This window comes from Sylvia atricapilla, chromosome 21 (genome assembly GCF_009819655.1).
Source record: "Sylvia atricapilla isolate bSylAtr1 chromosome 21, bSylAtr1.pri, whole genome shotgun sequence".
NCBI classification, from domain to species: Eukaryota; Metazoa; Chordata; class Aves; order Passeriformes; family Sylviidae; genus Sylvia; species Sylvia atricapilla.
This window is the reverse complement of record NC_089160.1, coordinates 3,236,047-3,306,972: the sequence shown is the minus strand read 5'-3', so window position 1 is coordinate 3,306,972 and position 70,926 is coordinate 3,236,047. Positions and strand designations below refer to the sequence as shown.

The window sequence follows — 70,926 nt, the reverse complement described above, 5'->3', positions numbered from 1 at the left end:
CCTGAAAAGCTGTGCTGATCACTAATAAAGTGAACTCTGCTCTCAAGAAATATTTATCTACATCTTTAGAACCCCCTGCACGGGAGTTGGGCATGACTGGCAGGCAGCAATCAGGAGCAGGGCAATGGAAATCCTTCAGCTCGAGCTGGAGAGCCCCAGCTGAGAGAGCAAGGGCAAAGAGAGGGGGAAAAGCCTCACCAGAGCAGTGACAGCCCCAGCAGAGCAGAGGAGCTGGGTCAGCAGAGGGACAGCACCTCCAGGCACTGTCACTGCCCCCAGGCAGCTCTCATCTCCCCCCAGTTACAGAAACCTGCTTCTGTCCTGTGGAAATTCCCTTTCAGCAGGTTTCCACACGGCACAGAACTGCCCAAGCCCAGCTCTGATCTCCTGCGGCTCTTCCCAGGAGCTGAGGAAGTCCTGGAGGTTGTGGCTGCAGCCTGTCAGGGTCAGGGTGAGCTCTGCCCAGAGCTGGGGGCACACTCAGCTCCTGCTCTGGGGCTTTGGGCTGGGATGCCACTGAGCACAGCCCTGGGCTCCCCCTGCCCCCAAGACTGAGGGGTTTAAATTGGGATAACACCTGGTCTAGTGGAACGTGTCCCTGCCCACAGGGATTAAAATGAGATGATCTTTCAGGTCCCTTCCAACCCAAACCATCCTGTGATTCTTTAAATAGTGCATAAAATCCGTGTCTATTATAGTGTGAGGCAGGCACTGGATGGGCAGAGACCAAGGGTTTCACTGCTCTTCTAATGAAAGCACGCATGGAGACATCAAATGGAAGGGAAAACCAGAGCCCCCAAACCTAAATAAAGTGGTTTTATTACAATTAAATTTACCACAATAAAACCATGAAACTTTCTGTGGTCACAGGTGAGTTCAAGACCAAATCATAGAACAACCCATCAGGAGTTTTTACAATCACAGATTTCCAGTCCAAAGGGACCATCAATGATCCTTTAGTCCAACTCCATGACCACTTCAAGGCCTACCAAAGGTAAAAATAATTATTAAGGGCGTTTTCCAAAGAACTCAGAAACACTGACAGATTGTGACATCCACCAGCTCTCCAGGAAGGCTGTTCCAGTGTTTCACCACTCTCTCTGGAAAGAAACGCTCCCTTAATGTCCACCCTGAACCTCCCCATGAACAGCTGTGAGCCTCTCCCCCATACCCCATCGCAGGGAGAAGAGCTCAGCTCCTCCCTCCCCAGGAAATTGCAGAGAGCAGTGAGAGGCTCCCTCACAAAAGGGGAACATCCTTAAACACAAGGCTGAGGCTCCTACAGGCAAGTCCCTGCACCACAGATAGCTGGGGGAGTGCTCTGGTGAGATCTGTGAGGTGCAGGAGAGTGGAGGAGAGCTCAGGATCACAGGGACCATCTGCTCTTTGAGTGCTAGCACAGAGCAGACACTTTTTAGATAAGGCTTTGGGCTCTCTCAGTTTAGTGCCCGCAGAGTGGGAGCCCAGCAAACACCACACTGACACTGGCTTCATTTTAGGAATACCTGCCTTTTCTCCTTTGCATAGCAGGACGATGTGTTCCCAGCAAATGACTTATTTCCTTTAAGTAAATGCAATTTCCAGGCACCTAAAGTGGTGCAAAAATTCACTTCAAGTTCCTCGAATAGCTTCTGGCACCGAAAGAAGCAACAACTGCTCTGAAGGTTTGAGAAAAATCACATGGAGAGAAGGGTTGGAGCCATTCAAACCCCCTCCTTTCCCACTATTTCCAAAATGTTTCTATTTCAGGCACAGGCTCCTTGGGAGCCCAAGAAGCACGGCCCAGTTTGGGGCTCTGCTCAGAACTCCCTCCTCACCACCACACTCCATCCTGCTGGGGGAAATCTCCTTTGTAATTCCCAGCAAGGGCTTTGAACATCCACAGGGCTGGAGGAGAATCCTGAACCAGCCCAGAACAGTTCCAGCTCTGCCCATCCCTGCACCAGCAGCAATTCTCTGCTTGAGCCACATCCTGAACATCCTCCAGCTGGTGCCTCTGCTCCCTGCAGCAGCTGTGGGGCTCAACAGGCTGCATCTGGGCTGAGGAGTTCTGCAGACACGCCTGGGCTTCATAAAAATCACAGACTCACAGACTGATTTGGGTTGGAGAGGACTTTAGAGACCATCTAGTTCCATCAGGACCACCTGCCACCACACCAGGTTGCTCCAAGCCCTGCCCAAACTGACTTTGAACATTTAATTTTTCTCTCATTATCTCCTTCCCTCCTTCCCCAAACTACCAGTTACAGCCGAGCTTAAAGAGGTTCTCTTACCACCTGCCTTGAAGAAAATGACATTTTCTATGCCATAGTTGAAATGCCAGGGGATTGTTTTAGCTTTGGAGGGAAGTTCCCCCAATGGCCACCCTGTTCCAAGCAGAGGGAGAGACACAGCACTGCAGGGGAATATATAAATGATGCTGGAGAGGGTTTGGATAAAGGCTACAACAATTCACCAGGTTCTCCTTTCACACCGTGACTGGCCAAACTGCACTCACAGACCTTGGATGTCCCCTTGGAGAACATTTCGGGGGCTGCAGAATGAAAGGCTCCAACCCCAGAGCATTGGCTGGATCCAGATGCCAAATGCTGAGCGCTGCCTTTCCCGGGATGCCTTTGGGATCCTTTCACTCAGGAAAGGAAATCAGCTCTGTACAGCTTTTGCTGATTTTACACAGCCTCTCCAAACTGGAAACCTTTCTTCAGAAGCCCAGGGCTTCCTAGCTGGAAATATGCCCCTACAGCCCCAGTTCAGACTAACTTATATCCAGAGGGAATCATCATCCCTGTTTGATTTCCAGAGAAGCCACAAGCACTCAGAATCACAGCTCCAAACAACCATGTTGATACCCAGCTCTGAATGAATATCTCGGCTTCCAGAGTGTTTTGACTAATATAGTACACATTGACCCAAATTTTGGGAGCAGAGAGGCTCATTGATTCAGACTGGGTAGAACACAGCACACTTCTGGGGGATGCATTTGAAACTAATTAGAAATTGCTCCCATCAGAGCTGCTTCTGTCCCTCTTCATTAACCTCCCCCAGCACAAAAGTTGCCTTACTGGAGCAGCCCTGAGAGCCACTGGACTTTGTGTCCTCACAGGGAAAGGATCACTTCTCTCCAGGGCTGGGTTTTGGGGAACAAAACAGCATTAGCACATTCTGCTTGTGTTTAACTCCCATTATTTTGTCGAGTGCTTCATAAAACCTTAATTTTTTTTTTTCCCGAAAGTATTTTTGTGCAACTGAATCCCCCTCCATTCTCTTTGGGCAATAAATGAATTTTGTTTACAAAGTCCTTCAACGAGGCTTGAAATTTCATTTATGGCAAATGGGCCTCAGACGTCGGAGGCATTTGAAACCATGCTGAAATATGGCAATTTCAGGCACTTACCTGTCTCCTTCCTGCCAGCCTCCAAATCAAAAGTTACCATGACTACAAAGCCCACTCTCGGTCCAGCAGGATGAATTGGTTTGACATGACGTCATTATTAGCCAGGACCCGAAAAAAAATTATCCAAATGAGGCCCCCAGACAGCAGGACTGCAAAATAAATAAAAAAAATACCCAAACAAGCAGCACAACAATTACTCTCTAAACTTAGCAGCAGAAGGAAAATGTCACCCGACTCCCCGGCAATAATTCTGTAAAAAAACACCAAATGTGTTGACCTCCTGTCTGTGTCCCTTGGAGGACACCTGCCCTGTGACAACTGGGCTTGATTCCCACCCCGAATTTCCCATCCAGCAGACAGGCACTGGTGTTCCCAGTGGGATGCTGACCCCCAGCAGGCTCCCAGGAAGTTGGTTTGCACTGCTCTGCCTGCACAGCAAGCCAAAAAGGGAGAGGAGTGCCTGCTGTGGGTGAAATGCAATTTCTGGCCACACTGAGCTCCCCATGCACAGCACATGATGTGCTCTGGAGCATCCTTACCTGAGCTCTGCACATCTCTGCTCCTTACCTGTGATGACAGACCCCCACCTCAGGGCTTTTTCACCTCTAAATCAACCTCTACATCTCTGGGACAGGGAAAATTGTTTAGAGATGCTTCCTTTGGTATCACTGCCATCCCTGGAAGTGTCCAAGGCTGGGTTGGATGGAGCTCTGAGCAACCTGCTCCAGTGGAAGGTGTTCCTGCCCGTTGGGGGTGGGGGGGTTGGAATGAGATGATCCTTAAGGTCCTTTCCAACCCAACCCTTCTAATCCATCCTGTAATAACCATGGTCAGGGGAACCTGCTGCCTTGGAAGGCTGACCTGGAACAGAGACTGGACAGAGCCAGAGAATAAAGTAGGTATTTATTAAAATGCCTTTAAGGGTCCACCTTGGGCAGGACAGAGCCTGGCCAGGGCTGCACCCAAGGTGGACCCAAAATGGTCACAAAATGGACAAACGGTCATGAAGTCTCATATTTTTAGAAGTTTTGGTCCTTTTGCATATTGGGGTTTAATTGTCCAATTCCAGCTGCAGGCTGTGAGGTCCCATCCTTCTTGTCCCTCCCTCCAGCCCACCCTTGTTTGTGCTTTGGGGCTGAAAGTTGTCCTTGGTGTGCAGCAGGACAAGGATTTGTTTTGTGTCCCTGCTGTGTGCAGAGCTGAGTGACACTGACTGTGAGCTCAGAGCTGCACCCCTGGGCACCACAGAACCTGCAAACAGGAAAGTTAAAGCTGAAGGCATCAAACCCAACCCTCTCTCCACAACGAGGATGTGAATGAGGTTCCCCAGCCCCAGCTGATTGACTGTTCACACTTGAACACCACTGTGCTCTGGCAGCAGCTGCTCTCCAGGGAAGGGAGGGGGAGTCACTCAGCAATGAGTGGTTATAGATGGTTATTCAAGCATAATAAATCCTCCTTATCAATCCTGTCTCACCACCCCTCCTGATTTATGCTGGGTGTAATAAGGCAGTAAGAAGGCAAAGGCTGGTTTTACAGGCAAACTGGGGATTACAGTCAGCCATAGATATTGAAAAATTCACTATACTAAAGAGAAATCATAAGAGGAGCCTAAGCAGCTTCCTATGGATGCTGGGAGATGGGCTGGTGAGTTATGGTCATTTCCAGCGCAGGTCTGGGCTAATTTCTGGCTGAGCTGGGGTCAGACCATAGACTTATTGCTCCCAGGCTTCTTGGGCGAGTGTACAGCCTGCATATGCTGAGAAACTGTGTGTTGACTTCAGAGGAGATTTCTATATTATCCTGATTTCTGTATCTTCTTTAAAATCCAGATCACTGCCTGCTTTGTTGTGTTTTGGGATTTTTTTTCTTTTTGTTTTGTTTTGTTTTTTTCTGGATAGGCTCAGCAATACTATTTCATCTCCTGTTCTTCACAAAATCCCAAGAAGCACCTTTCTCCTCTCAAGCAAGTTGCCACTTCGCTGGGAGCTGGAAGCCTTTGCCTTCTGGTTGCCACATGGACAGACTTTCCCTGGACCAGTTGTCAGCTCCAAGCCTGAGGTTTACAGCCCCACATCCCAAGAACATGATTTATCAGATAGAGTGGAAAGCTTGGCTTCTTTATTCCAGCTGTGCTGTGTAATAAATAAAATGCTGCTCTTTCCTACCAGTCTGTCCTCCCTTGTGTCCTTGAACTATCCCTGCTGCAGTCCTGCTTCTCTCAAACCACTGCTGCCACTGCTATTTATGGGGCAACCCCAAGTGCTTCCATAAAATACCTAATGCTCAGCCAAGTCCTGCACCTCTCCTCTTTGGAAGAAAATCCCCCAGGGGATGTTTTTCAGAGTTTCCTCTCCCTGCCAGATGTGGTGGTGATGGGGGTGGCACAGCCCAGTTGGCTCAGGGTGCCTGCTGTTCCCAGGCTGGCTGAGTCCCCTGTGCCACCTGAGTGTCCTGTCAGCCAAATCCCCACTGCAGGCCACCTTCTGCAGCCCAGGGGACAGGTGTAGGGGGGGTCTGAATCCCACCTGGGCTCTTCCCCTGCAGCAGGAACCACAGCAGCACACGGAGTAAGCACCAGCTTTGCTGGGAATGCTGCAGAGCTGCCCGAGGAGGAGAACTAAGGAACTTCCAGCTCCTTTTCCCTGTGCTCAGAGCAGGGCTGGAGCAGCTCCTGCTTCCCCTGAAGAGGGGACATAGGGACATTCCCTGTGGCTGTGGGATGAAGAGCTTTTGCTGTGGTTGACACCCAGCCCCAGCACCCTCATCACCTGGTCCCCTGCACAGCCCAGTGCACATGGGGCTCAGGGGAGGACAAGGGACATCTCCATCCCTGCGAGGGACACGGAGGATGCACAGAGGGGGCTGAGCACATCTGTGCACATCTGTGCCCCCTTGCTGCTCTGGCTGCTGCTCACAGAATCACAGAATTCACGGACTCACCGAGTTGGAAGAGACCTTCAAGGTCATCGAGTCCAGCCCAGCCCCAACACCTCAACTAAACCCTGGCCCCAGTGCCACATCCAGTCTTTGTTTAAACACATCCAGGGATGGTGACTCCAGCACCTCCCCAGGCAGGGGAGTACTTTATTATTCTTTCTGTAAAGAACTTTTTCCTAATATCCAACCTAAACTTCCCTTGGCACAGTTTAAGGCTGTGTCCTCTCCTTCTGTCCATACTGCCTGGAGAAAGAGCCCAACCCCACCTGAGCACAGCCACCTTCAGGGAGCTGTAGAGAGTGATGGGGTCACCCTGAGTCTCCTTTTCTCCAGGATAAACACCCCCAGCTCCCTCAGATTCCTCACAGGGTTTGTGTTCCAGCCCCTCACCAGCCTCATGGCCTCCTCTGGATGTGCTCAAGCATCTCAATGTCCATCCTAAACTGAGATCCCAGAGCTGGACACAGCACTCAGTGTCCTAAACTGAGATCCCAGAGCTGGACACAGCACTCGAGGTGTGGCCTCACCAGTGCTGAGTCCAGGGGCAGAATGACCTCCGTGCTCCTGCTGGTCACACCATTCCTGATCCAGGCCAGGAGCCATAGCCCCTCTTGGCCACCTGGGCACACTGCTGGCTCATGTCCAGCTGCTGTCACCACTCCCCCACGTCCCTTTCTGCCTGGGCACTGTCCAGCCGCTCTGCCCACAGCCTGTAACATTGCAGGAGGTTTTTATGGCTGAAGTGCAGGGCTCTGCACTTGGACTTCTTCCTGTTGGATTCCACCCATCCATCCAACCATCCCATGTCTCTCTGCAGAGCCCTCCTCCCTTCCAATGGATGGACACGCTCCCAGCTCAGTGTCATCTAAAATTTACTGACGAAAACTCAACACCCTCATCCGTGTCATCAGTAAAGGTACTGAGCAGACCTCACCCATGGCTGTGAACAGGGGACGTGGTGCAGGCACAGAGAGTCACAGGCACTGCCACCACCTCCAGTGCTGTCCCTGTGAGGGTCCCCTGTGCAGAGAATGGATCCTGGAAATACACAACCAGGGGGTTCTCTGTGCTGAGGGGCGACCAGAGTCTCCAGTTGTGTTTTCCTGCTGACAAGCTGCTGATGGATGTGTTCATCAGGAGGAACTGCAGGATGAAGAAGTGTTTGCTTACAGGGCAGCCAGCACAGCCACAGCCATGCCTTAGAGAACCTCAAAATAAAACAACACGCTTTCGAGATAATACTGGTATAGGAGGGAATGTAAATTCTGGTCTTTGTTGGACGCCTCCAGGGGCAGATATGGAAAATATCCGCAAAATGCCCACTCCTCACCACGGGGGGAACACAGTTTTGTAAGTTTAGCAAATTAGCATATTTGACAAAATTCACCAATTAGAGATATAGGAGGTGAGGTAATTTCCACCTCTCTAAATCCTCCCCCCTCAGATGCAAACTAAACCTCATTAATAAAAATATGTCTTGAAGAGCTGTTTTTCAACCTTGGAATGTGTTTTGTCTTTTTGCCCTTCAGGTTAGCATAAAGGCAGAGAAAACTAGCTATGAATAATAGCCTATAGAGCTACAAATATATGTGTAAAGAGTAGAGAGAATATGCAGAAGAAAAAAAAAAGGTAAAAATCATTCAGCATCAATAGCTCTGGGAAGAGCCCTGCAGATGTTGTGCAGGGTTGGACCCACCTGTCTTAGAGGGGGAAGAGAAGAGAGCTCCTTCTGCAGGAGGAACCCTGCCTTGGTGCTGGGATTTTTGATCATACCACCCTGAATGATGCCTCCATGGGGCTACCTAAAAACAGAGGCCAGGCAAAATTAAGGGAATAAAAAGCAGTTCTATTTATTGAAGGGCCTTTAGGTACATTTAGGGCAGATGAAGCCCCCCAGGGGATAAACCCAAAAATGAACAATGGTCACGGGTTTTTACACTTTTATAAGTTTGGTCCATTTGCATATTTGGGGCTAATCTTCCAATTAGAGCTTCAGGTAATGAAGTCATTTACCCCAAGTTTGCTCCCCCCAACTCGTTTTTGTTTCCCTCTCTCAGCCCTGAGGCAGTGAGGGATCCTTGATCCCCAGGTCTGGAGAGGAATTGTTGTGTCTGCCCAAAACGGGGAAGCAGCAGCTCACACTGGCTGTGGAGTTTAGAGTTCTACACTCAAGACCTGCAGGATTAGAAATAGATGAGAAATATAAAAGCTGAAATCCTAAGGCATCACGGATGTGTGAGGGCTGGATTTGGGGAACTCGCCCCACCTCAGGAGGAGCTGGTTTGCAGAAGAGGTTTCTGAAACAGAAATGCTTTGAAGGCAGGAGAAAACCACTGTGTCTCAGAGGAGATCCTCTCCTTCCTGGGGCTGTGGGGCTGAGCCATCCCCACTGGCCACATTAGAGCCTGGAATAGGGGAGGAATTCTCTGCTCCCCAAGTCCTGCCACCTCAGGAGCCACACATCAGCAGTTCTGCCCTGCCCTCACCCTGAGCACTTCTGTCTGATGAGCACCTAATAATAATCCCCAGCTATTGCATTCCTGAGACACCTGTCAGGCTGAGCACTAAGTGCTGGGGTAATAAATACTTGTTCAGCTCTGCCTCTTCTCTGCCAATTCTCCCGGCTCTGTCTGTTTTCATTACTATTTCTTTTCTGTGGACACTGCAATTACACTCTGTTCCTCTTCAGGGTCCTTGTTCTAGGTTCAAATAGAGAAGTGATAATGCAAGGAAGCATTTCACATCGTTGTTTATTTTTGTCTTCTGAGTCAGGAAGATCTTTTCAGCCTGAGACCAACCCTCTACAATCTTGATTAGGGAAGGGCTTGGGCAGGGGGGAGGCTGGTGGAGTGGCGGGGAAAGGGGTGAAAATTTCTGGTTGGAGTTTTTATGGTTTCAAACGGTGGTGGGCTGCTCTTGCCGAGGCCACAAGCCCTGCTCCTTCCTCAGGAAGACATAAGCATGCAGCCTGCACTGCTCAGACCCATGATAAGTCTCCATCTGCCACAGCAGCTGCGAGCCCCAGCTCTCCCAAGCCTCCTCTGTCATCCAAATCTCGGAGGAAGAAGGAGGATTCAGCTGAATGCAGCAAATTCAAATGCCTAACTTCTTTTTTTTTTTTTTTTCTTTAGTCCAAGGTTGCAATATGTTTGGAGATATTGTCCCTCCAGCAAGTCCCTGGTGCTGCATACAGATGGTGCTCAGGGAACCCGGGGAAGGAGGAGGGCGTTTCGTTCCCTCTCCAGGCGTGGAAAGCAACTGAGGCTGTCACTGGAGTTCTTTTCTTCTCCTGCTGCTTCCCAGTGGTAGCTGGGGGGAGAGGGAAGCCCTCCCTGAATATGTTGGATTTGGGTAAATCATCAACATTTTGGCTAAAGATGCAGGAAAAGGTTCAGGGAAACACTGAAAGTTTCAGGCTTGATGCAATAGGATGAACCTCAGCATTTCCTGCAGGTGATTTGCCCTCTGCTTTTGCATTCAGAGAGATTTACTTAAGTTCAGATCTTTCTAAACGGGGAGAAAAATCCTTCTTTCCATTGCTAAATATAACATCTGATATAATAGCTAAATATAATAGCTCAATATAACCTCTCATGGCTGGAGATGCAGTGGAGTGCCCAATGAAACCCCAGACCCTGAAGTTCCCTTTCAGCAGACCCCACACTGAGCACTGTCACACTGCCTGGGGGACAGGGCATGGCCAGCCATGTGCTGTTAGATACAGCATGTGAAAATCTAATATCCACAGGGGAGCCACAGCCAAAACTCCCTGCAGGAAATGTGTGAACTATGGTCAGTTTGGCTTGGAAAGGAGCTTAGAGCCCATCCAGTGCCACCCCCTGCCATGGCAGGGACATCTTCCACTGTCCCAGGGTGCTCCAAGCCCTGTCCAGCCTGGCCTTGGATATTTCCAGGGATCCAGGGACAGCCACAACTTCTCTGGGAAACCTCTGCCAGGGCCTGCCCACCCTCCCAGGGAAGAACTCCTTCCCAATATCCCATCTGATCCTGCCCCATGGCAGTTGGGTCCTGGCCAAGTCTCTCCCTCTCGTCCCTGGAGGAGCAGGAGGTTTGATTCATGTTGCACACAGAGAAATGGCCCAAAGCTGCCTGGAACAGCAGTGTCTGAGCGTGGGTCACCCACTGTGAGGGCAAAGCACACCTCAGGCTCCTCTCCCACCACTCACATCGTCACCACCCCGTCGTTGAGCTGGTCCCCAAACTCTCCAGCCAGCCTGACTGAGTGAACCTTGTGCCCTCCCCTGTCACTGGAAGGGAAAGTGTTCTAAACGTGACACAATGGCCACCAGAAAATATTCTCAAGCTCTTTTACTTTCCCCCAGAATATATATATTTTTTTAATGGGTGGTTTGTTTGCTTCTCAGTGGCACAAACTCCCCAAATGGGCAGGTGGCCCAAAGCCCAGAGCATTTGGCTCTGAGAAACACAACTTAGGGAAAATAACCTGTGACAAAAACACAGATTTCTTTTTTTAAAATATGAATTTTTATTTGTTTGGATTGGAGTTCGAGAGAGTGGGTAGAGTGGAAAAAGCAGAGTGATTTCATTCAGTGAAGAGGTCTAGTCCCACCTTGTGTGCTACATCAGGAGGTTAGTAGGTGTCACAAGAGTCCTCCTCCTCCTCCACTCAGTTTGCTGATCTTACTCCTGTACTTCTTGTTTCTGACGTTTTCTAATCTCTCCTCAGAACTTCACTGTAATTTTTTAGGCATTTTTCTGTTGCTTTAACTTACTGAAAAAGCTAAAAGCTGAAAAAATGGCAGGACTAAAAATCCTGCCAATTAGGATGGGCCTTTTTTTTTTTCTTTTTTCCAGCAAAGGTTGAAAAATACAATTCGAAAATACAAACAGGCATTGAACATTGCACCAAAAAGCATTTGAAACACAGAAAAAAAAATCTCAGAAAGAAAGAGAGAGAGAGAGAAATACAGAGAATAAAGGTCACAGTTTCCATGAGAAATCCCTTAAGAAAGTGTCTACCAGCTAGTCAATAGTGAAAATAAAGTCAACAAAAAAAAAAATTTAAAAATGCATTTTTTTCCTAGTTGTTACTTATTTACAGCTGTAATAACAAGATTGTCATGCATTAAACTGCTGCCAGCTAGATCCTTTCTCAGAGTGGTGTAAAGAGAGTGTCACAAGATGGAAAACAAAGCCGAGGATGTACTGGGGCACAGACAGGACCTGGGGCAGTGACAATGGAGCTGTTCTCTGATTTGCTGGGGCTGCTCTTTTTTCAGGGTGGGCTGCCCTGGCATGGGGCTGCTGCCACTCTCTGTACCTAAAGGAGCAGCTGGTGCCCTCACCTTCAGGCAGGACATTTGCCTGCAGCTGTCCCCGAGTCAGTTGACAGTGACAATCCCCTTGGTGAAGGGATGCTCGAGGTCACCTGGCTGGACTGGGGGCCTGAAAAACTCCTTAGTGACAGCAGGAAGGAGCCCTTCCCTCTAAATGCAGCCTGGCAAAGGCAATGTGGCAGTGACTCAGGTTTCCCAGCTCTGCCCCTACTTTCTGTGGCTGCAAAAACTCCAATCATTTGACGTGTGGCTGCTGTTACATTTGCTGGGTGCCTTGCAGAAAGGCAGGAGGCACCGACAGACTTTCCAGGGGAGACAGGGAGCAGCTCACAGTCTTCCCAGACTGACAGAGCCTTCAAGCAGCACTGAGGAGAAGAGCCAAGAGCCTTCAAAGACTGTGGGAACAAACCTAAAACCTGCCTCGAGCAGCAAACGTGAAACCAGGCTTCCCTCTCTCGGCAGATGGGACTGGTGGAGTTTTGTACAGGAGAGATCTGCACCGGTGGGGAATGGGACAGGGAGGAACAGGACTGAGGGACAAGGCAGGGAAGTGTGGGAATATACAACTCTGAGAGTAAGACAGATTTAATTAGTATAACTAGTCTGGTGACTAGGATGCTGTGGCAAGGACAAAAAGAACTTTGAGCTTATGAGAAGATGGGATTAAAACCTGCTTAAAGAAAAAGATTCAATCGACCCCCTACGATAAAGATGTTGTAAAATGCATGAGTTTGCTTGTATGATCTTTTAGCCTAATTATTGTAGTAATAATTATTAACCTCACTGAAATAATATATAAGACTTAAAAAAACCTGAGTAAAATCAAATTCTGATCATAAATCAGTCTTCCCGTCTCTCCATCAATCGCCAATAGGGAACGACATGACCAAATAGTCAGAAAATGTTTTGTCCTAGAGCTTCACGAGCAAAAGCATCACCCCAGTCGTGGTGAAGGATGACAGGGCCAGTGCTGGGACCAACCCAAACCCAAGATTCCTGTGCTGGGAGGCAGGCACAGCCCCAGGACAAGAACTGGTGACATGGTTCATTCTCCTGGCTGGGACACCACCAGGCCCTCGCTGCTGACTCTCTCCAGCAGAAGAGGAGGGAACAGAGGAGCTACAACAGCAACTGCAGGTTCACTGCCTGAAAGCTTCTCCAGAGTCAGGGGAGAGGCAGGGCTGGTGCTGGGTGCCTCTGCCAGGGGCTGCTCACCACGGCCCCACTGCTCACACAACACAACATCTGTGTGTGCTGAGGCTGGGGCAGCAGCACAGCTCCTGCTGACACCTCCCACAGGAATCCCACATTGCCACACTGTCAGGGATCCCTCCATCCCACCTGCACCAGCAGGGGCCAAGTGCCAGCACTCCCCTGAGCCAGGCAGGAGAGGCTGAGGTGTTCCCCTGGGGTGGATCCCAGCAGGTTTTGTCCCCTCCTGAAGCAGAGTGAGGGTGGAGACCCCACACTGCACATTCCCTGTCTGTGCAATGGGGGGAACACCAATTGCTGGTAGCACTCAGCTGTCAAAAGCTGTCTCAGGAACATCCCTGTGTCCAGGGCAGGACAAGGGCTCTGTTGGAGCAGCTGTGACACTGGGGATTGATTTTTCCTCAAGGACATTGGGCAGCAGTGCCAGCAGTGACTTGCTCCACACAACGAGGCTGCACTGAGCCCCCAGAGTGGAGAGCAGCTCTTCTCCCTTGCTCCTTTTATTCCCTGTGCCTCCCAAAGCCCAGTGGAGAGGGTTCACCTCACTCTAGAAGCTTCAGCAAAGAGAATGAGAGAGGAGTGAAATAATTAAGTGGCCATTCTATCTTTCAAAGACAAAGGGGTTTGATGTTGAGATGTAAAGAGTTTGTGAGCATAAATATACACACACACACATGTATCTCTATAAATATATGTAAAAAACCCTTGGCTGATGGAAGAATAACAAGGTCAAGCAGTAAATATTTATACCTGGAAGCCATCAATCTCAACTGTGCCGTGGCCTCTTGCCAAAACTACCTTCAGAAGTAGTTTAGCTTGATATGGAGAGAATTGGTGAGTTGCTTGGATGTTTTTTCTTCCTACTTTAATATTAATAGAGCGTTTATATTTCCATCAATGTGTCCTTTGCCGTGGTTGATCCCTCCCCAACCTGAAGAAGAGGCACCTCTGCCCCAGCCCTCTCCTGTCACCCCACAGGGCTGTTCTCTGTGCTGACACTCAAGTGGAGCTCTCAGTGACCACGTGCTGCTGTCCCTGCCTGCTGAGGGACCCCAGGAGCTGTCCCTGCCTCCCCAGGCTGAGCTCTCTGCTGCCCATGTGCAGTTTCAGAAGAGGGAAGGGGCGAGCTACCAGTGCCAAAATGACATTCCCAGCAGGAATGCAGCTGCAGGCTGGGACTGCACCGTGTGTTTCCCAGGTGGTGCGAGCTGCAAGACAAGACTGCAGACCAACAGATCATTCTGATCCCCCTCAAAGACTTCCAAATCCTGCCTGGGAGATTCTCATCAAGTCAGGGAAGTTTGGGCCTTGCCAGAAGAAAAGAAATGCTGCAGTCTTGAGGTTCACAGTGCCCACTCTCTGCACAACAGTGGATTAGATTATCAGTGGTCATATATAGATGCATTTCTATATAGATCAGCTATAAAAATGGAACCTTTATATGCTATCACAGCGAGCCTAAAACTCCAGTAATTGGTGCTAGATTAGCTCTGGCCTGGCAAGCATTTCGAAGAAGCCCCCATCAACAGCCTCGTGTTAACTGGGAAGGAAAAGTCCTAATTTGAGTCACTGACAGTTTTATAAAAAAAGAACATTATCTTCTCTGTGATGTCTGCTGGCAGGAGATGTTAAACCACTTATTTATAACTATCTTCCCGAAATGCTTTCCTGCTTGGAAGCCAAACTAGAAATCCTGTTTGGTTTGTTGTCTTTAACCAAAGGATGCCCGTATTGCTGCTTCCAGCTGGCAAAAAGACTCAGAGCCCCTGCCAGGCTTTGGTTTGGAATAGACTTGGCTTTCGAGGCGTGCTCACAGAGGCACAGGAAGGCAGCCTTTATCAGGCAACGTTTTTGGGAGAGCCAGCAGATGGGTGTCAGGGGCAAGGCAGAGCAGTGGGCAGGGTCCTGGGGAGGGGCAAGAGGGGAGGGACAGGCAGGAATTCGCCCTGCTCAGCCAGAGTGACCAGATCACTGCAGGAAGGGAGGGAGGAGGGTCAGGAGCTGCCCCAATGCTGTGCCCAGCACTTCAGGGGTCCCAGCCCCTCTCCTGAGCATCACCCCACAGCACTGAGCCCAGCTGGCCTGGGCAGACAGCAAAGGCAGCCACAGGGTGCTTGGGCTGCTGAGAAGCTGATGGTAAGACCTGAGGATTTATGGAGAGCACTATAAAGCAGGCACTGACAGACAGCAATGTCACTCCTGGGGTAAAAGGGATTTTGGGGAATTCCCAGCTATCAGAGGAAACTACCAGCACCAGCTAAGTCAGCTAAGTCACTGGGTGCAGCATTTAAACTTGCTGTAATTCCATCAGTAAACACAACATACTCTTTGTGACCATTTTATTGTGTTGGTTTTGCTTGTTGTGGGGGCTCTATTCCATTCACTTAGGCCTGAGTATTATAGTGACATGAATGTTTTATGAGACACTCTTCATCTCGCTCGTTTAAGGAAACGTTTCCAAACCAGACAGAGCTGCAGCCCTTCCCTCTGGAGAGCCCAGGGAGCAGAAGAGTGGCAGGAAGGGAACTCACTGCTAGAGGGAATGTGGGGGTGCCTCAGGGGTGAGGGGCTTGGGGACACATCAAGGCAGAGATGGGACAGCTGGGATGTCATAGTGGGGTGGCTGCAGCAGCAGCAGGAGGCCCAACAGGCAGAACCAGGTGCTAAAAAAGCCAGGATATCCTCCCTGCCCAGCAGAAGGGCTGGGGATGGTTCCCAGATGGAGATGGGCTCCCCTCTGCTCCTCCACCCCGATGCTGCAGCAGAGAGGGAGAGCTCCTGGGTCTTCCCACCCACCAGGGAGCCCTTGGGGATGAAAGGCACTGTAGAAATGGCATGGTTTGGGGTGCAGATGCTGTGAGAGAGGATGAGGACAGAGCTGGTTTCCTTAGCAGCAGCCTGGGGAGGGGTCTGGTTCCTCCTTCCCGATGTTGCCAGCCATATGGATGTTCTTTGTGGACTCAACACTCTGGGACTGGGCTAAACATCTCCAAACTCCTCTCCAAAAATCCCAGCTGCGGGCAGGGGGAGTGACTGCACCTCTGCTGAGCCAGTGAGATCGGTGAGGGACAGGTAGGACATGCACCAGTGCCACCCACGCTGCAGGACAAAGTGTCCTGAGCTCCTCACTCCGTCCTGACATCCCCATGGATATCCCAGGTGGGGAAGATCCTGTGCCTTGTGCTCAGCCCTGCTCCTGCACGGGGGAAGCTGAGCCTGGCACAGCTCAAAGCAGTGCTGAAGGCATCACCCTGGGGGTGCTGGGCCTTGGCTTGGCTGCAGGAGCCCAAAATGTGCTGGAGGCAGCTCTGGGGGGCAGCCAGGGGGGCAGAGGGAGGCCTAAGAAAGAGGGGTGCCCCCCTTTGTGGCAGCAAGACTGTGCTACCCCAAGGAATCATCATTCACAGGATGTCCCTCCTTGCAGCAGGACAGTGTGCCCACATATCCAGGGATGGAGGGTTTGGATGTCACCACTTTGTGCTGCTGCTGGGAAAGGGACAAACACTGGTTTGGGTCCACTGTGTTGGTCAGGGAGAAAAAGCCCATCTCCAAGACTGGAGGGCTTTCCTTGGAAGAGGGTGCAGTGTCAGACTGCCTCAGCTTGTCTTGCCTCAGCTGCTTTGTGGGATGGCACCTGGCTCACGTGGCCCTTCAGGACGGCAGTGTCACCCTGCTCTTCCCAAGAGCCCATTCTGCCGGTTTCCTCTGGTGCTGAGGATGCACCAGTTCACCAGGAGCAGGGAGAGGCTTGGAGACCTCCTCATCCTCATGGCACCCACAGGGATCATCCTGCACTGCCGCAGGGATGAGCCATGAGCTGCACTTCCCCAGGCTGTGCTCCTCCCCATCAGCGTGGCTCAGCCCAGAGGAAGGAGCTTCCCTAAACCCACCCGTGAGCACTGGGATGGCAATGAGGGCTGTGAGGAGGGTGAAGGGGCTGGGACAGAGAGGATCTGCTAAGGAGGATCAGTGCATGGGGCCATAAGAGAAAGTGCCAGACCATCCATCTGAACAGGAATTCTGTGGTGTCCAGCCCAGGCTGAGTGTGTGCAGCCTCACAGCTGCCATCTCCTCTAAGTCTCTGAAAAGCTTCTGTCTGGACTTTCTGACTGAGAAAAACGATTTCTGTGGTAGGAGCCACGCTTCCTGCTGACATGAGCTGCCCCAAGAGTGCAAGATCCAGCCAGCCAGGACCTTCCTTGTCCAGAGAGAGAAAACCAGCTGGGTTTGGTGAAGGCAGAGAGGAAGAAGACCTGCAATACCTGCAAGATGCTGTCACCCCTGCGATGGCTCTGGGGACCACAGCAGTGGTGGCTTTGCCCCAGCAGGCACTGGGTCACAAACTGTCCCACATCAGGCTGCTCCCTTGTCCCCTCAGGTGACCAGCTCAGGTGCAGGAGCCAGCACAAAGTGCCAGGCGCTGCAGAGGAGCCTGGCTGAGTGACTGACACAGCCTGCAGGTGTCCAGGAGCATCCCCATGCCAGGGCAGCCCATCACAGAGGAGAAGGAGCCCCAGGGCAGCAGCCCCTGGGGACAGCATGAAATGACAGAGGCATGAAGACCATGGGGACCACAGGAGGTGGCAGAAGGGAGATGGCAGCACAGGGTGAATTGGTCAGATGGGTGACAGCAGACTTAAGGTGTTAGAGGCACAACTTGTTATGATCCCTTAATTATTTTTTTTTTCTTTTAGCTTTCATCACCAAAGTAAAGGAAACCAAAATATCTATGGGATGAAATTAAAATCACAGTTCTGTTTACATTATAAAAGAGTGACATAATAATAATAATAATAATAATAATAATAATAATAATAATAATAATAATATCAAAGAAACAATAATCCTCGAACAAAACAAGAAAAGAAGAAAGCCCTGGAGAACTCCTGCTGGGATGATGCTCACTGATGGAAGGTTTGTGTGACCGGTTCTATTGTTTGGGGATCATTCCCTTGATAGCTGACTCCCGGTTCACATAGGTGGCCCAGTAGACCAAGTTGAAAATGGCAAAGAGCACTGGGAAGACGATGCGGGACATCTTGTCTACCTTGCTGACGCTGTTGTAGGTCTTCTTGCTCTCGGGGAGTTTCTCCTCCAGGCGGGGCATCTTGGGGGGCACGCTGGTGGCCGTGGCAGTGACAGCAGCACTCTTGGAGATGGTGGGCAGCCCGGGCTCCTTGGCCATGTTCAGGGCGTAGGTGGTGCCCACGATGTTGTAGGTGTTGTTGGTTTTCTTGGCCAGCGCCACCGGCTCCTTTTTCTAAAGGGAGGTGGAAGGGAGACAAACAAACAAACAGACAGAGGTGAAGTGGCAGAGAGTGGCACGGGGAAGGTTCTGTCCCCTGAGTTTACCTGCTGGTCCAGGTGAGGAGGTGGAGAAAGGTGTGGGGACCAGAAGGCCAAGGAGAGAGGGATGTACCTTGTGAAAGAAGAATGGCAAAAAGGAATGATACCCCGTGCAGTCATCCTTGGGGAAGAACTGGATTTTCTGCTTGGCTGGCTGCTTCCTGGGTCAGGTGAGAGGAGGACACAGCACACAGGATTACAGCTTGATTTTATTTTTTTTGGTGGCAAAAAGCCATATTAAGGATATATGGGCGATGACACTGCAGTATTTTTGCACCATAGTTCAGTGCCCTGAGTTCCTCATGGGAACACCTTAAAAATTAACATAATGATGTTCAAATTGCTTCTGGAACCCTTTAGAGCACCTCACAACCCACCCAGGCAAGATACAGAACAGATGGAAGGCGTTTGCACCAACCAGGATTTCTGGAATGCTCAACACACCTCTGCAGGGCAGAGGGAAACCTTTCCTCCTGCCTTCATAGCCCAGGGATGCTGAAAATCCTGGGAGGTGAGGGAATCCTTCCCACAGGGCTCTGGGGAACAGCGTGTGTGCTGCAGTGAGGACAAAATGCAGAGAGAATGGCAGGATGCTCTGAAGGATGAGGGTGAATGCTGGAGACAGACAGTTGAGGTGTCCACGAGGATGGGTGGGCAGGAAGATGCGCTTAGAGGGTCCTGACAGGAGTTGCCACCACTCTGGGGATCTTCCTGCTGCTGCCAGGGACCTGAGACCAGCTGCGCTGGGTTGTATAAAGCAACCCAAACCTACAAGGAGAAGGCCACAGAAGGAAACCTGCACTCAGGTACCTCAGGGGTCCTCCCTGCTCCACCAAGAGCCAGCACCAGACACAGCAGTGCCTCGTGGTGGGACTCTGGTCTCTCAACTCAGAACAAGGTGCGCCTTTGGATTAATTTTTTTCTGTTCTAAAGCAACTGAAACACCACAGGTGAGACTCATCCAGGCATCTCCCAGGGCTGCTGGGCATGGTCATGTGTGTTTTTATGAGGGAAGCACTTCAGGAGGAGAGAGTGCAGCCTGCAGGACCTGTCCCTGTCCTCACACTGCCCTGGGAACTGGGCAGCACTGGGAGCTGGAAGGGCCGGATCTGCCCAGCCTCTGCTCTGCAGAGACAGTCCCAGAGGTTTGGCTTTCAGTGCTTTACTTCCATTTTAAATGTGTCTACAGTCACTGTGGATATTCCTGGTTACCTTAGGAAGTGAATTTTCCACCGTGATTTTCAGAGGGACACTAAAACCAGACTTCTGTGCAATGTTTAAACCCCTCTCCAATAACACCATAGCCAGGCAGCCTTGTAATAATGCCAGTAATTACAGAAATTAACTTGTTAGGAGGAGGTCTAGATGTCTTCAGACTCCAGACCAGACTAAACCACTGTTTGGACCATATTCATAGTATTTTATGGCCTTTAACAATTAACTGAGTCTGAATCTGCAGTCATTAGAGCCAGGTTAACGTGTTCCCTCTGCACAGCAGATGAACTTTTCTTCCTAAAGAACTGACAAAAAGCAAGTAAAGGGCTAAAGATGTTTCACTTATTAAAACACTTAAATATGCTTAAGTATGATTACTTATTAACACAGCTACAGGAGGCAATGGAATAATTAATAATCAGTAAAAAAATGAAAACCAGATTGTTGTTCACAGAACGTAATTGGCAGTGCACTGTGATTATCTTAGCATTAATCAGCCATGTCATTCATTAGAGGAATAAGATGAATACAAGTGACATGACATTTCCAACCTGGACAGCTTCCCTGCCCCAGAGTTTGGGAAGTGGATCCATCTGAAAACAGCTGAAATGGAGCAAAGCCAGACAAATCTGGATGCTGTGGGTGGTGACAGTGAGGTGCTGCTCCCAGTAATGTGATCCAGAGACCCCCAAGTATTAATTTGGGCTTCCCTGGACCTCAGGTTGGGCTGTTCAGGTAGAGCAGAGGCCTGGGAACCTTCAGGCAGAGCCTTTTCCCAGCTGCCCATGGAGTTCTCACCCTGGTCAGAGCTGGGAGCACGCAGAACACCCACACTGCCTGCACCGAGGCACGTGTGTTCTCTCGATGTTTTCTGCCCCTGAGATGTCAGAGGAGCTGGTTCAGCCTGTTTGCTGGGCTCTGCTTTACAAATAAGTGTTTCAGGCAAGGTTTCAAACAAAGCAAAATGTGCTTCTTGCTGTCAGCTGCTAAGTAGCCCCCAGCCCTCACCCTGCCCCTTCATCTGTGAGGAATTCCACATCCTCCTGAAATAGAAGGAAAGTGTGGATAAACAGGAGGAACCCTCACATTTGCTTGGAAAACTTGTCCTATTTAAAACATCTATTCTGCAAAGCAATTCCTGCACTTACGGCCCCACTGAGGCACAGGGAGGCTGAATTGCTGCACAAAGATGTCCCTGTGCTGCTCTCCTGAGGGAAAAGCTGTAAAATCTGGTGTAGAGATGAATCTGTTCCCTAGATAGTGCAGTCTGACAAGTAGTTCAACAACACACACACTGCAAAATAATACTATTTTTGCTAAATATTCTTGTCTTCAAGCCTCTCTGCTGAGGAGCTAACAACTGAACATCTAAATTATGGGAACTACTGCTTCTGTCTGTGATTTGCTTGAGATTTAGTTCTTTGTACCTGCTCCTTGGCAGGAGGAATCTCAGACTGGCAACTCTGAAAGTCTCCAGTGTCTGCAGAACTCGAGAGATCTGACTCTTTGCCACTTGTCATTCTGGAGGAAAGTCACTTTAACGACCCCCAAGCAGCTCCAGTCTCTGATAGCTCCATCCCATAACTCAAAGCCCAGTAATTGCTGCTGCTGTAGCAGCAAAATGATCACTCCTTCCCCACAGCAAGCCACAGCCCCTCCTGCAATGTGCCAGAGCCTTGATAATTCAGATTACAGGGGGCTGATCCCAATGATCTCATGCCCTCTGGATCACCAGACAAAGAGGTTGGATGGATTAAATGATCTGCCCAACACAGCACACAGTGATGAGAGAAAGAGGGTGAAATGCTGCTGGAGAATGATTCATGGACTGTACTGAAGGTGCTGAGGACATAAATCACTTGTGCAGTGTTATCACAGAATCCATTAGCTTGGAAAAGACCTCTGAGATCCTCATGGAAATCATGGAGATAGCAAGTGTAAGGAACAAAGGACGCATGGGCTGCAGAGCATGACCAGCAAGGGAAAGTCCCAGCAAAAACATAGTGAGGCCAACAAAAAAGAGAAGGGTCTGAACCATCCTGAGCCCTGAAGACTTCAGCCTGGTTGAAAATGGTGGCCTGTCAAGGTTGGTTCTAATTCTTCTAGGATTGTAACAATGATGCCACAAATGGAAAGAAACAAAAGAAAAAGAAAAATGATTCCCAAGGGAGCTGGATCAAAGGGCAGCCTTGAGAATTGCTGGAGTGGGTTGCACAAAAAGCCAGGCTTTACCCAGCCAGTAGAAAAGGCACCTCATGTGTGTTTTTCTGAGTAAAAAGTACATTAAAAGCCCAGACCTAACCTCACCATGCACTGAAAAGGTATTGTCTCAAAAAAAAACCCCCAAGATCCAGGATTATTGCTCCATCCAAAGCATGTTCTGGTTTTATGTGTCTAACTGCAGATACCTGTACTGGTTTTGTTGCTTCTTGGCACCCAGAATTTTAGGGCAATGCCACTCAGGCACAGATACAGAGCTAGATCAGGTTTTATGCACAGACAAAGCATTGCAGGCAGAAAGTGGGTTTGTGTCTTCCACAAATCCAAAGCATCTTCCATCCTGAGGAACAGACAACACTTTTTGTGGTAAACTCACTGGTCAATGTCATCCTTGCAGATTCCCAGCAGCAAAGTCACCGTTGCTTGTTTTCTCTTTGGGTGTCCTCACTGTCACAGCCACTCAACTTTTGGTGGCTCCAGAGGTGGCCATTCTTGTGGCTGGGATGATGGATGGATCTCTCTGTCCAGACACAGTCCTTCTGTCCTGCAGTGGATCCTTTTAATAAGGTATTTTGAGGATGCTGGAGGTTGGGAGCTCTGCTGGCTACTGAACCCACCTTTCAATCTCTTTGGCCTCTCACTCATCTCACACCTCTCTGCCATCTCCTGATGATGTTTTATTTTTAAAAATCACCCTCTCTTTCCTAACAAATTTTCCTCGTTGAACCCAAATACCTCTCTCCAGTTTGATCTGAACCTTTAGGCTGGTTGCAGCCACTTTACCATACAAAAAGAAAATAAACTTTTCATCTGCATTTAGCAATTACTGATGGCAGGCTGGAAAGGCCTGGAAAATGTTTGGGTCCAAGAAACATTAATCAAACCTTATGAGAGTGCAGGCTAAAGGGAGTTTTTAGTGACCTCTCTGGTGATATCTGCCTTTTCACTGGAGGACTGCAGAGAATGTGCAGAGCAGCTCCCAGCCAGAACCAACTGTGGCTAAAACCAGAACATCATCATGATTTTATGATGCAGAGACCAGCAATTCACCAAGATCAGCCCAGCATTTTACATGCTACCTAAAAAACCCCCAAGTGTTCCCATCTAAACCAATGGTTTGGCTGAGGAGGAGAAAAAAAAAGAATAAACACACTGGGATGCCTGTCAGCAACCAGCAGCTTCTCCATGGTGGTGATTTTGGCCAAGTGGGATGGGAAGCGTTACTGTTGTCTACAGCAATTTATTTTCATGTTCGTGTAATCAAACCTGGAGTGAGGATCCTTGCCATCACGCCAATAAAGAACATTACTTTTGGCTGGGGAGAAGGATCTCCAGAGACCAGGGCTCAGCCTTGTCCCTGGCAGTTTTATTCTTGATACAAACACTTTAAAATTCCGAAGTTATTCTTCTGCCTCTTCTTCCTTTTGTGGTTTCAACCACCTGGCTTGTCAATTGTTTCAAGAGGAGCTAATTAAAGGCAGAAACTGAGCCAATGAGGCACCTCCATTGCGTAGCAAATTCACTGCTCGGAAATACTCATTGGAATAAAGATGAAAAGCAAATATGTTGATACATCATATTCCTAAGCTCCCTGAAAGCCCATCACTCTTCAGGGAGCTCTCTGAGCTGCAGAGACTGGGAATGAGTTTGCTTCTTCAGTAAAGATCAGAGATAGCTCGAAAAAGCATCCCCAAATTTGGAACTCTTCCTGATTCTCCAATTGCAGCGAAGTCACAGAGAACTCCCCCTCTGAAACATTCCCGGCCCTGCTTTGTTTTCTTGTTTGATTATCATGTGCAGGAACATTCTGTGTGCTCTTACCCTATTGTTTCAGCACTGTTAGTCTTGCACTGCTGGGTCAGTGAATAAATTGAGGAACACGCTGCTTCTAAGATAAACTGCAGCTTTTGAGCCTTTCCTGCTTTTTCCGCCCAGTTCACATAATTGCCCAAGGCTGTGTGAATCCTGACTTTGTGCTAATTTGCCCATTCCTGGAAGGGCCACCATGGCTTTGAGGACCTGTCCTGACTCTTCAGTCATGCCAATGACTCAGAAAAGGCTTCTCTCATCTCTAGAGGCCAGGCTAGCATCACTGTCCATGGTGGAAGGGGTAGGCCATCACCTCACCCCCTCTGGACGCTTTGTGCCATGAGTCTGCTGCTCAGACCAGGGCTGCAAAAGCAAACAGATAGACAGAGTCCAAGAAAAACAAGAGAGAGGCATCCAACACCCAGTGATGGCTCCGTTCACCTTCTTTGACCTCCACAGCAGAGGATGACTGGCTGCTGTCTTCCCAAAAGTTGCTGCAATTCTGTCAGGTGTTTAACATACAGCCCCACAACAACTTCCAACAACACATTAAAATGCAAAGGAGAGAAATATAAAGGCTCCAGAACCAAGAACAAGGACAAAGCTGATTTTCAAATTGATTCAATAAATATAAACAAGGAGCAGCATGCTACAGTAAGCGATTTCTCTGCGCAGCCAAGATTAAATCAGTTCAGAGGGAGGGGGGGCATGAGCAGGGGTAGCAGAGCCTGTCAGGATGGAACTGCCAGAGAGGCTGATCCCGAGTGGGGAGGGAAAACGTGGGTGATGCCAGGCATTAATCTGCTGCCAGTTGGCATTTGGGATTGCTGGCTCCCCACCCACCCTCAGTGCCCAGGCTCACAGAGCAGCAGCTGCTGGCAGCTGTGGGCGATGGCACCAGGGACAGAGCTGGCCAGGGGACACGGCTCAGTGGGTGTCCTGGGGCATGTTTGGGGTTTTTGGCATGCTAATGACAAGGAATGGGGTTGGAGGGCTGGGTTGGGTTGGTTCATTGGTTTGGGAGGGTTGGGTTGGGGTTTGGGTTTGGGTTGGAGATAAAAGGAAGGAGACACAAGACCAGCAGCAGAGCAAACCCAAAGCATGGATGCCCCCATACCCCTCTGGCAAACGGCCCTACAGAGGACACAGAGAAGAGCCAGCAGCCATGCCTGGGTGTTTCCCTCCAGCTAAGCACACAGACCAGGCCATTCCTCCCCAGGCCATTCCTCCCCAGCCCTCAAGAACCGCTGCAGTCAGGACCTGGGCTGGGAAGGCAGTGAGTAGCATCCAGCCTCCGGAATGCTGCGGGGCTGCACGTTACCCACTGCTGTGCCTGGCACAGCTCCCTCGTGCAGCGTTTCTTCCCCACCCCCTGTCCCCAGCCTTGGCTGACCTTCATCTCCTGGGCCTCCAGCACCTTCTTGCCATCCCAGGCCCAGCTGCGCTTGGTGAAGTAGTTGACGGTGGCGAACTCGATCAGCGCAGAAAACACAAAGGCATAACAGACGGCTATGAACCAGTCCATGGCCGTCGCGTATGCCACTTTGGGTAACGAGTTTCTGGCGCTGATGCTTAGTGTGGTCATGGTGAGCACCGTGGTGACACCTGTGGGGGCACAGCAGGACACGGGGATGGGGTGAGAGCACTCGCACACGTTTCTCCCAAAAACAGCTGCCACTCTATCTTGGGCTGCAACGCAAGATGTGACCAAAAGCTTGTGTTCTATTGCTGTCTGCTGAAACCGCTTGGGGAGGTGTTTTTTGTCTTCTGTGACCCATTCCTCAGAACTCCAAGGGAGAGGGGATGGGTGTTCTGTTAGTGGCCCAGCTGTTAGAACCAGGTTCTTTATGTGGGGACTGAGAGTGGTCAGAACATGGATTCTCAGGCTCCAGGCAGTGCCCTGAAGCCTGTGGAAAGCCAAGGACAGAACTCTCCCAGTCTGGCCTGGGAAATCATAAAGAGGAACTCAAAACAACCTTGTAGATCTCCTCCTGACACCTGGTGTTTTTCAACTTGTTTACTGGTAGACATGTTACCAAAAAGGTGGTGCCCTAAAGGAATAACCCTATTTGTTGTACCCAAACACTGTGTAAAAAGAATCTGTCTTTCAGTAGACTTTGCTCTAAGCCCTATGAAGAAATCAGAGTTCTAGATGTCATTACATGAGCTGTCCTGAATCATAATGATATTCTTTATCTCTTCCATAACCCATCCTCCCCCAGGGGTATCTGCTGTTCATGGGCCAGCCAGGCTCACTGCAGGGCTCAGACAATCCCAGCAGCCCACTGGGAGAGGCTCCACCCAGGGGGAGGAGCCCAGCATTGCCCCCTGGATCAGCCCTGGGATTCAGAACCCAGCACAGCCTGTGTGCACTGGATTCCCAGAGGAGACCAGACCCAGCTCAGCACCACTGGAGCTTCTCCAGGATCATCTCTGCTCCAGCAGAACCACAGCTGGCACTGCAGGAGGGCTGGGCTGGGCTGACACCAACACCCTGACCAACAGGGGTCAGGTTGTGTTCTGACTTTGTCAGTGTTTTCTTTTTTAGTTTTTTGCTTTTTTTGTACTACAACATTTTTACTTTTCATATTTCTAGTAAAGAACTGTTATTCCTATTCCCATATCTTTGCCTGAAAGCCTCTTAATTTCAAAATTATAATAATTTGGAGGAATGGGGTTTACATTCTCCCTTCCAATGGAAGCTCCAGCTTTAGGAAGACAGGTCCTGTCTTCCTAAACCAAGACACACTCTCCCTTCATGTAAAAGTCAGAGCCACCTCCTGAGCCACCTTCCTGCTGTAATTAAGGGAGTCTTACCCAGAACTAGTCCTCAGTGCAATTCATGGAATAAACAACAGCCCAGGCTGGTGGGAGGTCAGGTTCATAGAATCATAAAATCACAGGGTGGCCTGGGCTGGAAAGGACCTTGGAGACCATCTGGTTCCGCCCCCTGCCACAAGCAGGGCAAATTTTCACTATCCCAGGTTGTTCAAAATTCCCTCCAGCCTGGCCTTGAACACTTCCAGGGATGAGGCAGCCCCAGCTGCTCTGGGCTGCTCTGGTTTGTCCAACCCCTGCTCAAACCAGGGCCAACTTCAGGTTGCTCAGGGAATTATTCTGGTTCAGTTTTGAGTACAATCAATGGCAAACATCTTCGTTAGGATGAGATTAACCTTCCCCAAACTCCGGTGACTAGACCTCTGCTCTCCAGAAGAGTCCCAGCTCTCAGGGAGGTACCTGCACTCCTCATCTGTTGGCAGTGTAAGGTGCTATGTGAGCTGGAGCTCATGTGGAATATGTCATGGAGAAGCCTCTTGTTGCTTTTGCAACAAAACAAAAATAATAAAATAACAGTGAAAAAAACAGCTGGGTGGTGGTGAACCTCAGGGAGGGTCAGAAACTGGCCACTCATCCAACACAGCTCTCTCAGGGTTTTAGAAATAGGGTCTTGTGACCTGCATGGATGGACACCTGGGGTCCTGGGTCCTGCTGTCAGCGGCCCAAGCTGCCAGAAAAAATGTCACAATGATTTATCTTGAACAAATGATCTGTTGCAAAATGTCTTTTAAAGCTTTTTTCATTAAAGCAAGCAACCATTACCATCCATTTTCCCCAATAATGTGCTTTTCAATTAAAAATGCATTAAAAACATTATAAAAATACTGACTGATTTTCAGTTTCCTTAAGCCATACTCCTGGTAATTTAAGAGTTTCAATTCAATATTGTTGACAATACTTTCTGAGGGGCAGGAAAAAAAAAAAAAAAAAGAGAAATAAACAATTGGAGTTCTCATTATTTTCTTAATAGGAAAGCAAGGCAATTTGGAAGCAGAAACATTTGTCACACAGGTAGGTTTTAATTTTTCAGTCAGCTCTTGCCTGCTCAATCTGAGCTGCTGCTTGAGGAAACTTATTTCACTGCAATTCTTAGGATAACACAGAAGGGAATCACATTTGATACCACATATCTCCTCTCTGCTCGGAGACTTTTGTCCAATATCCTCTCTGTTAAGCAGAATCTGCTGGGCAGTGTTACTTCCAGGATATACAATCCTGCAGCACCACACCTGCTCTGGGAGCATGCCTGTGTAGCTCCTGAACTAAAGGTCTTGACAGGAAAGCACAAAGCAATTCTGTTATTAAATGCTTGTAAAAGCTATTAATATATGTGCAGTGCCAGCCTGGCACTTTGCTTCGGTGAGAGGATCCGAAAGCAGCTGAAGGAAATAATAACACTATATTCACCGTGCAGTTATGCTGCCTCAGCCCAGGAACTTGTTATGTGGAGCTGTGACCAGGGGCACATTAGCAATTTCAAAGGTAGGGCTTTCAATGCCTCCCTGTGTACCTATGCTCTGCTCAGCTCTAAAGCCAACACAGATAAGCAGACACAGCCAAATGCACGTAATTAGATGATCAATACCTTGATTACTGTTAATATTTAGGGCTCGTAGCAGAGACATGGCCAGGAGTATTTTTGCAAAGTGGAGCAGGCACACTGGGAAGACATTGAGAGCTATCCTGGGGAATGGCCAGCAGCTTAGAAATGGGGCTGGCAAAGACCAGCTCTGCTGCTCAGTGTATTTCCCTCCCAATTCCCCTTCCTCCCCATCCTGAGAGGATGCCCTGTGCCCCCAGACTCACCAAAAACCGTGCGAGCAGGGACAGACTCCCTGTTGAGCCAGAAGGAGACCTGGGACAGGATGACAGTCATGATGCAGGGCAGGTAGGTCTGGATCACAAAGTACCCGATCTTCCTCTTGAGGTGGAAGTGTGTGGTCATGACGACGTATTCCCCTGCAGAGACAGCCAGGGAGGGCTGCTGAGCCACGGAGCTTCCCAGGCCACTCCAGAGGTCTGTCCTGAACAAACTTCTCAGTTTTTAATGGGATTTTGGGGTGCAGGGGTGCAGCAGGCACTCCCAGCTGTGCCATGCCAGGTGTGTGCCCCAGCACAGCCCAGGGGGCTTTCACATCACATCTGTCTTTTCAAAACGCTTCTCTGAGTCTTTAATTCACTACAAAGTGAGTGTAGGAAAAAAGCAAACCAGTGGCAACAAATGGGCAGTAAAATCTTGCCCTGTTTTTGCCCGAGGCACAAGGGGCCCCTGGGGGTCTCTCCTGTCCCTGCTCCCATCCCAGGGAGCCACACTGTGGAGAAGATCCCTTAAGCCTGGATACGCCCTAACTGTGCTTTAATAGGATTTCAGGACACAGGGTTTTATTTTCTCTGACAATCCTGAAAATATCCCACCTTCCCTCACTGTAACCATCTCAAAAATCAAGGGCAGTTCTGTAGTTAAAAGTCTCACCTGTGAACTGAAGAGGCAGCTGTCCCTATTTTCCCTCAACATCCTATTCCTCCCCCCAAAGCTTTGGGTATTTTGTTGGATTACTGTGCCTTTACGTCGTGAGCGTGGCTCTGCTAAATCATTACACACAGGAGCCTTTAGCAGCTTTCTTACCACTCCAGGTTATTCATCTGTACATTTTACTACAGCTTAAGTAGAGAGATGGGCCAGATATTATGACATTTAGTTCCCTGGGCTCCCCACATTTCCCCAAGGGAGGTGAAATGAGTTGTTACAGACAGACACTATTAAAATCAAGTGCACCAGAGAGGAAATATCCTCAAATGAGAGAGCTACTGGTGCATACAGAGGGAAAAAATAAAAGGGAAAATAAAAGAAATATGAAAGACACACATGAGATAACAGAAGCTATCAGTACCTGGATTCAGAGGGGAAGGGAGGAGCAGCAGATGGGAGAGAAAGATGATTAATATTGGTCATTAATCAGAGGAAACATTTGTTTGGGATAATCTTCTATTAGTTATGATAATATTTGTGCAAGCAGATGCAGTGAAAATCACACTGAACATTATGTTGCCTTCGCCTCCCCTGCCTGCAGTGCTCTCCTGAGGGGCTGGAAAGGAATCCAAGACAAATGAACCCACAGCACCACAAACCAGCTGGACAACACGGGCCACATTTTCCACACAGCAAATCATTTTGAGATGCTTGAGATCAGTTCTCCTACAGACTGTGGGCAGTGAGGCTCTTTCAGTGGAAAGCACTGAAAAACAAAACTCTTTACTGCCTCTTGGTGACTGCTGAAGATGTCACCAGCTGTACTCTCCTGGCTTAGGCAGTGCTGTGGTCCTGGACTGCCTCTGTCATTATTCCAAATGGTGCCATTCCAAGCCCATGAGTCCATGTGATCCCAGGAGGAGCTCAGCCCACGCCCTGGTCCCACAAATACCTGTGCTGGATCGAACCATCTCTGTCCCAACCACATGGCCCAGCAGGTCATACTGGTTCAGGCGAGATCCACCCTTGGCCACTTCCACGGATTTGTCCTTGCCCAGGGTCCAGGTGTAGATCACCTCTGTCTTTGTGTAGGCATCTGCAGAGGAGGGAGAAGAAGGAGGGTCTGTGCTCCTGCCTGACCTAAAATATACCAAAATTAGCCTGTAGCCAAATTAATCTTTGCTGTGCATCTCTCAGAGCCACACGGCTGAGCACAGCCAAGCCTGGCCAGGGACCAAGGCAGATCAACAACTGTTAAATCAAATGAGCAGGAGTGAGCTGGGGTTTTTGGAAGGGAGCTGGAGAGGGGCAGAGCTCTGTCATTGAGAGACAGGCTGTCCCTGTGACGTGCTGACTCTGCAAGGGCTGGCTCCAAGCAGGGACAACACAGGAAGGCATCCAGGCCAGCAGGATGCTGGGGCAGCAGGACAGCCACAGCCCTGCCATGCCAGGGACAGGGAAAGTCCTGCTGGCAGCAGCTGGCAGCTAAAGCTGAATGCAAATGGGGCTAAATTCTTGGGTAAAAAGTTAAAAAGTCTTTTACCCTCACTCAAAAGCAAACCTCTCCAGGTGTCTCAGATTTGGAGGTGGTGTTCTCTCACACCTAAATGCTTTTTTTCCTGTGTTTGTGACTGAGACCCTGCTCTGTCCCCACAGCCAGTCCCCCTCTCAAGAGTGCTCTGGGTTTTTCCAGTCCTGTGGTTATCCAAAAATTGAGTCTCTCCAGACTAGAAGCTGTTTCTCCCCATAATGCCCAAAATTCCTGTCCATGCCAACTTTACACCAGCTTTTTAAGCAAGAACCATATTCCCTAAACCAAGCCTTCAGTTCATTTTTACCCACCACCTTCTCCTGGTGAAGACCTGAAGGAATTTGTTGGCTGGGGTCAGGTTAAGCCATGTCTCAGGTCCATTAGATAAACATCTCAGTTCCTGCTTTGTGGAAGATTGTGACCCGAGAAAACCACATTTCTGTGACCTTGCTAAAACAACCACTGTTATCTCTGCACTGTGGGTTTTGGCAAACCCGTTCAGTGTTAAGCAGGGGCTGTGCAAAGCTTCGGGAGTGCTTTTGATGATCAGCCAATGTTTCTCAGCAGGCCAGAGTGCTGCCTAAGCACTTCTGATGCAGGCTGGCACCTCTCACCCCACGGGCAACTCTCTGCACTTCCAACCCCTTCTTCCAGCCCTCCACACGCTTCTGGAGCCCTCCATCCCCCTTCAGAGCTTTGTACAGCTCTGCCACTGCTCTTCCCCCTGATGGGCAACACCTCCTGCCCCACAGTCACAGCCCAGCCACTGCCACACAGCCTACAAAGGAACTTGCCACAGTTCCATTGCCATCATTCCTGACAATTCAGCTCCCTGTCTATCTGGTAGCCTGGGACAGAGGGTATCTGATGTCACACAGGCATGGCATGGATGCTTGGAGCATGTTGAATGCCAGGCAGCTGCCTCGGTTCTGCTCAATGCCTCGTTTGCAATGCAAAACCCAATCCAAACAGGGACAGCTCGTGGACATTTAGAGGAGCTGGTAAATTCAGCAACATCTCCTGCTCCCCTGGTGTCAGATAGCTGCTGTACAAACGTCCTGTGATGGCTTAGGGACAGCTCTCTGCAGTGCTGTTCCATGTTCCAGGGAGCAGGGGGATAGGCAAAGGCATCCCTTCCCTGCACTTGGCCCGAGGGATGATGCAGGAGGGCAGCTGAAGCTCTCTGGAATGCCTGATGCCCTTAATTCTCTTACAAATCCTCTGCCTTGCCCCCTCAGGGGCTGCCGTGGTGGCCCAGGGACAGAACTGAGCCACTTGTGGAGGTCAGCAGAAAATGGTCTGTGAAGCAAACTCAGCATCCTCTGAGCAGCATGGGCCTGGCACTGGCATTGTCCTTCTAATTGCAAATCTGACCCACTTTAGGCTTCTTGAAAATGAGCAGCTTCCAGCTGTCAGTGGCTTTTTAGTGAAAACATTGGTTTAATCCCACTCCAACACAGGAGAGGTGAGCTCAGATGCTGTGTGTGCTTTAGAAAAAGTCACATTAATGTTAACCAGGGGCAGCTTTCTGAGCTCCTTGTCTCAAAACTCTTATCATTCAGAGATCAAATCAGTAAAAAAAAATAACCCCAAAGGGTGTTCCAGCAGAAATACACACATTAATCTCTTTGCCTCACCAAGAAACATTATAAGCAATTAGATGTGCAGTAATCTGCCTTCCTGCAAGTCTTGTCATAATCCCAGAGTTTAGGCCTGAGGTATGAGATTTGATATCCCTCCTCACAAGGTCAATTAACATTAATAATTCATCCTTCTCTGAGGCTTCCTATTTTACTGGCCTTAGTGATGTCTTGTGGCAATGAGTTCTACATTTAATTAGGTGCTGCCTAAGAAATAGCTTTATTTTAGTATTTCTGAATAATCCTCTTTCATGGGCACAGTTTGTCATGAGGCAGAAGTGCAGATGCACATGATAAATATGATTTCCTCCCCTGCCAATCAAACTTTTCAACTTTGTCCTCAGTTAGCTCCCAAATGGCTGCAGGAAGGAAGTGTCAGTTTGGGAAGGTTGGGGTTTCTCTGGGTGTGGGCTCATTCTTTAGCTGGAGGTGGGAAACTCTCTCATCTAACACAAATACAGACTAAAAGTGGTGCTCAGTTTGCTGGGCCTGGGAAAGGCTCCAGGCAGAGCCAGACTGGGATGTCCATTTTCCCATCATGCTGAACCAGAGTCTTGGGATTTGGCTTCCACTCACTTCAGGAGCAAAACCAAATGAAATTTAACTTGCATATGGGAGAGATAAGGGAACTTCTACAGGGAGCCCAAGCAGCTGGGCAGCTGCAAGTCTGGGAGCAGCTTTCAACTCACCAGCAGCCTGCAAATCTCCCCTAAACCAGGACCTTTGGCTGCTGGGACTGAGATTCCAAGAGTTTCCGAGCCTTTCCCTTGAAAGCAGCCTCCCTGACAGGCTGAAGAGGGCCAAGGGGTTTGTGAGCTCCACTGAAGCACAGAGCCAGAGGAACCAGGTGTGTCAGGCTCTCCACAGACTGGCAGGATGGGCCACCACTGCTGTCCCAAATCTGTCCTCCCAGCTTCCCCTCGTGATGGAGGAACAGCATAACTCAGATTTATAATCACAGAATCGTTAGTGTTAGAAAAGACCTCTAAGGTTATCATGCCCAACCATTAACCCAGCACTGCCAAGCCCATGCCCACAAGTGCCCAAATTACACATTTTTGAACACTTTGAGGGATGGTCACTCCACCAATTCCCTGAGCTGCCTGCTCCAATGCTTGACCACCCTTACAATGAAGAAGTTCTTCCTAATATCCAATCTAAACATCCCTTGGCACAACTTGAGGTCGTTTCCTCTCATCCTGTCCCTCTTACCTGGGAGAAGAGACCGATTCCCACCTGGCTACTTTCTGAACAAATTTAGTTTTTAAATAATTCCTGAATAAATTTAAAGCATGGGTGTCTAACCCATCTTGTAAGCCTGAACTGAGCTCAGACTCGCTCAGTGACAGTAGGAATTGCATGTATGAGACACCAGAAAAAAACCAAAAATTCGGTCACATTATCATCAGCAAAAATGAATATTACTGTAACTAAAATACTGAGTGACACCAGCCACACGAAGGATTGCTCTTTAGCTCTGTACCACCTCCTTGCAGAGGCTTCTGGGGGTACTTACAGCTCCCAAATTTCAGGGGGCAGGCGTGCACGTCCATGGGGAAGTCCTCCAGGTGCATGGGGCACTCGGCGTGGATGGTCAGCCTGCAGGACAAAGCACAGGGGTGCTGCATTGTAAAACAACCAGGTGGATGTTGTCCACGTTAGGGAGGGCAGTTTAAGTTCACCTCTGTATTTTTAAGGGAGAAAACCCCAGAACTTTCTGTGTTTCTGTCCCTGTGGTTGGCCCAGTGCCAGCACAGGGGCACCGGTTGGATCTTTGAGAAGTTTCTCAAAGCCTGTAGCTGTTTCTATTGGGCAGTTTGCCCCAAAACAAGCCCTCCTTGATAGTTGTGTGTTTAAGAACGAGCAGAAACCCCCTCGATGCTTTTTGGGATGTCTTATCCGGGTGTAAAGGGGCTTTCCTGCATCTGTGCACTGTTTTGTATCATTTGTTATTTTCTCTTTAATTAAAACCTTCTGCTTTCCAAAGCAGACCTGGTCAGCTGTCTGGCAAATATTATTAAGCCATTTCTGAGAAGTGCAGGACACCTTTAGAGCTTGATACACCTTGGTGGGGCTCCTTAGAGGCTGGCCTCACCCACGACTGTATTACAGGGGCTGCTGAGGGACAGACCTGGCCCTCCTGCCACAGCAGCCACCAGCAGTGACAGAGCCTCAAAGTGCTCACCAGCCTCAGGGGCTCTGGGCAGAAGACCCTGAGCTGTGGAGAGGACAGAAGGACACACATCTGGCAGCCTTTTGACCCACTCAGTGCAATGGGAAAACTCCTCTCTGTGCTGTGAGCAGAGCTGCTGGGGACACCTCAGGCCAGGGGACACTCATGGAGCACGCTGAAAACAGAGGGGAAGGGCTTCAGAGGCTCCCAGATCCTGCAGGGAGCTGAGGGCTGGCAGGTTGTTAAAATTCCAGCCCCATGAGGCCACCAGGACACAACACCCCCTGTCCATGGGGTACACCTCATCCCTCCTGCCCTGGCAGCACTGCGGAGGATGCTGGAGAACATCCTGGTAGGTGAAAAACTGGAACATCCTGGGGCTGCCTGGGGGCGTGCAGGACAACCTGTGCTTTCCAAATCCCCCAAATCCCCGCAGGATCCCTCGTCAGGAAGCAGCTTTGTGAGGGAGGCAGTGCCATAAAAGCATCGTGCTGCAGAATATGAGGCCAGGCATAAAAGGCTCCATTATAAAGGGCTCTAAAAAAGGGAGCTCGTGTTCCTTCCTGGAGTACTGCAAAAGCATGCAGCCAGGGAGAGGGAGCCAGGAGAGACAACTCCCTGAGAGATGTCTAAAACAATCTTCTCTGAAGGAACCTTTTGTAGGAAAAAAAAACCAAAAAAAGGACTCACTTCTGGTGGCTCAGCAAAACACCAAAGAAACCACGGCAGGAGCAACATGTGGATGCAAAGGGCAGCTTCACAGACTGAAGGTAGGTTGTGCAAAACTCAGGTCGAGAAGCTTCTATTGAGATGTTTTCCATCAGCTAGAAAAACGTTCAGCTAAGTTTTCCTTCACTGAAAATACTGAGGCTTAGTCAAATGCAAAATAAGCCCTGAAAAAATAAAGGCTTTGGGTTTTGTTTGCTAAAAGCAAAGAATATTTTTATTTTTTTAAAAAGGAAATAAAATTAAAATAAAGGTTATTTCTTTTAGGCGGACAAACCTTAAATGCTTCTTAAAAAAATAAAAGGGGACTTTTTTTTAAAATTTGGCATTATAAAATGCAGTGGACAAAACCAAATCCACCACAAATTGTTGTAAATACCCCTGTGGAGGAAACAAAGCAGAATGGCTGTGAGGTGGCAGGGGTGGCCCAGCTGCAGTGACAGTGGCAGCTGGTGCTGTGAGAGGGGGCACCCACACACAGGGCCCAAGGCAGCAAACCCTGCACAGCTGCTGCACTGGAACCTCTCCATCATCTGCGAGTTCTGCTCTGGCAGCTGAGGAGAGGAACCCTGGGGCTTCAGACCCACAGTTCTGCAGCTCCCAGAGGGTCCCATGAGAGAGAGCAGAGAGAGGAGTTAAGTCAAGAAGCAGAGGAGGAGAGTTGCCATAACTTTGGTGGGGCAGAGCTGGAAACTCTCTGGAGCCCCTGCAGCACTCAGAGCAGGGCATAACCCCCTTGTTGTTCAAGTCTTTGGGGACATTCAGTGCACCAGAGACCAAGGAGGGGATGCTGACTGTCCTGCTTGCTTCACCTCTGGCTCCAGGCTGGCTTTCTCAGCCAAGCCAAGAACCACTGTGTGCCCAAAGCAACTTCTTGGAGACAAAGAACTCTCTCTGACTTGATGATCTCCTCTTCATCGCTGCATGGAATGCACCTGTTTTCCATGAAGGAAAAAAAGAAGACCTGACCTTTAGACTTCAGTCAAGACTCACTGAAGAGTGACAGGGATTTTGACAAGCCTACAAGCAGAGTGTTGTAATTATTGTCTCCTGGACACTCAAAGGCCACCATGAGCAAATTGCTCATTTGCTCTGATGCTTCTCTTTTCCAATGTGCATTTCAAGAAGGAGGTATAAAAACCTGGCAGCTTGGTGTGGACTTGACTGCTTTGCTCTTCCTGTTCTGTTTCTTTTGTGATGTTCTCTTCAGCCAGCTCAAAATCCACTTGGGGAGCTCATGGCTGGCAAACTTGTCAAGCATATTCTCACAGATCTTAGTCTTCAATTCTTTTTGTGTCTTTTCCAACTGCAATGGACTTTTTGCTTCTCATTTTGTCACTGTCACTTGTGTCAAGGAAATGTTGAGGCATTTCCCCTGTCTCCCTCAGCAGCCCACACCAGAATTTTCCTTTTTACCTTCCTGTTTCTCCATCTGCTTCACTCATGGCTTTATTATTTCAAAAGGCTCTGAGCTGGGAGTTCCCAAAGCTGGCTTTTCCAAAGGAGCTCATCTCTGACCAGTGCCCTCCTTCTGATGCATCCTAAACTCACCCCAAAAAACCCAGAGAAGACTTTTCCATCCACTGCATTGTCTGCAAGCGTTGGCTGTGATCACCAGCCACTCTGAATAATGCTGAATGACCCAAGGACTGCAGATTGTGGGTCTGGTGGGTTTGTGCTGTTTAGAGCAATCAGGAAGAGCCTCAGAGTGGACCAGGACAGCAGCAGAGACTGGCCTTGGCCAAACCCTCCTGCCCTCTCCAGGCCATGGCCAACAAGAGCAAGTGTTGTTAAAGGAAAGAGAAAACTCTTTATGGGTGCTGGATGACTCCCTTGATGTTTGGGGATGCAGCAGTTGCATTTTAAGTCTAAAGCCTGTTTTACTAGCTGAGCCAGCAAGCAATAAAACAACAAATCCATCAACAAACCCCTGAAAAGGCAACCCAATCTGCCGCTTCTCCACCTACAACTGAAGGAGTTTTCAAGCCTCCTGAAATGAAATTTAAAAAGGGAAAAAGTCGCATCATTCCAGTGAGATGAGTCTGGTTCAGCAGCTTCAGCCAGCCACAGGTCAGCAGGTTCACAGGCAGCACATGAAACATCAACATGTCAAAGCACAAGGAATGTCTCTCCCTTCCCAGACAATTACCACAGCCTCTGCAGCATTTGGATTAAAGTGCTTTTCTGCAGAAATTCTCATCTGTGCCCCTCATCCTGTGCAAGGGAGATGATGCCCAGAGAGCCACTGTGTTTTGCTTCATTGCCCTGATAGGCTATTCACATCCAGGAGCCCTGAAATGTCCTTACAAAGTCTAAAGAGCAGGTGAAAAATAGCCAAGCTGCAAAAAATCACATCAACCAGCAGTTGTAGCCTTTGGCTCATCTGTCCCAGGCGCCTGCAGCAACTTATGCAGAACTGTCTTGAAGCCAACCCCCCAAACTCCTCGTGTTTTCACTTTCCTGCCACAAAAGTGGAACATCCAGGACAGAAACCGTGTCTTTTCCCTCTTTTAAACTCACGGGAAGCCCTTTGAACCGCGCCAACGCGACGGCAAGAGGCGTGAATCAGGCTAAACATCCCTGTGCCAGGGCTGACGGGATAACAAACCTCTTCAGCTGCGTTCTCATGGTTACCAGGAGCTTAGCAAAGCCTTTGATGTGTCATTAGAGCCCCTGTCGTTACCTGCGTGCAGCTGCAGGATGAGCCAGGATCTCAGCCCAATTTCTGGGACGCAAATGTAATAATCCCTCGGTGTGCGAGTGGTACAAAAAACATGACAGCACCCAGCACGGCAGGGCTGGCTTTGTTTATGCCAGGGATACTGCTGGAGTTTTGTCCTGATTTCTTCTCCAGGAGGTTCATTAATAACCACAGTCAGGCCGAGCGGTGTTTACGGTTTAGGCTGTGGGAGAATCTAGGTTAGGTTTAATTGCCAGGGTTTGAGCTTGAAAGCCAAATTGCTTCCAGGATCCTCATGCTGGATCTGGAAGCACTGATTTCCCTCTCCATCCTCCCCCAGCCCCTGGAGATTTCAGCCCATGATGGCAGAAATGCAGCGAGATAAGGTGTTCTCTGAAGATTTCTCCCTCCTGGGACAGTTTCCTTAAAAAAGTCTTCCTGCACAAAGCCAAGCCTGGGAAACAAATCATCTTTGTCTTTGGATCTGCTCTGGCAGGGAAAAGTTGGAGCAAATCTCATCTTGTTGCCTGCTTGTGTTTTTATCAGCCAGCCAAGCTCTGCTTGGATCCATCTGTGATGTTTTCTGGGACCAGCCCTGGCGTGGGACACGGCTGCCAGCCCATACAGCCCAGGAGAGCTGCTGCTGGGCTGTCCCTGCACAGAGGCTGCACCTCCATCGTGGGGGAGGCTGCTGCACAGCCTGGAGCCATCACAACTTGCCCGAGGGGCTAAAAAACCCCAGCCAGCAAAACCCCAAAGCCTTTGCTGAGGGAGAGACACTGCAGAGCTCTGTGATTTCAAAAGGCAGCGTGGGAAGCCCAAAGCCCTGAGGATGGAACACCAGGTAGAGCAGCTCCCTGGGATCCCACAGTCCCTGTAGGTCTGCGTGTGTCATTGGTTCAGCTTTGCTCCTGCTCTGCCTCTGCCTCACCTGAGGGTTTGCAGACCCTCCTTGCAGGGACTGCACGTTGTCTTCAGCAGCACAGGCTCTTGAGGCAGTCTCAGGGCATGCAGTGAATGTGTCAGCCTGACAGGTAAAGAAAACATCTTCCAAGTGCATAACTCGAGCACATATTGTCTGGGAACCACTCTGACAATAACCACAAAGCCTCAACACGGCGTTCTGACAGGCCCTGTTAAGAGCAGAAGAGCTTTTTAAAGCCTTGATTCACAAAGCTGAATGCCATCAGCACAGCATTAAACTTTCACTATTTTTATATGCTTCAAGGCTGGGAAGAACCAGAACATCATCTGTGTGCCCCACACCATCCAAGCCAGAGTACATCCAGCGATGGCTGCAGCAACTGAGCTTCTGTCTCTTCCCTGTGTAAATCCATGCACAATTCCCAGGTTGTTGCACTCAGGTCTCACACCAGAGTTTAGAGACCATAGCTGGGCTTTTGTGAACTGCTCGGATCGTGTAGGAGCTCCACAAAAAGAGACTGCAGAGGCAGGGCTACATAACAAAAATTCACTTCCCGTGTCCTCTGAGGCAGGGAAGATGCAGAAAGATCAGTAAACCTTGGGGTATAGAGAAATGCAGCTCAGTGCAGGGGTCCCAAAGGTTGTTTTGTGGCCCAGGTGCCAAGGCCTGTCAGTGCTCAGGGGTGTGCACTGTGACATTGCACTGATCCACGAGGAGAACGTGCCACGACTGAAGGAAATCTCTGGATGCTCAGCTACAGCTGCTGTGCAGCTCCTGGGAGCTGAGGTCAGTGATAAAGAGGCTCTCTCCAGGAGCTATAAATATTGTCACACAGGTGTAATTTTGCTGGATGCATGTGTCAGACTTGCTGTTCCACCAGAGCAGGTTCATCTATAACTGTAAGCCTTGACTAAGAGAAGTTGGCTTTCTCAGCAGGATAAATAGCAAGAGACGTGCCTCTAATTGCACATCAGCAGAGCTGATACCTCAAGGATGTTGGCTGGTACAAGGGAAAGGAGCAGGATATCTCAGGGGTCAAACTGCATGGGCAGGTACCAATCCAGACTGGGCAGTGCTGCCAGGCCACTGGAAATTGCTGGAAGGCCAAACTCTCTCCCCAGGGCACCTCTTTGGTATTTGTACATTGCTGGATGTCAGCTGTGTGAGTTTGGCTTCAAGATCCTGCTCCTTCCTTTAAGGAAGACACACATGAACATCTCTGGGCATGGGGGAGGACAGCAAATCCATCCCTTGGACACAAAACAAGAGACTCCCTCCCTGGGAGGAGGTTTCAGAGCAGTTATCAAGGCAGGGCAGCACCACTGTCATCATTTGACAGGGGAATTGAGGTGGGAGTGCCTTGGAGTGACAAAGGCAGGGAGGATTTGGTGCCTGAGCCTGAGGCTTGCTCCTGGCCCTGCAGTCTGTGCCCTTGCATCTTCCTTTCTGACACCCCACTCAAAAGAGACCTTGATGGTCCTGAGCAGCACCAAGAGGAAGAAGGGGAATCATCAGATGCTCCAGGACAGCCATCCCACCCTGGATGTGTTTAATCCCAGAGGAGTCCTGCTTTGTGCCAGCACGCTGCGGTCATCTGGTCAGCTCTAACCACATGGGCAGCTCCAGAATGTGATGTCTGGAGCCCCACCTGGGCTGGGTAAAGAAAAGATCTCTGTGCACAAGAGCTCCTGGTTCTGTGCAATTCAAAACGTGACCAAAGGTCTCATGTCCACCCTCAGCCTCTGAGTGGCCTCTTCACCTCTGACAAAGCCTCAGGGATGTATTTAAGGGGGACAGGAGCACATGTAAGAGGAAGTCCTTCACCTCCCCAATTCTTCAGCAGACAGCTAAACTGAAGGATGGTTTGAGTTTATTTTAAAAAATCCCAAGACTCTCTTTTCTTCCAGAAGCTCATTCCCAAGAGTCTCATGATGCTGCTGCCATCCTGGCACCTGCCCAGCCCTGAATGGAAAAATAAATCCAATACTTTCTTAGTCACACAAAACTTGCTGAAGCTAATGGCTGTTTGCTGAATAAAGAAGTAGTGAAATGATTTAAAAGCTCTGAAATTGAGTCTTTTTTTTTTTTTTTTTCCTGTCTTATGCCAGCAGCTCCTGTAATACTTTACAGTCAGACAATGATACAAAGTGTGAGTTGTCTACTTGCAGGTCAGAGAGCTGGGAGCAGAACAGAGCCCTTAAGTCAAGTTGGGCTTTTCCCTTCATTTACCCCATCTGCCTTAATGTGAGATCACTGATGTGTGGAGACCTAAACCCCCAGGGCACTGGCAGGATTAGCTCATATTTGAGAACTGCTGCACAAAAGCAAGGCATTGTTTATCAATGTAGGCTGTAAAACTTGCTGACACCATGTAGATTCACAGCCAGTTTAACTATGAAGAGATGAAATCCTGCCTGGTCCTCAAAAACAGAGGTGAAAGTGCAGCATCTCAGCACACAGAATCCACAATGAAGCCTGTCATTAGTTAGGAGTGGACTGGAGATAGAGACGGAGAAAATAATTTTTTGGAACAAAGATTTACACCTTGCCAAAACCAACTCAATACTTTTCTTGTGCATTTATCAGCAGCTTGTTTGTTTCATTTACAACCTATGGCTCCTGCAACCCTGGCTTCTCCAAATCACAGTTTTTAATTAGCTGTTTGTTGGGTTTTTTCCCTAATGAAGTGCATCGATCACATAGATTTGGATTTTTTTTTTTAATTCCACAAAGTGGGAAAAAAACAACCCCATTGTTGTCACAGGCAAGCTTGGTTTCATTAGATGCCTGAAATGGTTCTGCTCTAACATGCTGAACAAATTTAGATCTGTTCTCAAGCTGCTGGAGAATAACAAATCCTCCCAGCCTAATGTTCTCATACCAACATTGCATACCTGATTCATACCCCAGCACAGGTCAAGAAGAAAATTAAAACCAGGTGGCACATCACCCTCACAAACTATAGGTCCCAACACTTCTACCTCAGCACATAAAAGCAAAAAATCACTGTGAATGATGAGGGAAAATCTACCTGTAAAATTGTGCCGAGCTGAGGATCAGTGCTGAGGATCAGTTCCATACAAGGAGAGCATGGAAAGCAGCAGGATGGGACCCAAGTCCACTAACAAGAGTTGAAGCTGCATGAACCCTGCTGTGGTGCACCCTGAGGTGCCGGGGGTTCCCTGGAAGGAGAGCCAGCCTCACCTCATGGTGTACAGGAGGGTGCCATTGTCCACCAGGCGCAGCAGCTTGTTGGGGGTTGTCATGTTGTGGGCAACAGATTTCTTCCCGTTGTGGAAGAAAGTGTCAGGAGTCCAGATCTTACTGGCCAGCAGGTTGTTCAGGGGAAGGATCTTCATGGGACCATCAAACTTCAGCCTTTCATCTCTCCAGGACTGCCGGAAAAAGACATCGATGGTGTATTCCTTCGGGGAGAGAGGAGAGAAAAATAAGTTGTGTTTTACTCAGCTCAAGAAGGGGCATCTTCAGTCATAGAGGAAACTGGCACACCTTGGGTGACACGGAGTGTGGTGCAACAAGAAGCAGGGATTAACAGCAGTGCAGGAGAGATGGGGTTCAGCACATTTTGGATAAAGACTTACCTGTGGTGGCAAAATGTGTGTGTCAGTGTTTCTGAGCACTGCAGAGAAGCTGCAGCACAGCCTACAGTGGCCAGAGCTGGGCCAGCCCTGCTGCACCATCACCTCTAGCCAGATGTTTCAGGAGAGGAAGGCCATTATGTGCAGCTGCACGGGTATTTTAGAAGGCAAAAATAAAGATCCTGGAGATGGAATCTGGCCAGGATGCTGGTAATTGTATCCCTACTCATAAAAACAAAGAAAAAAAAAAAAAAAAAAAAAAAAAAGAAATAAACTTGCGTGACATTGTCTTAATGTTATTTTGTTCCCCAGGCCACCTTTAGAAAATCATTGAATCGAAGATTTCACAGACGCGCGTTACAAGATTGTGTGACTTTTCTTCTGTCTTCTTCTTCTTGTTTTATTTCCCTTTTCTTCTTCTTCTTCTTCTTTTTTTTTTTTTTTTTTTTTTTTTTTTTTTTTTTTTTCCTTCTTTCTGCCATCACAGAGACCCACTTCCTAGGCCAAATTCCAGCTGGGGTAGTTCGAAGTCACCTCTTTGGAACCCTGCAGCCAAGGCCAGCTCCTCTCTCAGTGAATGCAGAACCACTTTTAGAGACAGAGGGGTCTTTGGAGAACCTGTCTGTCCCAACTATTCTGCCTTCCCCCTGTGGCTGCAGACTCGTAGTCTTTATTTATGCATTCCTGGAGGCTGCAGGACCAACTAAACTTATCATTGTGAGTGATTTCTTTCCTGCAGCACTTCTCAGCGGCGCTTAAAAACTGCTGTGCATCACTTTCCTACAGGACAGAGAAATTCCTACAGGTTTTGCAGCAGATGGCAGCTGAGTGGAGGCATCTCAGTAAATAAATCCATCCCTGCTCCCTGCCCATGCAAACACCCTTGCTCAAATATGAACCCTCTGGATCTTGGCTGGGGAAGGAAAGAGAAATTCTACATTCTGATGTCCTCCTGCTCTGTACAAGGTATTTTACTCCTTCATGGAAATGATCTCTAATTCATTCTTTCTTGGGATAAACCCAAAGAAATGAGACTGTTCAGTCCCAGGAGGTTTGGGAAAAGTGCTTGTCAGGAGAAGAGCTCTCTCATTCCCTGTTACTATTTAAAAAGTGCCAAACAAAGAAGCAAAACAATTTTAATGACTTCCAAGGCCCTGCTTATCTTCTTTAATGCTTAGGAATCATTCCTGAAGAAAAGAGAAATCATGTTCAGACTCTTTCCCTCTTTTTTATGCTGCTTTCCATAAAAGCATTATTCCCAACTCACCCCTTCTAAGGAGCACACTTAATTCTGTGTTACGCTTTTCTCTGCCTACAGAAGTGACTGAAAACATCGAGACTGACTCTGTCCTCAGAGAGAGAGGACACGAAACAAAAAAAATCCACCTTAATTTTTGTTTTCCTTCCCGTAATTTCCCTGGGACTGAGGAGAAGTTGCAAGAGCTCAGTCCTGAAGATCAGGGAGCGCGTCAGCTCCGATCAGGCTCTGCTCTCCAAACCCAGAGATTAGGAGTCCCTTGGAGCACCACAATGAAAAGGTCTCCATGTCCTCCTCCTCCGTGCTTGGTGAGCAGCTGCTCTCCCCTGTCCTCACAGCAGCTTTACCTGCCTCTCTCTCCTCCACCACGGCAGCTCCAGGCTCTGTGAGCGCCGGGATGCTCCGGAGCCGCGGGGCAGGGCACCGAGGAGCGGCTCTGGGAGGGCTGGGAGTGCAGCACCAGGCAGACGCCAGCGGGAAGGAGGGATTTCCCACTCCCCAGATGAAAGGAAGCCCCAGAGCGGGTTCTCCTCACGCTTCCCGAGGAGATGGGGTTTCTCTCCCTTGCTTTCAGCAGCAGAGCTAAAACACATTCGCTATGCGTTTGTAAAATACACGGAACGAAAGCACGCGGAGGGGAAATAATTTATTATTCCTTAACTGTCTTCCTAATTTCAAATTCATTTTGTCAAATCACATTGCAGAGAATACCTTCCTCTTTTCAATACCTCATATTTTTTTTCTTCACAGTTCATTATACACACTCCCTTAATCAAATATGCTCCACCTTGGAAGTAATTATCAGATACTCCCCAAGGGCTACGATTGCTGAATATATTATGGGTCTCTGCTGTGGTAGGAAAGCAGGAGAGGGAGAGAGAGGGAGAACTCAGATGAGGTTCATAATCTTGATTACACTGACATCAACTTAACTTCTTACCCTGGAGGGAGTGGTCTTCCCAAAGCTACACGGGTTTGAGTGATGGAGCGAGCAACTCCATGAAACACAGAGATTTTATTGTCCCCCAGCTCCTCTGCTTGCCAGCACAGGATTGCTGTGGGACAGCTTAAGAGATGTTCAGGCCTTGCCAGCCCAGCAAATTCAACCCTTGCAGCTCTGAAGGGGCTGTGAAAGCCACAGGACACTGCTCCAGCTTGGCTTAGGCTGTGACAACTTGCTCCCTCCCCAAAATGGGCTCCCTCCATGGCATGGACTGCCCACCCCTGGCCTGGGCTACGCCACACCAGGTCACCTCAGGGGCTGCACACGCAGGAGGGGCTCAGTCCTGAGTGCACAGCTGTCCTCACATGGCACCCTGGAACTCCTGAGCAACCACCCACAGCCAGCCCTTCCTTCTCCGGGTGCGTGTGGAATCCGAGCTACAAGAAACGCTGTTGAGAAACCTCACTATTAATTATGCTCCACAGTCCTCTTTTAATTAGAAGACAAACCGTTGTGGGAATACAAGCCTAAATTCAGACCTCAGGCCTTTTCATTAATAATTTTCCCTGAACATGTCAAAATAGTGCAATCAGTCCATGCTTTTTCTGTTTTCTCTTTCTCTCCCTTCCGGTTCAGGCACTGAGGATGGTTTGATGGTGAATCATTCTCTCTGACACTGCCACCAAACCAGAGCAGATTCTGGCATCCTCCCCTCTTCCCAAGGAGCACCTTCATTCCTCCAGTTTCAGCTGGTTTCCAAAAGCCCGAGCACAGCTGGCAAACAGCTCCTGTCTACCCCTGGAACTGAAACACCACCAGCTCTTAGGAAAATCCCATTTTTGCCCATGTTGTCCGGGGATGAGGGTGGGACACACCCACAGCAGCTGAGGAGAAGCCATCCGTCCCTGGGAGATGACCTACCATGTCTGTGTCCGAGACAGGGCCGAAACTCGTCACGTAAATGTCTGTCTTGACTTCGGTTACACTGTCTGGGACAAAAAGAAAAAAAAAAAAAAAAAAGAAAAAGGGGAAAAAAAGCAATTAGAGAGCTGAATTTTCCTTGTGCAGGCGAGGGTTTGAGGTTTGTTATATGGTGTTTATTCCTGCTCTGCTGAACCCTCAGCACCATGCTCTGTGCCCCAAACAACAGCTGATTTTATCACTCGTAATTGGGCACATTCATCTCCAGTGCAGCTCTGCTGCTTCCCACGCTTCTACTGAGGACAAATCTGTCCCACACGGCCAGACAATGTGTATTTACAGAATCTGTGTGGCTGCATGATCCATACCCTGCTACAGATCCACATGTTTTCAATACAGAGGTAAGCCCCGATGCTTTGAAACTCCTTTTTAATCTGAAATCCCTTTGTGTCTCCCAGCCAGATAAACAGCCTAGCAATGTTCCAGCAGTTTTAGGGAAACCTGGGTTTGTTACAGCTCCAGGCTTATCTGTATGTAAAAAGAATCAATATTCTGATTGCCTTTTACTGCCGTGGTGCTTGCTGTTCTCCTAAGTGCCTCGCTCTTGCAGAGCTGCTGCTCGCCCACATCACGTGCTGGCCCTGCATGCCAGGCTGAGATTCCCTCACCGATGCTGAGCAGCAGCCTCACTGCCCCTGCAAAGCCACAGAGCCCCACTGCCTGCCCAGGTGCTAAAACCAGGGGCAGTTTTAACCACATTCCTTCATGGAGCGCTGAACACAGCCACCAGCACGTGCACACAGAGCTCTCCTTGCTGACTTCCTTGGATTTTTGTGTCAATTTTCCTAATTTAAATTTTGGTCAGTTTTCCTAATTGACACCTCTGCTGCCACCCCACTTTGCAGGGGAATCAGGGCACAGCGATTTCCCAGATTTACAGTCCTGTGCTCTGCCCACTGGGTTGTGCTCAAGACATGATGGATGAGCTGCCTTGAGTTCAGCACTCCGTTCCCATAAATCCTCCCCACTTTAGGGATAGATCATGCTGTTGTGTGGCACTAGCTGGCTCAGAGCTGCTCTCCTAATGAAAGAACCAATTTAAAGCTGCAAAGCAGAGCTCATGTTTTATGCACACTACCCAATTTCGGCCATGGCAGCAGCCTTGCAAGTAGCCTGGATGGCCCATTGTTTAATTTAGTTGTGGAAATCCTTCCGTCCCCTGAGAGTTATTTCGCAGTACTATGAAGCTTAGGTTTGTGCTTCAAAGTTTTACATCCCAAAATAAGATAATGCATTCTGGCAGGGTTTTCTCCTTAATGGCTAAAATATACGTATACATGTCTTTAGTTATTATGGCTCAGAAGATTTTGATGCAGCCCGTGGCTGATATCACTGTGCTATAGAAGTAACCCTTGATCTTGCCTTGATGTGATAAAAGGAAGGTTAAAGAGGAAATATGTCTGCAGTACACTTTGGTTGGTGAAACACCCAGAAGTCTAAAGAAAAGGAGCCCCTTCTGCAAGGCTGAAACACTCTGGGTGTTCTCAGTCTCCCTCCAAACAAGTCCCCAGATGAGGCACACAGCAGAGAACATTTAGTGATGCGAGGCTCCTTCCCCTACCCCATGCAGAGAGAGAAAGCTCATTATGTCTTGGAGAAAACACAGAACTCTCCCTCCCCTCTCCTCCGCTCTCCTCCCCTCCCTGGCATTCATGCTGCAGCCATGGACAGCAGGTCAGGAGCTGTGGCCACCCATGGCCAGGGATGACAGTGCCTGGGAGGCGCAGGATGAGCTGTTCCCTGCACCAGAGGGACAGGGGTCATGGAAGGGTCTGTGCTTTCCGGTGTGCTCTGCTGGATCCGAGCACAGGGGAAGGGATTCAGGAAGTCAGGAGAACACAGGAAGGCAGAATTAGTTTTGGACACCTTTTGATATGATCCTGCAAACCTTAAATGAGCCTTTATGTCCTCGTCATGGTGTAACCTGGCTGTCACAGAGCTCCAGAGACCCCTTCCTGACCCTTCAATCTACTGGTAAATCCAATCAAAGAGAATGGCATTAGGAAACTTCAATAATCTATTAATAACTTATTAATTTTAATAACTAATTACAACCCATGTCTGAAGAGAATCCCCCATTTCCAGGCTGCAGATTTACCCCCTGGCAAGGCCACGCAGCTCCCAGTGAAGGGACAAGTTGAGGCTTCACCACTGGCTCCGTGATGTCCCTCAGCACCAAGAAAAACGAGCTTCCTGCACCTCTCATGGCAAAAGGCAGACTGAACCCTCCCTGTTAATATGTGCTCCTAAGGGCAGGATTTGGCTGGGATCCGGAGGGATTTCTGAAATTAAATCATTGCTACGCAGGCAGGGATTTCAGCAGAGCTGGGAAATCCAGAGATAAGTAAAACACCAGCAGAACAGAGCAAGCTCCAGCCTCAGAGATTCGCTTTCTTTGTGATCCCACAGCCCAAGAGCATCTGCATTTCTCCCAGCTCTGTGTCTGTGAGACCTCCACCTGCAGAGAAATCAGGAGCAGCCCCAGCAGCCTGCCCTCTGCTTACCCTCCCACTGATCCACCCAGAGCCTGAATGAGATGAAACTGCATCTGCTTTTTCAGCAAGAGAAAGCTGAGAGAAAAGCATCTCCTGCCTCTGCTTAGAGACATGGCAGGGAAATCCCTTTTTTCTGCTCAAGCCATAGCTGTGCTCACACTGTTGCTTGGCTGTCTTGCCCAGTTCTGCCCAAAGATTTAACAATTAAGGACTATATAGGGGCTAGGCACTTTCCCTAAAACTGCTGCAGAACACAAAATGACATTTTTCATTTCCTAGCAGCATCCTTCCCTGTAATTCAATTTCTTCACAGGCACGAGTTGTGCTTTCAAGGCTGCTGGGGTGGCAGGTGGATACTGCCAGTCCTGTTTATAACCAGTGAAACAAAAATGCAAGGATTGGGTTCAGGTAGGAAGCTGGAGCAAAGCAAGGAGCAGAGCTCAGGTCTGGCTGCTCTAACGATTGGCACAACAGTGCCCAACTGAGCCCTTGGTGGGCTGCTCAAGCCCTTCCAGCCATCCTACTGAGCTGCTGCACAGGAAAGCAAAAAAAAAAAAACAAACCCAAAAAAATCCCAACCCCAAAACCACAAAAACCCCAAAAAACTAAAAAAATACACCCCCCCCCCAAGAAACAAACAAATAACAAAAAACTCCAAAAAATCTCAAATCAAACAAACAAACAAGAAAAACCCACAAACAAATAAAAAAAATCTCAACAAAACCCCAGAGCCAACACGAAACTGGCAGAGCAAGGCATTTTCAGGTTCAGTATTTGAACTGAATTTAGGTATCAGGGTGACATGCCATGTTCCCAAGTCATTTGTTTGAGGGTGATTCCCTCGTCTGAGGCCTTTGCCCTTTTACAGGATCAGCTTATTCCCAAACTGCAGCACAACCCCGATTCTAGGAACATCTGGAGCAGGTGTGAGAGCAGAGGAAGGTGCTGCAGGTCAGCAGGGCTGCCCCTGTCCCCTGGGGTACAGAGCTGCTCTCTGTGCCCGCCAGGCCATGCTGCTCTCACCCGTAGAACCACCGCAGAGGTGGACAGATCTGCAATGCAAATGGCAAACAAAACTCTTCCCACAGGGTTATCATGGCACTTCCTACACCTGCCTGCTCTTTTGGAGCTACCCTTCTCCTCCAGGAACCTGCTGCCCCAGATATGACTAGAGTTGTGTACACAATTCCCCAGCCCTGTGGGGAGGACAGGTCCAGCCCCACACCAGCAGGGTCCCTCACTTCCCTGGGTGTGCACAAGGTGTGACCAGTCACCGCTGGTGCTCAGGTGCTTCAGCCTCTCCATTTCCCCATCCCAGCCCTGCTCATCTCCCTGGCCCAAGGCACACACCCCCCTTTTCTCCTGCAATCCCCCCTTTAAGTGCTCATGAGTCCCCGGGCCCGGGAGGAGACAGCTATTATTATTATTATTTACAAGATGATGGAGTGCTATTTTTACTCGCTGCTTGGAAGCACCGGGAGCAGCGCCGGAGCTGGAACACCAATTACACCATCCTGCAGTGCAGTGTTGGGTGGGGGCACGGGGGGCTGAGCAGGTTGGTGTTAAACCTCCCCCTGCACTCATGGAGGGCTGGTTATTCAAGAATCACACCGGGATACCCCGGCCTGGGTGGGCGTGTGTTGGGTCTGAGGTTTGGGGCCGCAGTGGGAGTGGGTTGGTGTGTGGGGGGTCCCGGGGACTGGGCTGGCAGGCAGCAGGGCCGATGTGTCTGGAGCAGGGATGGTGTGCCTGGAGCTGGGATGGTGTGCCTGGAGCAGGGACGGTGTGCCTGGAGCAGGGACGGTGTGGCTGGAGCAGGGATGGTGTGGTGGAGCAGGGATGGTGTGCCTGGAGCTGGGATGGTGTGCCTGGAGCAGGGATGGTGTGCCTGGAGCAGGGATGGTGTGGTGGAGCAGGGACGGTGTGGCTGGAGCAGGGATGGTGTGGTGGAGCTGGGATGGTGTGCCTGGAGCTGGGATGGTGTGCCTGGAGCTGGGATGGTGTGGTGGAGCAGGGACGGTGTGGCTGGAGCAGGGATGGTGTGGTGGAGCTGGGATGGTGTGCCTGCAGTCGTTTTGCTGTGCCTGCAGCCAGCATGGTGTGTGCCTGCAGTCGGTATGCTGTGCCTGCAGCCGGGATGATGTGCCTGGAACTGGGATGGTGTGCCTGGATCCAGGCTGTGCTCATAGCCGGGATGGTGTGCCTGCAGACGGTATGATGTGCCTGCAGTCGCTCTGCTGTGCCTCAGCCAGTGTGGTGTGCTCACAGCCGGGCGCTGGGGGCTCCCGAGTGATGCGTGCTGCGAGAAAAGGGGCGAAGCCGCTGCGGCTCCGTGCAGGGGATTCCTGGATGCTGCGCTGACGTCAGGGAGGATGCACAGCCCCGGCGCGGAGGAGAGGGATGAGCCCGGGGATGGGGAGTTCCTCCGGGCGGCTCCGGGGCTGTGCGGGGACCTAAAGGAGCCCGGAGGTGACAAACCCATCTGTGCTGGTGCTCCTGTGCGGGGTGGTGTGGCTGAGAATAGAAGGGTTCAGGATTTTCTGCACCCGGGGGTACAAACCCTCAATCCACTCCAAGTCGGCTCCTGGAGGGAGATGTTTCTGCCCTGGACTCCAATATTCCATCTCCAGCTGTGGTCATAACCTAAGAAGGGCAGTAACACGCTGAGAGTACCCCTTAACTCCCTCCTAGACAATCCCATTTATCCTCAGCTCTAGAATTTCCGAGGTGCCCTTATTGTGTCCCCTCAAACACACAAAACCCTTCGGGAAGCATCCCCAGCAGCCTGTGCTGAGAGCAGTGGCACCATGAAGAAAGCGGATGCAGCATTGCTCTCTTCCACATCACACAGCCCAAAGTGACACCAGGGTGACACCCAAAGCCACCAGGGTGACATCCAAAGCCACCAAGGTGGTGTTTTCCAGCTAACTCAGCATCTCTGGGAAGGGAAACACAAGAAGTCAGCTGGTACTACCAACTTCCACCTCATTCCTTCCCCCAACTCCTTGCCGTAGTAATTAAAAAGCAGCAGAAGGTAATTTTTGCAGCTGCACACAGAAGCTCTTTGTGTGTTTCATTCTTCTCCTTCTCAGCCTCACACTGGGGAGGTTTAATTTTCCTTCCACTTTTAGCCTCTGGAAGAAAAGAGGTTTTCATGACCTTTGCTACAAGCTCCATGAGCCCACTGAAGCTGAGCAGAACCGCAGCCCCTGGCAGCTCTCACCTTCAGAGGTGTCACCCTACAGTCCCAGCCAGAAACTCCACCCTCGGGTCCGTCCTCTCCCTCTGACACCTTCAGCCCCACCACACCAGGGCTGCCTTTCCCAGTCCCTACCTGCAGTGTTTCAGGTGGGAGAAAACATTTTCAGCTCTTGTTTTGGAAAGTGGGAGCTGAGTGGTGTCTCCTTGCAGGGCGAGAGCACCGAAGAAGGGAGGGACATCTCTGGGTGGTGTGGCACGTGGCACCTTCTCTTGTCACCTGGCACTTGGGAATGGGAGAGGACAGGCGGCACAAACCCAGAGGTAGGTGCTCATGAGGAGAGGGTGACCTCTCTCCAAAACCAAAAGCTGCAGAAATGGAGACCTCTACACCACCAAGCACACACCAGAAAGCTCTGATGTGGCCTCCACTGCTGCTCTCCTGCTGTGGGGGCAGTAAGACTCCCCCACACATATCAGAGTTGCTTTTCTTGCAATTTTTTTTTTTTTTTTTTTTCTGAGGGAGCTCAGAAATAGCAGCAGAGAAGGAAACATTTCAGTGAACATCACTGCAGTGCTGGTGATGCCTCCTGGGCTTGTCCAGCCCAGCCAGGGGATAAAGCTGACTCCAAGGACATTGACAGAGTTCCTGCCACACAAAAGGCCACAAAGCCTCACGAGCTATTGCTAATGTCATGACCACAAAGTTCCCTGCTGCACCTGGAGTGCTTCCACACCAGATATCCTGGGAGCAGAGGCTCTGCTGGGGTCAGGAGGGAAAGGCTGGGGAACAGAGGTGGCAAAAAGCAATGAGAATTTCCTGGCATTCCCTCCAGTCTCTGGGAACCGGAGAGCAGAGCTGGAGAGCAGAGATGCAGGAGGTCTCAGCACAAGCCCTTCTCAGCTGGGTGTGATTTGGGAATCTCAGACAACACAGACAGAGGTCATGAGCAACCTCTTCAAATTCCCAGTCCTAAAGTAAAAATACCTCTTTTCAGACATTGCTTGGCTGTTGCAGCACCCCAGCAACCCTGACTATGAAATTACTTGCTCAGAAGTGAAAGCCAAGTCTCCTATCACAGACATTCACCCCTGAGTCTGGCAGCTCAGCCCGGGCACCTTTCCCAAAAGTGGACAGCAGTGTGTACATGTTCTTCTCCTGAGAGGAGGCAGCGAGAACATACACAGGATGTCTTGGTCCTGTCAGTGCCAAATGGCAGCCAGCAGGGCCAGCAGTGTCACCAGGAGGCTGGCAGGTGGCCCAGCCCTTCAGAGGCCAGACAGAGGTAACAGCAACATCAGCTCTAAGTCCCTGAACTACCAGAAACACCTACACATCTCCAGGAAACCTCACTTGGGCAGAAACATCAGGACACAGCCGAGACCCTGCTGACCCCACAGGTAACCCCACAGGTGGTTCTGTCCCCCCAGACCTCACCACCTCTGATGGCACCTGCCTCTCTCTAAAGAGCACAGCTGAGGATGGGCAGGGTCCACGGATGAAGGCTGGTGACCTGGGACAGTGTGGTTAAAGATGACAGGATGCTCATCGACTGCAAAGTGGGGTCAGCCAAGGACAGAGCACTGGGAAATCTGTACTCTGCAGAATAAACCACAGAGTAAGGAAAGAAACAATATAAATGTCTGAAACAAATGTCTTATCTCAGCAAAAGCAGGGGTGAGTAAGAGCCTGCAGGGGATTGCCAACAAGACCTTTGGGTTGGATCCTTATCTAGCTCTGCCATGTCATGAACGATTTGTCTCACACGGTTTTGCCCAGCAATTTGCTTGATTCCAGAGTAACTGGGTCTGTGTAACAGCTCTCACACCCTCAGCTATGCTTCCAGTGACTTCTGCAGGGTTATGATCAAAAGGACATCACATTTAGATGGGGAACAAGGCTATCTCCTGCTCGCCAGGAAAGCATCAAGGCTGCTTCCCCAGTCCTGGGGTGCTGAGGCTTTTTTCCACCCACTGCTGCTGCTCCAATCCCCTGGCACTGCCAGCATTTGCTGTACAGCCAGTTCCCAAGTTGCTGCTCTGTGAGCCATGGTGATTAATTACTACCTTCTCTCTGGTGTGATGGCACATCAGTGTCTACAATTGCGTGTCCTCCAGCCAGACTAGAGAGAAATCATCCGATCTGTAAACACAGCTACGCATGTGGTGTCACTTCCAGCTGTGCTGCTTTCCTTTCTCCCCTCAACCTGGATATTTCATGGAGAACAAGGAGTTCAAAAGAATTCCAGGGGCTGTCTCAAGAGACAGCCAACAACGAAGCCGCTCACACGTGATGAGAGAGATCGGCGTGGTCTGCCATTACATGTGCTCAGTTCTTCAGCACAGATGAAGGGAGATGATGCCTGTCAAAGCCTCAGAAAGACAGCCTGCCCTGGCTCCCTCTCTTAGCAGGGCCACGGGGAGCTGAGGCAGGGGACAGATTTATTCCCTGTCTCACACCACGGGCTGCAGATGCAGAGTTCTCACATGGCTGCAGCCAATGTCCTCTGCAGGAAGGAGCTGCAGGACCATGAAGTGACCCAGTTACCATTTGAGTGTGGCTTGTGTGGGATTTATGGCACACTCTCAGGCATAGATGGATGCCTAACCCCTGGGCACAAACTCCTTGAGTTGTGTAGGGAAGATCTTGGTTTTTGGAAGAGAAATCCCTCAGGAGTCTGCAAATGTTATGTATGTGTGCTCGTGGCTCTGACCCATGACTGAGCTCTCTCTACACCTACACACCTCCAAAACCAACAGAGCTGGGATCAGGGCCCAACCATGGCTTAAAGCAGAGCACTCAGACACACTTTGTTCCTCAGCACAGTGCTGAGAGGCACCTGCTGGTCCTGTTCGGGTGAGTAACTGCACTCCCTCCCCAGCACTTCTGTGGGGTAACAGCACAGGCAGCCTGGTTTTCTGCTCTGACCTCGCTGCACTGGCCCTTCGTCTCTCAAAGCGGACTCCAGGCACACCTGCCACACTGGGTCAGTCCAGGTGTTGCTACAGAAGGTGCTACAGGGATTTCACACCCTCCCATGCCGGTGAAAGGCGTTTTCTCACACTAGTCAAGAGCGTAGGGTGCAGGTTACAGCTCTATCCAGCAAAGCAGCCTAGGAGAGATGCTGCTGTACCAGAGGAGGAGCCAGCAAACCCTGCTTCCCACAGACCAGCTTTTCCTCCCTGTTTTTCTGATGCCTAACACCAGTTGATCCCACCTAGTTACCTCTCTCAGCTTTGGGTCTTTTTCCACTCAGCCTCATAATTCCACAAATCTTGGAGGAACTCCAAATTTCGGAGTTATCTACCTTTTCTGTCAGGCTTTGCTCAGATCAGCCAGCAAGCTCTAAAGCTTATGGAAGACAAAAGGCAGCAAGGTGGGTGTGATAAGCCTTACACCATTAGAAGCCCTGGTTAAAAACTTTACCACCATGTGCTGCCCAGAATGTGATTTAATTTAGCTTGCCCCCCATTTATCCACCACAAGAATATCCAGGTATTCTTGTCACCACATCAAGATACACATCCAAGGGTTAGAGTCAAGATGTGGTGCAAGTTACTGACAAACATCGAGTCCAGCGGGGACAGAAGAAGAAAGAGTCAGAAGCAGCGACTGCTGGAGGGTGTGCTGCCATGGAGGCTTTATACACACCCCTCATTCTCACACATACAGACTACAAACAGAGCCTACAAATTAGCTGTGCTATTTTTGCCACAGACAGAACTAAGACAGAATGAACAAAGCGACTGTCGTTACTATTTTAAGGGCTCAGGACACCCTCAGATGCCAGGAAGACAGAGGAGGAATATGTATGTATGAGCATGCTTTTAGAGGTTCTGCAGTGCTCCCAGACCCTGTGCTAATGGAAGGGAGATGCTCCATAAACATGTTTGTTATATATTATAAATACAATGGGAAAATGTGTGAATATAAATTAGCATGCATAATTTAACACGCTCAGGATTAAAGCCTGGCCTTGATGGCTAAGCCAGAGGCACTTGGGAAAGGGAATCCCTGCTGGTCCCTGTGGACAGGGGGAGAGCAGTCAGACAACGCCGTGGTGCCAGCTGGAACATCCAGCTGTGCCCTAAGGAAACCAAAGCCAGGAGAATTCTGCTGGAGGAGCAGCAATGTGAGGGCAAAAATGCCAGTCTGCTACCCCAGCCCTTGGGCAAACCAAGTCCATGTTACCTGCAAACCACCCGTGCTCTGGTGTGGGCCTGCCTTGATGACCTTGTTCAGTTAATTCTCCCCTTCAGGGATCAGTGATAATGCTCTTGCTGCCCATGTCAAAGGATCTTGGTGAATAGAACTCTCAGAGAAAGACTGCAGCACCTCAGTCTGTGGTTCAGCACCTCAGTGCTGTGCTGAGGCTGCAGACACAGGAGAGATGAGGCACCAAAACAGAACATGGCTGTATTCCTCCACACATCAACAAGCCAGCTGGGAAAACCACTTAATAGACCAGGCTTATCCATAACCTACGTGAATCCTGTGTGCCTCTGAAGCTTCTTCCTCCAGACTGGCCCTGGCAGGTTTTTGCTTATTCCATTCCCTAAAAACTGATTTTAAATTTTAAAAAAATTCCATTCCCTTTCGTTAACTCATTCTCAGCAAGTCTTTCTTTAACAGAAATCACCACTTCCCAACAGGCCACAGTTGCTTTGAGAGGAGTTGCAAAACCTTCAGATCAGTGCCAGTAACATCCTTGGCGTTTGTAAAGCAATTACTGAGCTCTGCAATTCATCAGGCAGATCCCCAGGAAAAAAAAGATAAGCTCGAAGGTGCAATACAAAACTGCTGTTGCCAACCTGATAATCATTGACAGACAACAGAGAAAACAGCTGCAAAGATTGGAAAGCCAGGAAGCAAACAGGGGAATGCAAGAAAAATCAGAGAATCATTAAGGTTGGAAAAGAGCTCTAAGATCAAGTCCAACCATCAACCCAGCACCACGGCCATGTCCATCACCTAATCATGTCCTCAAGTGCCACATCCACGTGTTCTTGAACACTTCCAGGAACAGGGATTCCACCACTTCACTGGGCAGCCTGTTCCAGGCTTTGCCAAACCTTTAACTAAAGAACTTTTCCCTAATACCCAACCTGGACCTTACTGACTCAACATTGAGGCCATTTCTTCTCATCCTGTCACTGGTTATCAGGGAGATGAGACCAATCCCCTCCTGGCTGCTCCCTCCTGTCAGAGAGAGCAGTAAGCTCCCTCCTGAGCCTCCTTTTCTCCAGGCTGAGCCCCCTCAGCCACTCCTGGTGCTCCAGACCCTTCCCTGGGTCCAGCCTCTCAATCTCCCTCTCGCCATGAGGGGCCCCAAACCAAACGGTGTCACTCAAACCAAACAAGACACACACTGCATTAAATTCATGTCATTGCAGAGGGGGAAAAAAAAAAAAGTCTCAGTGAAGTGCATGAGGTTTGCAGGCTGAGCTCTGAGCTCCAGCCCCACCATTGCTCATCCTGGCTCTGAGCAGGCAGCTCTGCTGTGCCTCAGTTTCCCCATCTGCCTTTCAGCCCTGCTGCTGCCTGCCTGTGCCTCTGCTGTGCCTCATTCCAGGTTGCTCTGCAGGCTGAGGGTTGCCAGGACACGTGATGGGCTCTAGTGGGCAAAAAATGGAAATAAAAAAAAAACAGGAGAAAGTGACTCCTGGGGGTTGCTGCACAGCTCAGAGGAAGGGCCCATTTAATTTTCAAGCCTGTCCCCTGAGGCCAACGCCAGGTTCTGAGACAAGATACAAGAGCACCATAGCAGGGAGCAAAGCTGTAATTTGCACTCTGGTTCCCTTATCCATTAGCTCCTGGCTGGCATTTCCTTCAGCAGAGAACTCAATCAGCTCCTCAGACAGTGTGCCTCTGGTGATGCTGCTGGCAGCCTTCACCTCCCCTCCCAGGGCACTGCAGACAAACGTTTTCCTTTCTTCCTGCACCCCGAAGTGTGTGTGTGGCAGAGCCCAGCTCTGCACTGAGCTGTCTCTCTCCTGTCATGCACGGGTCACTAGCCTGCATGGCCAGTGCTTATTTATTTCAGCAATGCCAATACAGTGTGCAAATAAACTTATTTAATTCATGCTGCCCTGCACTGGTCAATTTAGCATTTCCCCTGGGCTCACCCTGTGCCACCTCTGCCACACACTGAGAGAGGCATTGAGAAGGAAAGAAAAAGGAAATGCACTGGAAAACAAAGGAAAGAAATAATTACACTGACTGCCAGGTGCAAATACCTTCTGGCTTTGCTGCCCCTGACTTGCATGGGAAAACAGAGTCTCCGAAGCACAAGATAAACCCCCAAACAGTCACTGTGCTGCTCCAGGACATCTCCTCTCACCTGCCTTCCCCTGCTTCCCAGGAAAAGTCCCTGGCTGCCAAATGGGGCCAGCAAACTCTGGCAGCAGTGGATTGATGCTCACATGGCAAGATGGGCTTAGTTGTGCATTCAGGCTGTTGTTTTATCCCCAGGTGAGCAAAACAATTTCAGAGGAAATCCCATTTTGGCTCTAAATCTCCCCCTCCCCAGCGCTGTTCAGACACCAGCATTGCCTGTCCCAAGGACAGGAAGGCTTTTTTTTTTTTTTTTTAATCACAGTTACTCACAAAAATTCAGCAACTGATATGGAATTGTCAGTCCTGCCCACTACATGAATTATGATATGCTGCATGCTACTCTGATACTCCCATCAGAGACAGGCAGAGGGCAGATGCCTCCAGATGTATGTAATTTTTAATTTCCTTTGCTGGGGAAAATGTTTTCTTGTTTTAGTGATGTATGTTCAAAGCGTTCCAGTTCCCATAGCAACTCTCTGCTTCCACTGGAGATGTCATTTTTCATGCCATCCCTTCAGTATTCGACATCTCCTCTCAGAAGTTTTGAAGAAATGTCTCTCTTAAATATATATTTATTAGAGACAGTGCCCGAGAGTGTGTTTTATTGACACGTTTCTTAGGTGACTCAGCCTACAGAGGAGAAAGCTGTCTCCAGAAATATGCTGCCTGCCAATCTGCCTTTCCTCAGCTTCTGTTTTCAACCACAACTCTCCCTCTCTTTTTCTGCCACGCAGTTATTTGCCAGCACCTGTTCCCTTTTATTTTTTTAATTCCTTTCTGTTCCCATCACCCCTGTTCATGCCCAGCATCTGCTCCCCCCCCCTTTATTTTCTTTAATTCCTTTCTGTTCCCGTCACTCCTGTCCATGCCCAGCTCACCAGCAAAGCAAGCAGAGCAGGGGAGTGCCCAAAGTGTCTGTGCCCATTCCCTGCTGCACATTTGCACGCAGAGAAAACCCCAAAGTACTGCAAAACAGAGGCTGCATGAGCCTCTCCATGCTGGAGGTGCAGCAGCAGGAGCAGCTGCAGCTCCCTGTCCCTGGATGCTCTCCCTGTGCCATCTGGCTGGAGCTCCTTGGGTGTCCTGTGCCCCTTGGGAAGGGCTGAGGGCACCCAAGTGCTCATCCTGCTCCCCAGTGCAGCACCCTGGGCATGGGGCTGCCATCCTGGCTAGGGGAAGGATTGTGATGTGTCTTAGGTGTCTCAGGTGTTGTTTGTCTGGTGCCACTTGGGCAGCAGTTGGTGGTGCCTCTCTGTGCCCCCCAGGTGTGGGGCTGAGGGATGCTGAGATGGAGCCACCTCTCCCCCTAACCCCAGCCCTCCCTGTCCCCCCAGGGCACGCTGCCTGCCCCGACCATCACCCCCCAAACCCCTGCAGCCCTGGCTCTGCAGAGCCCTGCAGAGAACGGGAGATGTCACATCCCTCCCACAGCAGATTTTTCACAAGACTCCAGCGGAGAGTTTCTATTCCAGGCTGCCAGGAGCCCCCAGCTCTGGGAGAGGGGAGCCCCCAGTCCCTGCAGGGCTGCTCAGGTCCCCTCCCTGAGCAGGATCCCATCCCAGGGACCCTCACTCGTCCCACGACCAGCATCCCCTGGCAGCTCCTCGGAAAGAGGCGGCAGCACCGCGAGGATCCCGGCGGGAACCCGCGCTGGAGATCCTTAATAGAGCTGTAACGTTCCAGCTCCAAATTGCCTTCCTCCAGGAGACAAATCCGAGCGAGGAAATTGGTAGGAGCTGAGCAGATCTGGAGGCTGATGGAGCTAATCCCAGGCATGTTTAAATGCAAAGGCCCAGGGAGCCTCGCTCAAACCCGAGGCGAGCGCCGGAGCTCGCTGCTGGGTTTAATTCTCAGGTGCAGCCGGCTCCGAGGGGTGGGAAAAACAGGGAAAATCAGAGCCCTGGGAGCAAACAGCACACGCCAGCTTCAAGGTCAGGACCTCAGCCAAACAACTCACCAGCCAAAGAGCAGCTCCTGCTCACCTCATTTTAGAAACCGCACGGATAAATATCGCTGTGGTCCCTTGGAGGAGTTTTAGAAACATTTTCTTAGCCCGGCCTCGAGCAGGGACACAGAGGCTCAGGGGACACTTCTTGCTGACTCCAGCCTTCACATTAATTGTCCCATCCCACCAGCCATTAATCAAACGTCTTCCACTTGCATTTTTATTGAAAATCAATTTAATAAAGTAGGTGGGAGTCCGCACGCTTCCATAACATCAGATAAATATTCATGGGCGCTTACACTGCTTTAGCTAAATGAGTTTTTTAAATTTAACTGGTGCAATTTCCTTGTTCCTTAATATATGTCTTGGTTTGTCCTTGTTCAGGAACAGAGATGAGGTGGGACTGGCTCACTCAGAGGCACACCAAGGAAAACTCCTCTGCTCTGGAGGCAGCACCTTTGGGCAAGAATTATGTCACCAGTAATTGGAAATACCAGTGCTGGGGTCAGCATCACCCGGAGCAAATCCCCAGAGCTGAGGTGGAATTCCAAAGGGCCACTTGGAGTTGAAAACTCATTTTCCACCACTGAGAGCATGGCCCCCATTTTTACCTCAGCAGGTGCGCCCTTTGATTTCCACTTTTCCCTGCCTGTTTAAGCAGCCATTGTGCTCCAGCAGCCAAAGCTAATGAAAATCCTTGGAAAATGCACCCCCCTGATGGTTACTGAAGGAGGTTAAAAGGCTTCCAGCTACCAAAACACACCACGCACCAGGGGAAGAACAGAAACACGCCCACTCAGGATGTGAGAGTCCTTGGAGAAGGGATGAGCACCACGATCAGCACCACTGAGACAATGTCCCCCTGCAGCCCCCGGGAGGGCAGGTTAACCCCAAGCAAGGCTCCCCTGCTGCAGCCCTCCTTCCCAAAGGCGGTTGTCAGAGCCAGATGGAAGCAAGGCAAAGCCTGACACATCGATCAAATTCAGGAGACAGGCAGGGCTCAGGCAGTCCCCATCAGTGAGAGGTTTTCACAGCGTCTAACAGCTCTTTGTTAACTGGAGCAGTGAGGAGCTGCAGCTCCCAAAAAGCAGCAGTGCAGGGCAATTCAGCCACTGCCAGGATTGCTGTCATGTTATCCCGGTGATACTCTTCTCTTGAAAGGCAGTGCTTTAGAAATCCAGCACACCATCGCTTTGCCTTTATTATTAACGCAAACTGACTTGTTTTCATCCTCACAGCCCCGACCTAATTCCCCGTGCACACTCTCCCTACAGCAGCTGAGAGCCCCGGCCAGGATTTGCTTTCTCTGTGCTTTGGTGACATGAAGGTTGTGACTGGCCCTGCAGACAGGGACAGGGCACGGAGAGCCCCCGAGGGTCACATTTCCCGTGCTCCAGCTCCAGGGTGTGGGTGGTGTGAAGACAAACAGGATCCATGATGAGGTACCACCATCATGGTTTTCCCTCCATCCCCAGCAGCTACAGGAGCAGCAGAGGTGGACAATCCTCACTCTGTGATGTCACCAGAGTCTTTCATTGCTCAGTTCCTCCCAAAACACAGCAGGGTCAGTTCTCCTGCGAGCCTCCCCCAGAGCACTGATTTCCCTGATTTCCCTGCTATTTCCCTGATTTCCCTGCTATTAAGGGAGAGATCAGGCTCGCTGGAGACAAACTGCCTGTCAGCAAACAGCACTAAATACAGGGTATCATGCTCCACAGATGGTGGCATGCTTTTAGTGTTTTCTCTCTTGGATGCAGGTCACACCGCTAATGTCATCTCCAAACACCGAAATCCTACATGTGAAAAGGTAAAGCTTAATTGCCTTGAACAGCAACTCTTGTATTGACTCCAACATAAGGCCCATAAATATTAATACAGCTATATTTAGCCCCTTTCAATTATACATACAAAATTGAACATCTTTCTGGGAACAAATCAGTCCGGATAGGGCTTGGATTTCTTTCTTTTTCCCTTTTTAATGCATCCTGCATCAAAATAATAATAATTCCAATAGAGCCAAAGCCTTAAAAAAACCCAAAACAACAAAACCAGCAAAGTCTTAAAGATATTTTTTCTGGCTCAACCAACTCACAGAGCAGATGTTCAGAGGCACTTGCACACTCCTAACCCCAGCCCTGCCCCTCCTGGTTCCCATTTATTCGTTGACTGTGTTCCTTTGCTGGAGGGCAGCAAATATGAGCCCTGCTGAAGGTGTGTCCCCCTAGAGGGACACACAGGGGAATTGCTGGGACAGGGAAGCTCCAGGGAGGTCCCATTCCGGCATGGCCATGCCCACACAAAGCCTTCTGCAGTTAAAGACCTTCTCCTTTGTATAAAAATCACATCCACTTTACTGATTTGCAAATTAATTATACATCGCTTCCCTTGCCAAAGTGGACTTAATGGTATTGACATTACATGACAAAGAGGAGCTATCAGAAAGCTTCTCTCATAAATGATGGCTGGATTGATCAGGGAAGAAGAAAGGAGATTTCATGCTTTTGTTCTTTAACCCTTCCTGATGAAAGCAGACAAGGGCCTTTTCTAGGAAAAGGTGTTTTTAGATTCTCAGGAGAGACCAGGTGCATCTCTCCAAAGGGAAGAGCTCTCCTCTTTCATGCACAGAAGCCTGCAGTTCAATTCCCACACAGACCCTTCACAGAAAACACAACCTGAGGGGGAAAAAAAGCCCAACAGGGTTTGCACCTTTATTTTTTTTTTTTTGCAGGACAGTGGCCACAGCTGGCTAAAGTACCACCCACATGATGAGATAAGAACTCAGATAAGTAAGTATGAATGCAGGACAGAAAAAAAACCCTGATCTGGCCTGTATGGACACAAAAATTCCTTAATAAGAGCTCCAAAGGATGCAGCAAGCCCTGTGCTGAGCCTCTGGCACTGTCCACAACCTTGGCTGTGCTTTGGGGGGTTTGTTATGGTCCTCAGACCCTTTCCTCAGCAAAGTTTCTGCTATCACAACTGATCCTTCCAAACCAGAGCTGTCTGAAATGGCTTTTGTGATGTCGAAACAGCATCTTGGCTTTTCAGACACAATTTCTTTCTCTCCACTCATGAGTCTTTCCATCCACTGACTCAGCCTGAACTCTGTCATCAATAGGATTTTCCAGTAGGTTGGGAGAGAGGTGGGGGAAAAAAAAAAAATCATATGCTTCTTCTATGCCTGTTGTTCTCAAGACTTTGGTTGGAATTATATCCTTCCAGAAGGTAAAGAGAACGGGGTGCCCTTTCCTCACAATGCAAACTGCAGATTAAAATCCCTCTCCAGGCTATACTCTGTGCCTATAATTGTCAGTACTCCACAAGCACAGTTATGTGGGTTTTTTTAATGAACATTAGCTGCATATCCTTCAGAGGCACATTTTTTAAGTTGAGTTACAAGTTAGTAGACAAAGAAATATTACAGGAAATTCCTGCCCCACCAGGTGAGAGTTTTGGCACTCACCACAACAGGGTATTTCCCTCTGACTTTTAATAGTCTTTGCTGAAGGGACCCTGCACAGTTTAGCCTCACAGTCTTGCAGCAATCCCCAAAGCCCCATGCATCTTTCACCCTCACACACACTCCGGTATTTTTATTTAATCAAACAATAACCTTTAAATGAATGGAACGGCATTAAGAAGCTAACAGGTCTGAATCAGCAGCATTAATCCCCCTCCACAGGGGGCTTAGATAGATGTGATTTGATTGCTTCTTCCAGATGGATCAGGGCTGAAATTCGCCACCAACACGATCAATGACTTTGCCTCATCAGACATAAACAATACCTCTATATTACTACATGAACTGCTGCAAATGTTTTATCCTCTAGCTCAACAAATAAAATAGCTGCTGTTTCCTCAGGATTTGACCAGTTGTTTCACCACCAGCTTCCCAGAACAAACCAATTAAAGTTGTTTTTAAACTCTGTAACATCCAATAAAAAAAAATCTTGTTTCTCAATCCATATCAAAGCCATATTATAAATCCTTTACATGGGAAAGGAACGAATGGAAATTCTAATAAAGGAGAAGCTGCCATAGTCCAACAGATCAATAAAGACATCCTCACCAGCAGTTTATAGCCATCTATAACATCATCTACTAATGTTCTTAAACCCATCTAACACATGTTCAACATGCTGAAACATCAGCTCTCGCCTTCCAGAGTCATTACAAACAAACACCATCATCCCGTCTCTGACACATCCACAGCTCCCCCTCGGGCAGGGATCAGCTGCCCAGCCTTCACACTGCTTCACTGCAGGTATCTGAGCCAGCCCTGGAGCTCTGAGATGTTACTCCAGTACATATTTACTGGGGTAAAAAAAAAAAAAAATCCCCTCCAGATGGCTTTCTTTTCCTAGAAAAAAATTTCTTGCCTCCTTGGGGAAAATCTTGTGGCCTCCACACGTGTGTGCACGGCAGGGACAGCAGCTCCTCCCTGGGAACACACAGCCAGGGAAGGCACCAACTAAAAAAAGGCATCCACAGGAGCAGGAGAAACGCCTTGTCCTTCTCACAAATCACAACCCCACAGCCTGGGGGCTTGGTTGGGCTGCTCTGGAGAGCCCAGAAGTGTGCACAGCAAGGACAGCTGGTGATGGACTTTGGCCACATTGACTGCTCTTTCAGAGGGTGAATGGGCACAGACACGGCTGTAGTAAAGCATCCCCCAACCCCTGAGTGGGCATCCTGCATAAGGAAAGAGTTTCGGTTTACCTTTAGACGTTTTAGGAAGTTTAACTAGAAATTTCTGTGGTTTTCTCATTGTAATTGGCTCAATGCCAAGAGAGAAGAGCCTGTTTGACCTTGTCACCGTTCTTCATATCCTGAACCTCTCCCTGTTGACAGCAAGCCAAATTGTCCCTCCTAAAACATTCAGTATTTAGGAAGGAGCACAAAGTAAGTAAAAGGCTTTTTGGAGTGTTTCGAGCAGGGTGTCAGAGGTTTTCTTGTACATCTGTGAGCAGCTTTTCTTTTGTTTTCTGTAACGTTTGTTATTTTTCATTTATAAAACCTTTTGCTTTACAAAACACCTCCGAACAGCCTTTTTGCTAAAATTATTTTAATCCAATCTGCAAGGGCTGGACCCTCAGAGATTGATACATCTACACCTGGTTCATTACCCTCTGGCCAGGTGTTAAACTGTCACCCAGTGTGGTGACCCACTCCCAGCTCTGCAGTGCCACTGCCAGATGCCCCAAAGACCCAGTGGTGCCCCAAAGGCAGGTGTTTCACACCAAAAGCAATCCTCCACCTTTCACAACGGGCTCCCGAAGTGCTTGTGACATCCCTGAAGCTTTGATACAGCCTTGTTGCCCTCAGCACACTCATAAGTTATTTAGGAGAAGCCTTGCCCCCTTAGGCACAGCTGTCAGGGCCGTGCTCCTCGCCTGCCTCCTGATGTGTGCAAGGCTTTTCTCACAGAGCTGTGCACCAGGGCTTTCAACAGCAGCACCGCCGGGAATTCTGCGCCAGGGAGGAGAGCACCAGGGCTCTGCAAATCCATAAATCTCCAAAGCCGCCTTTGGAGAGCTGCCCCCAACAGGGAGACAACCTTTCTTTAATTTGTTCACAGCTCTTTGACTTCAGAAGTTTGACGAGACAGAGCAGGGTCCCCGTTGCCCAGAAAGGTAAACAGAAGGAAATGCTGTTCCAGGCAGTGCCTCGGCTTCAGATTAAAACTCATCAAGGAAGCTCAGACAAAGACAAAAATCTGAGATAAGACATGGATTTTGACTTTTTTTTTTTTTTTTTTTTTCCTTAAGAAAGGATCAAATTCCTCCCTGGTGTAATCAATAGAGAGCAGGAAGTCAGATCAGAGAGAAGAGATGTGAAGTTGGGAGAAGTGGAACATTAAGAGAGAAAAACAGACTAAACACAGACCTGAAAACCCTAGAAATTGTAATAAATCACAGAGGACAGCTCTGTTTGTCATCTCATGTTTCTGTCACACAAACAGTAGGTCTAGATAATGTTTATGAGGCAGCTTCACCCCACACAGGTGAAAAACCTATCCACAAGTGAAAAGGACCTTTTCAACATTCCATCCAGATCTCAGGCAATAAAAGTTCCGTAAACTTCAATCTGGAAAAATTAACCATTTTTACCACTGTTGTAGGTTAATTTTGCTGCAAACACATTTATTCTTGGATCCTGCCAGGCAGAGAAGGTCCTGCTGTTTCATTTTGGACAGCATTGTGCTCTCAAGTGAAGGCAGTTCTGTAATTTAATTATTCTGGCTATTTCAGCCCCTCTGCCTTAATGCTCCCACAGTAACAGACAAGTCCCTCACCTGCAGGAGGTCAGGCCAAAAGCACAGATGCACTCAGGCATTGCACACCAAATTCTCCTGGGAATATCTCAACCTAAAGGAAGCCACTCTGAACCCAAATCCAAACCCTTTTGGCCATCAGCACCTGAATTAGTGAAATACAGGCGGCCAGGCAGGGATACAGATGTTCCTCAGGAGCCATCCTGCCAAACTACACAATCAGCAGAAGAGCAGGAGGAAACATTGCGCCGCAGAAAGAGGAAACCAGAGAAACTCCAACTGAGGTGCGCTTTGCTGACAAAATAACCACGGAAATACAACAGCAGGAGAAATATTAACAGGAGGCTGTAGAGCAAAGCCATTGGCAAGGCAGAGCTGACACAGGAGGGACAGATAAATGCACCACAGGCGCAGGTGGGCACCTCTGATCTGAGACCCTGAGGGCACCAAGTCCTGCTGGAGCCCAGCGTGGGCTGGGAGGTGCTGACACCAAAAAACAACACAGGGAGAGGAGGAAGAGGAGCCTGGGTTTGCTTTCACCCTCTGGATATACCTAGTTAGGAGGGTAAAAACTGTGCCTCCCTTTTCCTGGATGGGAGCACCCCAGGGACAAGGAATGGGTGTCACACTCTGTCCCCAAGGAATGGAACCCAAGGGGTAAAGGGCCTTGCTCTAACTATGGGGTTGTGTTGCTTTAATCCAGATTCCTGTGTTTGCTGGTCCAGCTGCACCCCGTGGACACTTCAGGAGGCTCCCAAACTTCAGCTGTGCAGAAGCCCCTGGTGCAGGGCTGGCCTGGCAGGATGCTCAGCAGCCACCCCCCCCTCAGCAGGGCTGAGCTGTTCAGGGGCTCAGGAGATGCTGCAGAAGCTTCAAGGCAATACCAGGAGTTCCATGCTGCCAGCCATGCTGCATCCAGGAGGGACAACACTGATCGATCCCAGCCTGGCTGCTTAACATGGTACAAATTGCTTTTTAATTGCTATTGGAGAAACTGGCTTGTCTGGGATGTTTACAAGTTCTCTTTTAGAAAACTGAGCAGCCTACTCTCTTCTCCTCTTCCTTGGGGCAAAATCTTTCCCTCCTAGCATGCCCTGGGAAAAGCCCAGCAGTTTTCTGGAATGCTTCCCAACCAATCAATACAGAGACTTTGTCCAGCACTGCTCCAGATGCCCTCTGGGTTCCTCACCTTTACCCCAAATGTACTCAGGCACACTGCTGGCCCTGTGGAACTGCTGGTCTCTGGCTGAGCTGGAATAAACCCTGCCTTGCTTTGCAAACAATTGTGGAAAGGCTCCACGTGCCTCCTCCTCGAGCAGTAAGCTGCTCCCTAATAGCTCTACATTGCCAGAGTGTATTTAAAGCATTCTTGAGGCTGTGAGGAAGGAAAAGCCTGGAAATGTCCCCTCCTTCCCCTTCCCAGGTGCTCCCAGGATGGCTCTGGTTCAGTTGCAGTAAAATGGGCCCAAATGTCACCAATTAGGAAATAAGAGAGAGGAGGTAAAGCTGTCCAGGGAGCACCACTGACCCTCAAACCCCCAACCACTGTGTTCTCCCTCCTGGTCACTGTGCTGGACATCACACTGGTCCTGGAAGGACTGCAGGGACACTCAGGGTAGTTTTTTACATTGGTCATTCACAAAGAATCGCTTGTGGTCCTTTCATCTGCATCCCACTCCTTGAGCATCTCTTCTTTTTGGGCACAGGACATCTCTACCCTTGGTCAGGCAGTTCCACCTCCTTCTCCTGGCCACATCTCCTCTGTTCTGCTCTTGGGAGCTCCAGGTGCATGCAGGAGGCTCTGCAGGGAGCCCCAGCAAGGAGAACCTGAGAGCTACAGGCAAACACTTCCCCCTGCAGCCTCTGCAGGCTGGGCAGAGGATCTGTGTGGCTTCACAGCCCCAGAGCAGCAGCAGAGGCTTGTGCTGTCCACAGAAGCTCTGTTGGGACATTTTCTGATCCTACAAGGTTGGCCATGACAACAGATGTCTGCATTCCCTCGGGGTCCATCGCTGCTCCTCTTCTGACTTAATAACCAATCTGCCCCGTGCTCTCCCAGGGGAAACACAGGTTTTTCTGCTGACAGCTCCTTCCTCTCCTTCCCCACTCTGAGCCCTAGAAGATGCTCTGTTTATCCACCACTGTCTTTCGGTGGTGATGAGGGCAAAGAAAACCCTCAGCTCTGTTCTTAGGAGGAGTCCAGCCCTGGCTGAGCTGGCAGAGACAGGCAGAAACCTCCTGCCAGGTTGTGTCCCCAGCGCTACAGGGTGTTGCTGCAGAAGAAGGGGTCTGACAGCCACCTTTCCCTGCCTTTATTCTTCTAAGCCAGCCTGGCCTGAGCTCACAAACCTCCCTCTTGCCTCAGGACAGCACAGACTCCTGCCTGGGCTGGATGTCTGGGGTTTGGGGCAGGAGCAGCAGCCAGCCCCTCACCTGGAGCTGGCTCTGCAGCACTCCTGAGCAGCCTCAGCACGCCTCAGCTCGTGTCTGCAGCATCCTGGTGGGAAGAGGAGCTCTGGCATGGCAGCTATTAGAGTGGGTGGCAGCAGATGGTGAAAGCAGAGGGGATAAGAAAATAAATACAAAGAGGCTATCTTGAGGGGAGAAGTCACCACATTAACACTCTGTTGCTTACACAGTGTCTTCTCCCAAAGTCTAAACAAACACTGCTCGGTTCCTGGCACGCAGGAAGCTGAAGGAGGCGACGGGGCTGAGCACACCCAGCACTGCAGAGCCCTGAGAGGTGCTGCAGCCCCACACCCTGCCCACCCCTCTGTGCCCCAGATGTCTGCAGGGGCATCTCATCCGGAATGGGAAAACCAGTCAGGCAAAGAGCCTGCAGGAGCTTACACACAGCTTCGGGAACTCCATCCTTCCACCAGCCTGGGTGTGGACACAAGATCACCACATCTGCCCTCTCCATGGAGTGCAGGGTGTGGATGCTGTGGCCTGATACCTTCAGAAAAGCAATGGAAGATATTCCCAAGGGAAATGGGGAGGGTACAGGGACTGCCCAGAGCTGTCTTACAGGAAAACCAATGTTCCTTGTCCATGACCCAGTGCCAGTGCAGCACAGCTGCTCATCTGGAGCAAGGCAATGGCTTTCCCAGCCCTCACACAGCCCTGGACAGCAGGAGCCCATCCCTTGCTGACTGCCACCCTAGGACCTTCCATCAACCCCAAACTCTGGGGTCTGCAGCAGGACCAGTTCTGCTTCTCTGGCCACCAGCAGTGGTGGGATAGTTCTTTCTCTCTAATTCTCCTCCTGAGAGACCTCCAAGGCTTCAACCTTGGGAAAAACAACTAAAAGTGGGGAGAGCCTTGCTCACCAGGCTGCTGCATACACAGAGGACAACTCACTGCAAGCCAAGAGCCCCCAAAACCCACAGCAACTCCTCCCATCCTGGTCTGCCTCAGCAGCGGAACACAGAGGTGAAAGCAGCCTTTAAACATGCAAGGGCTGGCTCAGGCAAAGGCAATTTTTTATGTTAAACACGCTATTAAAGGATCTAAAGCAACAGAGCAAAGATGTTCCAAGAAAGGTTTGAACTTCCCCAGCAAGGGGCTCCTGGGACTCCTCTTGTTAATCCTGAGCATGGGCTTGTCTGCAGCTGAGCCCACGGTGAGCAGAAATGCCCCCTCAGCCCCATGCAGAGCTCGTTTCAGTTAAATCAATACAGCCATCGGGGAGACTCGAGGGAGCAAAGCTATTAGTGGGACCACAGTTAATTCTGGGGGAAAAAAAAAAAAAAAAGGCAACAAAAGCAATAAAACTGACTGATTGCTCATGCAGACTCTGTAACCCTTCCCTGCCTGGGTGCTGCAGCATGGCAGAGGTGAGGATGGCCCCCGGAAAAGCTCTTCCTCCCCATGGCATGGCCTCAAGGGGCAGGGCAGGGCACAGGGCTGGGGCACAGAGGGGGACACGGGGCTGGGAGGAGGCAAAGCTGCTCTGGGGAAGGAAAGGGCCATTCCAGGAGATCCCAACAGCATGTGAGAGCTCAGGAGAGCAGCTCTTGGCGGCAGGACCTTCAGAAAATGGGACAACACGTGGTGGTGGCTCCAGCTCTGGGTGGAAATTACGGTCCAGCAGTGTGGGAAATGGATTTGTGGAGAATTCTCAAAGCCTGACCAAAAGCTCACATGGTCTGCATCTGTATGCAAACCCTGAGATAAGAAATGCTGACTTAGAAATGCCATGGGATAACACGGACATTGTTGAGAGAGAAATGGAACTGGAAACAAGTTTCAAAGGATGGCCTTGCAAATAAGACTGGACACTTTAGAGTAATAAAACTATGGAAGGTGCACTGTAGAAGGACCCAGGAGGGGTGATTTTAGATCATTGGGTAACAGAAACTAATAGGCCAAGAAACGCTTATAAAGTATTGTAATTAGGAAATAGTTTGGTTTCTGATTGTGATGGTGTGGAATATAAGATCTGTAGTTTCAGGGCTCAGAGCAGGGCAGGGACAGCCCCTCAGCAGCCCCAGGGACACACACAGCACCTGACAGGGGCCACCTCTGCCACAGCAACAACACCCCAGGAACCACCCCCAGGCCCACATCTCCTTAATCTCACATCTCTCCTCCCCACACACCTCCCCACTTCTTCTGCCCCCTTAGATGATGCTGACTGCAGCTGTAGGCATTAGGTGGGAAGGTTTTTCTTTCTGCAGCACCTCAGACAAGTGTAGGAGCTTGCAGAGAAAAGCTGCAGCAGCGGTGGCAGCAGTGTGGGATGCAGCTCAGGAGGCAGCAGGACCTGGGTGAGTGCCCAGTGCCCAGAGCAGCACGGGGAGAGAGCTTGCCAGGTGACAGCTGCATAGGAAATGACTGAGAAGATGTGGAGATAGAGGCTCTGTAGCAAAGCAGGCTGACTAAAAAGCAACACCAGCATGAGCTGGAGGTTCTGTAAACTGATGGTGTGGAGCCAGAGTATCGTTCAGGTTGGAGAAGGCCACCAAGTCCAGCTGTATCTCTGCACTCCAGGTGCAGCCAGCACCGCCACCATGTTCAGCACTAACCCACGTCCCCAAGTGCCATGCCAACACATTCAGGGATGGTGGCTGTACCATTTCCCAGAGAGCTTTTTCCAGGGCTTTACAACCCTTTTTGTGAAAAGTTTTTCCTTACAGCTAATCTAAACCTCCCCTGGTGCAGCTTGAGGTCATTTCCTCTTGTCCTGTCATTTGCTCCCTTGGAGAACAACTGACCCACACCTGGCTACAACCTTCTTACAAGGAGCTGTAGAAAGTGAGAATGTGCCCCCTTTTCTCCAGGCTGAGCTCCTCCAGCTTTGGGCTCCAGACATGCTCCAGCCCCTCAATGTCTTCCTTTCTGAATATATCAACATTTCTGAAAGGGTGATGCCTCTAAAATACCAGGAATAAGTTCACCCACAGCTGCTCTATCTACAGCCTGTACTTGCACTGTCACAGCCACCACAGCACCTGGGA

The 70,926-nt window shown here is 49.6% G+C and overlaps 1 protein-coding gene across 1 annotated transcript; it reads right to left on the bottom strand.

The window, feature by feature from the left end:
- Positions 1-17,401: 17,401 nt before the first annotated feature.
- LOC136370500 (gamma-aminobutyric acid receptor subunit alpha-3-like) lies at positions 17,402-45,222 on the bottom strand. The gene is made up of 7 exons (XM_066333941.1): positions 45,159-45,222; positions 41,642-41,862; positions 33,450-33,532; positions 29,715-29,858; positions 28,099-28,251; positions 24,848-25,059; positions 17,402-18,124 (listed from the first exon to the last, which is right to left on the bottom strand). Exons 1-7 carry the CDS (start codon positions 45,159-45,161, stop codon positions 17,795-17,797), a joined length of 1,146 nt encoding a protein of 381 aa, XP_066190038.1. The 5' UTR covers positions 45,162-45,222; the 3' UTR covers positions 17,402-17,794.
- Between the last annotated feature and the right edge of the window lie 25,704 nt (positions 45,223-70,926).

What these genes read in the sequence shown, in the direction of transcription:
- LOC136370500 (XM_066333941.1), bottom strand. An exon ending in ACCCTCCTGTACACCATGAG is followed by an intron (nt 33,533 to 41,641) that starts GTGAGGCTGGCT and finishes TTTGTCCTGCAG; the next exon opens with GCTGACCATCCACGCCGAGT. An exon ending in CCCTGCTCGCACGGTTTTTG is followed by an intron (nt 25,060 to 28,098) that starts GTGAGTCTGGGG and finishes GTGCCCCCACAG; the next exon opens with GTGTCACCACGGTGCTCACC.